Below are 72,089 nucleotides of genomic sequence, written 5' to 3'. Positions count from 1 at the left end.
TCTCCCATCCACTCTTTCCAAAACGTGTTCTGTATAAGGCAACGGATAATGGTCTTTCCTAGTGGTGGCTGATGGAACTCCAATTTGAAGAAATCCTTGATGTTCAAGAGAAGGTCCTCATCAGGAAAAGAATTTTGAGAGAATTATTAGTCAAATGAAAGTTCTATCCTTTTGAAGACGCCACCTGGGAGAAGGAAGCCGATCTAATGCGGAATTACCCTCAGTTTGCGAGATAAGGACATCTCGCGTTTTTCAAGTGGGAGAGAATGTAAAATTCCTCCCCAGCCCCTCAAGATGTCCAGTTTCTTCCCTTGTAATCAATCCCCTTTTCAGAATAATAAAAGATCTTATTTCTACATGTTTTGGTCTAGAGAGAAAAAATATTCTAGAGAGAGGTAACTCAGTTTTTAAATATCTTTGGATGGAAAAATATCCTTTCTTATTAAAATAAATCTCTGAAAATAGAAGTTTTAAAAGAATTTTCTAAGGTGCATTAGAAATAAATTATAATCTACTCAAAAGACCTTAGCCGTCTAAGGGTCCAGATTTTCTGAAAATTTTGGATCAAGGTTCTGAGGGACCAATAAGATTAATCCAAATGTAGGAAGGAGATAAATTGAAGAAATAAAGAAAAACCCCCCAAAAATGAGTAAATACTCACATAAGATGAAGAGTGGACTAAGGACCAAAAGAAACATTTAAAAAAAAGAATTTTTGACACCTCTTAGAGTGGGGATTCCCCCTCATGAAGGAGGCACCTTTTTTCTCATCATTGCTTCCCATTTTAAATCAATAAAATGAGATATTTCATCTCTCCTATCTCCTATTTCAAGTCTAGTTTCAAAAAGTAAGCTGAACTGACCCAAAAATGGTCAAAAATTGACCAAACTGATCTGGAAAATTCTAGAACCAGTTTGATTGGTTTGAGGCTCACTTTTTCCTATAAATAAAAGCCTACCCCTTTGTAAAAGCTTAATAGTGTCTATGCACTGTTACTCTACTCCTATACCTAGAGCCAAAAACATTGAATTCACTCGATAATTCAATTGTTTTTGACTAAATCCTCTACAAAGAAATTGGTGGCCACTCTTGATCCAAACAAGAGTAGATCCCTCAATCTCTCAAGCTAAAGGAAAGCTCACAAACTCCATGTAAGCTAAAATTTCTACTTTTTAATTCAAATCTATGGTTTTCTGATTTCTTTGTTTTCTTTTTTAGTAGATTAAAGTGAATCCTGATGTTATGCCTTGATGAAAAGGCTACCCCTTTCTCTTCCTTAAAAAAAGAATTCAGCCTTTCTTTATCCTAGAATGAGTAACAAATAAATTGATTTAAACTTTTCTTATTGGTTACTCTTTAGAAAGTGAAAATTGAATAGATTAGAGTACTTTACTTCAAATTGAGATTAATTCTAAAGTGATATTAGAATGTAAAAATAGAGAAATGGTCAGCCATACAAAGGAGGTTATGGCAAAATTTTCTTGAATTTTGTGAAAAATAAAGTTTATTTTTATGTTATTCTAAAAGAGTAATCCCCACCGTTTGTGAATTCCAAAAGAAATATTTTTTATTTACTCCATGTACATAGTCATCTATGAATATGCATGGATATCATTGATATTAATTTATTGAAATTAATTTCTATGCATAGAAAGATGCATATTAAAAAAAATATTATAAAAGTTTTATTTCCATTGAATTTAAATTCTATGCATAGAAAGATGCATATTAGAATTTTTTATTATTATAAAACTATTATTTTTATTGAATTTAAATTCTATGCATAGAAAGATACATATTGAAAATCTTTTTATTATAAAAGTGTTATTTTCATTGAATTTAAATTCTATGCATAGAAAGATGTCTAATAGAAATTTTTTTATTATAAAAGTGTTATTTTCATTAAATTTAATTTCTATGCATGAAAAGATGCATAATAGAATTTTTTTATTATAAAAGTGTTGTTTCCATTGAATTTAAATTCTATGTATGAAAAGATACATAATATATTGAATTTAATTTCATAGAAATTCTTTTATTATAAAAGTGTTATTTTTATTGAATTTAATTTCTATGCATGGAAAGATGCATAATAGAAATTTTTTTATTATAAAAGTATTATTTTCATTAAATTTAATTTCTATGCATGGAAAGATGCATAATATAAATTTTTTTATTATAAAAGTGTTATTTTCATTGAATTTAATTTCTATGCATGGAAAAATGCATAATAGAAGTTTTTTTATTTTAAAAGTGTTATTCCTAAAATTGATTTTATGCATAAATAGATGCATAAAAGGATTTTCTTTTATATAATGGTGGACGAGGGCCGACGAAGTGGTCCCTGAGTGAAGTGCCAGGACACCTAAGGAGGATCCTAGAGGGTTCTGACCAGGCGATGCACGGGCTCGCGGTGCCTAGGACACCCAGCGTATGTCATGGAAGATATTATATGATGGACCAATGATTATTGTAATCTGTTATGATTACTGGATCTCATTTTTGCTGACCAGCTAGTCTCAACGGAGAGTCCAGAGTGATACTGTTTTTTTTAGAAACAAGGATTGGATGAAAATTTTGAGTTATGACATTTGTAATCAATAATTGTTTGTCAGTGGATTGTTTTATAAGTTAAAGTTTAAAGAAGAGTGTGTGCGTATCTGTATTCAAAAGCAAAAGTTAAAAAAGGCATTCAATTATGGATGGGTGAGTAATTGTCTGGTTCTACCAATTCCAGTGGTTGGCCGGTGGCTAACCCATGGGCTAGCTGGAATGAGTAGAGTTTCAATAATGAAATTGATTCATAGGAATACAATTGGAACTCGAGTAGTTAAATAAAAACCTGAAGACTTCTCAAATGAATAGATCAATGGCTGTGCCTTTTCAGTTAGGAAAAAAGCATTGATTTCTTCAAGTTAAGTCTGTAATAGTTTTTCTTCTATCTGGTTTAATCAGGTGAAGGTTAGTTTAGTCTCTTGACCCCGTTAGAAAATTCGTTAAGGAAATCAAAAAGGTGGAATCGTCCCCGTTTTCCGCGCAAGGAAAATTTTTTCGGTTTCGATTTCGGAATGACTACCAGATTAGTCTCGTGTCCAGACATTCGAGGGCGAGGCCCCAAGTGGGAAACCCTGCCCCGCGCAACAAGAAGCTACTTCCACTGTTGGTAGCAACCGGGAATCCGGTGTGTAGAGGGGGCAGTGGGATCTCATAGCTGCTATTAGAGCGCTGTTGTAAACTTATGAAACAGCAGCAGAAATTGCCTAAAATTTAAAAGTGAATCTGCAAGAAAAATGTTTTCACTTGCTAAGATTATGTTTGAAATGAATTCATAAATTGAAAACTCATAAATTGAACTGGATTTTTAGATGGATACCCCAAATCTGTCTATTATTCTTGGACTTTCCCAGAGTCAGGATATGATTGCCTTTGCCTTCAAAAATCTCATCAACTATGCTACAACCCGAGAAAGCAGAGTGAGGCTCGCTCGTCACTTTGAGGATCTATAATTTCCTGATCCAGTAGAACGACGTCAGCACATGTGGTTCTCTAGAGGGCGATATATTAACGTCAATACCAATCACCTTCAAAGACTCAGGCATAATATCTCACTAGCCATGATCTTGATAAGGCTAGGAGTTGTTCATTATGTCCAACTCTTTAATCATTTGCCCTGGAATTTTAAAAATTCTTGCCAAATTTTTACACTTTTGAGCCGCTTTATTCCTAGGAGCAGAATTACAGCACCCTTATTTAGTGATGAATCGTGTATATCATAGCATGTCTCAATTGCAGTATCGCCTTTTTATGCGTACGCGATTGAGGCAGTAACTTTTGGAGCCGAGATGCTCTATGTATATATCAAAAACTTTTGATAATAAATGATGTTTTGCGAAAGACTCCAAATTGATTTCGTGGTTGTGAATATTGGTTGACAAAATTATCAGAGTGAATCTTGTTTTCAAGAATTATGATGGAATATTTATTGTTTAAGAAATAAATCTCAAAAATTAAAGTCATAAATCTGATGGACGAAGTTAAGTTGACAAAAATCTCGTTTTGTCATAATCATGAGGCGCGCGGCCCGTGCTAGGCAGCCGAATCCTCTTACCGATGAGGAAGAGTTAGATCCGGACATTCATAAATCCCTGCACCGATCCAAACTTGGTCCATTCAAGGGTGAAGGGGAATAGTTAGGAGAAACAATGGAAAAATGGATTGAGGCAATGGAGGAGTACTTTGATGTAACCGGTTAGCTTGAGGCCTAGACATGATGGTATTTACCTTATAGTTCCAAGAACCATGACTACCCATATCTACCGAGGGTATAACTGCAGCTCTTTACTTGCAGTATATACGAGTAAATCTAAGACTTGAAATTATAAGCATTAATGCTATCCAGGTGATGAATTCGAATGTGGTTGATATGATTTTTAAATTCTGGTTGAGAACTGATGAGTTGATTTGGATTCTGATTGAAAAATGATGATCCATGAAATTTGTTTGATATGTAATAAGCTGAGCGAAACCGCAATGAGGATGAATGGGACGAAGCCCTGTGATGATGTTCTTAACTGGAATGCCGTTAATGACTTCAGCCAATCACTATGAGATTAGTGGATTGTGCTAGCAGATTGCTATTGTTAACTTTTGTCCAGTGGATCAAGTTAAGGGATGATTCATTGGATTTATCTCATCCCAACACTTGGATTAATATTATTGGCCCATAGGAATCTTAATTGGACCATAATCCATAAATTTTTGAAAATCTTGACCCTTAGGCTAAGGTCACATATATCATTTTTAATTGATTCCTAATGCACCTTGGAGAATTTATTTTGAATTTTTGTTTCAGGAAAATATATTTTTGATATTTGTAAAATTTTTATATCCAAAAATATCTCATCACATTCATATCCACATCCCTTGACATCACATCACATCTTATCCACATCCACATCCACATCCATCTATATCACATCACATCACCGATTATAATGAGAGGAGTACTTTGATGTAACCGGTTATAATGAGAGGAGTACTTTGATGTAACCGGTTATAATGGAGGAGTACTTTGATGTAACCGGTTATAATGAGAGGAGTACTTTGATGTAACCGGTTATAATGAGAGAAGCAAGATGGCTCTCGCCAGATTAAAAATTATGGAAACGACCAAGGTTGCATGGAGGTTTGTGAGACAAATCGTCTCGACCAAAATACCCAGACCTGGTCAGATCTTAAAGCTTACCTCAGAAAGAGGTTCTGTCCTCCAAGCTTCCTGAAAACCATTCTCCACTTTTGGATGAAGAGCAACTGATGGCCAGATTCATTCGAGGAATGAACGAGCCATTGGACACCTTACCAGTCTCAATGGCAGAAGTTGTCAGAATGGCAAAGGACTTTGCCAAAGCATTTATTGTCAAGGTCCAAGGTCCCGCCAAAGCCTGTACCCTCAAACTTTAAAAGGTTCCAAACCCCGAGAAGTGCTTTAAACTTTCCACCCCCAAAGAGGCAGCAAGGCCCAATTCAGAATCAAGATGCTAGTAGATTCAGAAGTGAAGGAGGAACCTTCCCTCATAACACTTTCTCAGGAGCCCCACCTTTCTAAAGGATTTAGAGGGATGAGCTTAGAATTGAGAATTGATGTTTTGGATGTCAGGGTTTCGGTCACCAGCTTAAAAACTGCCCGACTCCTGCTCTGTCAAGAGAACATGGAAGTCAAGGACCTAGAATCCTCCAGAGACCAACCCCTTCCTATCAGTCAACGTCTCGTCAAAATCAGGGCAATCCCAGGAGGAATCCAGCTCAGCCACATGTGCCTCTGTTCAGAGTAATCTTAGAACTCCCTCCCAGAAACTGGGGTAACCAAAGAGAAAGAGTTCCGCCCCAATCTGCAGCAGCCAGAGCAGTTACAATAGCAGATGTAGTGGAAGAGGAAAGAGGTCAGATTTATGCCGCAATTGAAAACCAAGGACCAAATCGTCAATTCTTTGTCATCCATACTCCAGCTGAGTATAAGGGTAAGTCACTCAATTCTCTGTCATCCATACTCCAGCTGAGTATAAGGGTAAGTCACTCAATTCTCTGTCATCCATACTCCAGCTGAGTATAAGGGTAAGTCACTCAAACTTTTGATTGATTCAGGCAGTACTCATTCATTTATTTCCCCTAGATGCTTGCGTAAGCTAGTCTTAGAACAGAAACCAGAGAAACCTATGCAAGTTGAATTGGCCAGTGGGAAGATCCTTTTTTACTCACCATGAGACAGATCGTATTCAGCTTAATCTAGATGGAAATGTAACTGACTGACAGTTCAGAGTCCTACCTTTGGGAGTTTTCGATGAGATCCTTGGAATGGATTGGCTCCACAAAAATCAAGCTGACATTCACTGTCATAATGGAACCATTTCCTTCCATGTGACCTTCACGGAAACAAAGTTCAAGGAATCAAAATTTCAGGATCCCCAGGTGTGCTATAGTAAAAGCTTCTAAGTTACTGAAAGGACTTAGAAAGAAGCAGCTCATTTACGTTGTCAAAATGAATCCAGTAGACTCAAAGTTAAAAGCTAAAGGACCAGAATGGTTAAGTGAGTATGATGATTTATTCCCACAATAGAGCTAACAGAGATGCCTCCAATTCGGGAAGTAGATCATGTGATAGAATTGACCACCGGAGCTCAGCCAGTAGCCCAGCGCGCATACAAAATGCAAGCCCCTGAAGCCATTGAACTCAAGGAACAGCTTAGACAGCTGTTAGAACAAGGGTTTGTAAGACCCAGTGTTTCACCTTGCGAAGCGCTAGTTCTCTTTCAGAAACAAATCCTTTGATTAATAAAGCAAGAGAGAAGATCATGCAGGGGGATAGATTCTTTGGCCCTATTGCTACCCTACTTATGCAGGAAAGCAAAACTCCTCAGGAGTTGAACCGAGTTCAAGGGTACAGTATGGATGATGGAATTATGTATTATAATAGCAAGCTATGCATTCCCAATAATGAGGGAACTAAGGGTCAATTTCTGAATGAAGCCCATGACAGCCTTATTGCAGGACATCCAGGTTTCATCAAGACCTACATGTCTGTAAAGAAAAGCTTCTTTTGTCCTGGACTAAAAAAGAATGTACTTAATCATGTACGTTGTGAGGTGAAAAAAAGAAAGAAAAGCCTGCCTCTATAGCTCTTCCACCTCCCAAACTTGGAAACACTCACACGAACGGGGCACCACCAGCCACTGGCCCACCGGCTGGAACACTCTCTCACCATGCACCACCCACCCACACCATAAGGACAGCTCAAAACCCCAAATAAAAGATGATTATTCAACAAAAAAACATATACAGCACCAACCATGTACAACTCAACAAATACACCAAAGACCAGGACTCTGGCCAGGATTTACTGCCAAGGGAATACACCCTTGCGTCTGACAACCAAGCCTCTGTCTCCCGGTCTCTGCACTCTCCAGAAGGCGCCCACACCAGTTAACCTTCTTCACTTCCTCTGTAGCCCGGCTACTCTCTGTCCAGCTGCTACCTGCCAATTGTCGTAGGCGAGCTCCACTGTCTCCAGCCCACACATTAGCACCTCTACTGCATCCCTACACTGTCTCCCTGCAACAACGATACCCGCCAGCCTGCCTAGCGTTCCACTCTTGCAGCCCTCTCTCCTTGCCGGAGGTAGCTCACACCAGCTTGTAAACGTTCCCAATGGACGCCAGCCTCTGCACAGTCATCTCACAAACCACTGCCCACCGCCTCGCCTCTGGTCTCTACACCCTCCAGGCGTCTTTTTTCTCCTTTTGGCGACCCTGCAGGCTTACTCCTTCTAGGCGACTGTCTCCAGGCGGCTTTCCTTCCTCTCTGCAGCACCAGCCACCCACCAATCTTCTGCGCCTATGGCTAGCCGCACACGCCCCAGCGCCTGCAGTTCTTTTCTTCTCAGGCTCCTCAACCTCCTCTCCACCTGCAGAATCCCCCCCCGGTCTCCTTTTGCACACACACCACCAGCCTTCAAGCGGCCAACTTCCCTTCTCTCCCGTCTTCTAGACGTCAAGCTGGCGGCCCTCAAAAACTTCCAAGTGGCCATTAATTTATTTGGCCACGTGTATCATATTTTGTATTTTATTTTTTAAAGCTTCAAAACCTCAAAAATGGCCACATAATGCTAAAAAACTCTCCTTCTCCTTTATTCAGATCATCACGCCGCACCCATAATTTCCAAATAAATGCGAGAGCTGCCCCCTCTTCATTTCCCGTTGTAGCTACTTACCAAATCCGACAATTGCCAGTCGGTGCCTTGCATTTAGCAACCATCCGCACACCATGTTGTTGCCATATAAACTTCCAGACTCCAGCATCTTCTCCCAAAAAAAACACGTGCATAAACCAGCTCACGACAAAACCACTCGGCCTGTACATTTGCCAGGGCATTCAGGGCAAAGTTTTTATTGCACACCACGCATCTCATATGTACACGGGCCAAAAACACCTTTCAGATTTTAGCCTGACATACTTTGCCCAACCCCTAGCCTGCTGAATCATTTATGATCAGCAGAAAGTATATGACCACGTTTCCCTCCGTCTATCCTTTGAGCATCATACAGTGTAACCAACACATCTCTATTCCAGGTGATCAAAAAAATACTGTCATCCTGCCAAGGCATGTCTTGCCATCCCACTTCCCACCACAGTACATCAGAACTTCTGAAAATAAAGCTCCTGACATACACACCATCCTGCCTCATGTCAACTCCAAAGTCACTGATGCAGTCAACACCAATATTAGAGAACCAGCGAACCAATTCCTGCTGAGGGTAAAAATTGATGAAAGCCTCATCAAAAAAAACCTGTTGTACCATAACATTTTTCTGTCCATCAGCATAAGAAACATCACCATCAAAACCAGCCACCACAAGCAAAACAAACTCCCCTTCGAAAGGCACCATTGCCAAAGCATCCACCTCAGTCCCTGTATCCTCATCTTCATCAAGGCCACCAAGAAATTCATCTATTACAGCATCCATCTCATCCATAGCATCAACACCATTCAAAGACGTCTGGTGTCGCTCCTCCTTCATAGCATCAATTCTGTTCATGGCTTTCTTAACATTAATGCACATCTGGTCATCCAGCTCCAACTCAGGCTCATCATCCTGTAGACTGTCTATTTCCCACTCATCCCACACAGGTTCATTATCCAAAAACTTAAAAGCAAGTTCTTTCACATCACATGCATACCTTTGCTCATGATTCACTTGTACCTCCTCGCATTCTTCCTGTATGGTCTCTTCTTGTTCAGCAACCTCATCACCAAGCACTTCCCAATCAATAACCAGGGCATCCATCTCTGCATCCTCTTCACTAGATGAAGTATCCTCTGTTCCCTCACTAGTAGTGGTACTACTGGTCGTATCATCATCATTTGAATCAGCTTCACTCTCCTCTTCATCATTGACAGGCTTCTGGTTATCCATACTAAACTGCTTCTTATCCCCTCTCCTGTCATACAGAGTAATGACCCCTTTCCTCCAATCCTGAACAGCCTTCACCGCTCTCAGCCATGGTCTTCCCAAAATGATGGGGAATGCACCCATTCCTGCAGGCATAACATGACAATCCACAAGCACCTTTACATCAAAAGCTTCCAATTCCAACTCCTTAACCATACCTAAGCATTTGACCTTCTGATGATTGGCCAACCGAATACGAAATCCAGACGCTTCAGTCAAATTAAGACCAAGCCTCTCCACAGCAGCTAATGTGATCACACAAATTTGTGCTCCACCATCTATGTATGCCTCTCCCAGATTCTTCCCTTTATACCACACATTCACCACAGGACATATATCAGGTAACTCCTGAACAGATAAAACAGTCACTATCCCTTTGGCAAGCTCCTTCTCTCTGGGTTCACAACTCTTTTCCACTGACGCTTCAAATTGGGAGCTAACTCTATCAATTGCCCAAAAGTAATGTTAGCTTTCCTTCCAGCCATGTCCTCCTGCAAACTGTAGCTATCCTGCCCACCCCCTATTCAGTTACCTGAAACTTCCTACGAGACTTCCACTTCTGCCTTCACATCCCCTTCTTCCTTCACTTTACCTTTCTTCTTACTGGGCCCTGCAACATCCTTGCTTTCCCTTTCCTGTGGCATCCGTTTCCCCAAGGGCATCACATCAGCTTCTGCCTCCTTCGTCTTCTCAAGGGTGACCACATCTATCACCTTAGTTTTACCTTTCTCCTCAGCTGTGATTCCACTGGGGCCTGCTTGATCCCTGATATCAATACCATAATCATTTGACCTGTCAGGTAGCTGTGAAGGTAGTGGGTACATATCACCACCCACTCGCTGAGGCTTATCACAGTCTGTGCTCAGATGACCAAGCTCACCACAGTTCCAGCATGTAGGGATGAAATGACGGCCCCTACCACGACCACGTCCATACCCTGCTTGTCCATCTCCCCCCTCATAATTATTGCCTCTGCCTCTACCACATCCACCACTTGTACTTCCCATTAAATTTAAGCTCAAATTCTTCATAAGATCAACCATCTGTTTCATATCCTGTCGCAATCCCTCATCAGAACCTGCAGGAACCATAGGTACTCTCTGACTAGCTTGTGGCACCATCTGCATAGCTTGGGCTTCAGAGGGCTTCATCCTCTCAATCATTGCATTCATGGGTGTAGCCTCCACTCTACGAATCTCCGGCTGTGCTACAACTGGAATCATCCCCAGCTGATTCATCTGCTGCTGCAGCTTTCAATCTTTTGATTTAGCAATTTCCACCGCATCCTCAAAAGACCTAGGCTTCTTCAATTCCACTTTCCAGCGAATACTCCTCTTAAGCCCGGCTACAAACTTGTTTTTCTTCATCATGTCAGGGGGTACCTGGTCTTCCCCTAAAGCCCTACATAGAGTCTCCCATAGCAAAGAAAATTTCTTCATATAATCATCTATTGATTCAAACTCACCTTGTGTCAGAGCTTGCACCTCATGCCAAACCTTGTCGGGGTCTTCTACCTTCTTGAACCTGTTGCTAAGTGCTGTCTTTAATCCATTCTCAGTCATATCAAGATGTGGAACAGCAACCCTCAATGACTCCTCATAAGCTCTATACCAGGTCCTTGCATCCCCTTTCAAACAGATGCTCAGTAGCCGCAACACCTGTACCGACTCATTAATATGGTTGCTTATGCATGCAACCTCCATCCTTTCCAAGAAATCTGCCACATCCTCATTAGGGCTACCATAAAACTCTGGATAAGACATCATTTTAATCCTCAAACTTCACTTTCAGACCCCAAGCAAAAACCAGAAACACCTTCCTTCAATCTCCTACTCTGGGGCATACACCCTCGTAAGAGAAATACCTGAGCTATCCTCAGTGGGGGCACCAGAAGAATGTGAGGTGAAAAAAAGAAAGAAAAGCCTGCCTCTATAGCTCTTCCACCTCCCAAACTTGGAAACACTCACACGAACGGGGCACCACCACACCGGCTGGAACACTCTCTCACCATGCACCACCCACCCACACCATAAGGACAGCTCAAAACCCTAAATAAAAGATGATTATTCAACAAAAAAACATATACAGCACCAACCATGTACAACTCAACAAATACACCAAAGACCAGGACTCTGGCCAGGATTTACTGCCAAGGGAATACACCCTTGCGTCTGACAACCAAGCCTCTGTCTCCCGGTCTCTGCACTCTCCAGAAGGCGCCCATACCAGCTAACCTTCTTCACTTCCTCTGTAGCCCGGCTACTCTCTGTCCAGCTGCTACCTGCCAATTGTCGTAGGCAAGCTCCACTGTCTCCAGCCCACACATCAGCACCTCTACTGCATCCCTACACTGTCTCCCTGCAACAACGATACCCGCCAGCCTGCCTAGCGTTCCACTCTTGCAGCCCTCTCTCCTTGCCGGAGGTAGCTCACACCAGCTTGTAAACGTTCCCAATGTACAGTCATCACAAACCACTGCCCACCGCCTCGCCTCTGGTCTCTACACCCTCTAGGCGTCCTTTTTCTCCTTTTGGCGACCCTGCAGGCTTACTCCTTCTAGGCGACTGTCTCCAGGCGGCTTTCCTTCCTCTCTGAGCGCCAGTCACCCACCAATCTTCTGCGCCTATGGCTGCACACGCCCCAGCGCCTGCAGTTCTTTTCTTCTCAGGCTCCTCAACCTCCTCTCCACTTGCAGAATCCCCCCCGTCTCCTTTTGCACACACACCACCAGCCTTCAAGCGGCCAACTTCCCTTCTCTCCCGTCTTCTAGACGTCGAGCTGGCGGCCCTCAAAAACTTCCAAGTGGCCATTAATTTATTTGGCCACGTGTATCATATTTTGTATTTTATTTTTTAAAGCTTCAAAACCTCAAAAATGGCCACATAATGCTAAAAAACTCTCCTTCTCCTTTCTTCAGATAATCACGCCGCGCCCATAATTTCCAAATAAATGCGAGAGCTGCCCCCTCTTCATTTCCCGCTGTAGCTACTTACCAAATCCGACAATTGCCAGTCGGTGCCTTGCATTTAGCAACCATCCGCACACCATGTTGTTGCCATATAAACTTCCAAACTCCAGCATCTTCTCCCAAAAAAAACACGTGCATAAACCAGCTCACGACAAAACCACTCGGCCTGTACATTTGCCAGGGCATTCAGGGCAAAGTTTTTATTGCACACCACGCATCTCATATGTACACGGGCCAAAAACACCTTTCAGATTTTAGCCTGACATATGTCAATGCTTGATTTGTCAAAAAGTCAAAGCAGAGAGTGTAAAAAATGCCTGGGAAGTTACATCCATTAGACATCCCCCAAATGAAGTGGGAATATATCAGTATGGATTTTATTACTGGACTACCTTCAGTGCAATCAGGTTACAACTCCATCTTCGTGGTAGTTGATAGACTAACCAAAGTTGCCCATCTGATTCCAGTAAAAGAAACCTACACGATTGCAGTGGATGTGGCCAGAGTGTTCCTCAAGGAAATCTTCATATTGCATGGCCTACCCCAGGAGAATAGTAAGTGATCGAGATCCCAAGTTCACGTCAAGATTCTGGACTGCATTGTTCGAAGCACTAGGAACTTTCTTGGATCTCAGCATAGCATACCACCCCAAGACCGATGGTCAAACAAAAAGGGTGAACCAAGTAATCGAAGATATACTTCGGTCATGCTGTGGGTGGCAGGGAACCCAAGAAGTGGCTAAGCTACCTGCACCTAGTCGAGTTTGCCTACAATGCTTCACCGAAGCATTGGGATGAGCCCTTTCAAAGCTCTGTATGACAAGACTGCCTAACACCATTAACTTGGTCCGTCCCATTGATTAGGGTTAAGATGTCCAGACAGATGCTTGATGACATGGAGCAGCAGATGCACTCAATCCGCAAAGATTTAAGAGCTGCCCAGGATAGACAGAAGCAGTATGCAAATAAGAAGAGGTCAGACAGAAAATTCAAAGAAGCAAATATTGGGAAGTACAAGAAGTTATCCCCCAGATACTGTAGGCCATATCTGATTACAAAGAAAGTAGGTGACCTAGCCTATGAACTTCTTCTACCTCCTCATCTCAAAGTACATAATGTATTTCATGTCACCCTACTTAAAAAGTATGTACCAAGCTCGAATCATGTGCTTAATGAGATGAACTCTTAACTTCTTCAACCCAAGAGCTGATAGAACTCCAACCTGAAGAAATCCTTGATGTTCGAGAGAAGGTCCTCAGGAACAGAATTCTGAGAGAATTATTAGTCAAATGGAAGTTCTATCCTTTTGAAGACGCCACCTGGGAGAAGGAAGCCGATCTGATGCGAGATTACCCCCAGTCTGCGAGATGAGGACATCTCACGTTTTTCAAGTGGGAGAGAATGTAAGATTCCTCCCCAGTCACTCAAGATGTCTAGTTTCTTCCCCTATAATCAATCCCCTTTTCTGAATAATAAAAGATCTTGTTTCTACCTGTTTTGGCCTAGAGGAAGAAAATATTCTAGAGAGAGGTAACTCAGTTTTTAAATATCTTTGGATGAAAAAATATCCTTTCTTATTAAAATAAATTCCCTCAAAACAGAAAGAGTTCTTGGAATTGAAGCAGGATAGCCGGACAATTGAAGAATACCATCAGGCATCTGCCCTTCTCCTCAAATATTCTCCACTTTTGGATGAAGAGCAACTGCCAGATTCATTCGAGGAATGAACGAGCCATTGGACACCTCAGTGAGAAATGCCAAACCAGTCTCAATGGCAAAAGCGTCAGAATGGCAAATGACTTTGCCAAAGCATTTATTGTCAAGGTCCCGCAAAAGCGTGCACCCTCAAACTTTAAACGGTTCCAAACCCCAGGAAGTGCTTCCAACTTTCCACCCCCAAAGAGGTAGCAAGGCCCAATTCAGAATCAAGATGCTGGTAGATTCAGAAGTGAAGGAAGACCCTTCCCTCAAAACACTTTCTCAGGAGCCCCACCTTTCTCAAGGATTTAGAGGGATGAGCTTAGAAGTGAGAACTGATGTTTTGGATGTCAGGGTTTTGATCTCACCAGCTTAAAGACTGCCCGACTCCTGCTATGTCAAGAGGACAGGGAAGTCAAGGACCTAGAATCCTCGAGAGACCAACCCCTTCCTATCAGTCAAATCAGGGTCTGTCTCGTCAAAATCAAGGTAATTCCAAGAGGAATCCAGCTCAGCCATCTACCTCTGTTCAGAGTAATCTCAGAACTCCCTTCCAGAACTGGGGTAACCAAAGAGAAAGAGTTCCGCCCCAATCTGCAGCAGCAGCTAGAGCAGTTACAATAGCAATGTAGTGGAAGAGGAAAGAGGTCAAATTTATGCTGCAATTGAAAACCAAGGGCCAAATCGTCAATTCTCTATCATCCATACTTCAGCTGAGTATAGGGGTAAGTCAATTAAACTTTTGATTGATTCAGGCAGTACTCAATCATTTATTTCTCCTGGATGCTTGTGTAAGCTAGTCTTAGGATAGAAATCAGGGAAACCTATGCAAGTTGAATTGGCCAGTGGGAAGATCCTTTTCACTCACCATGAGACAGATCGTATTCAGTTTAATCTCGTGGGAATGTAACTAACTGTTAGTTCAGAGTCCTACTTTTGGGAGTTTTTGACAGGATCCTTGGAATGGATTGGCTGCACAAAAATCAAGCTGACATTCACTGTCATAATGGAACCATTTCCTTCCGTGTGACCTTCACGAAAACAAAGTTCAAGGAACCGGAATTTCAGGATCCCCAGGTCTACAATTAGTAAAAGCTTCTAAGTTACTGAAAGGACTTAGAAAGAAGCAACTCATTTACGTTGTCAAAATGAATCGAGTAGACTCAAAGTTAAAAGCTAAAGAACCAGAATGGTTAAGTGAGTATGATGATTTATTCCCAACAGAGCTAACAGAGATGCCTCCAATTCGGGAAGTAGATCATGTGATAGAATTGACCCCCGGAGCTCAGCCAGGAGCCCAGCACACGTACAAAATGCCAGTCCCTAAAGCCATTGAACTCAAGAAATAGCTTAGGTAGCTGTTAGAATAAGGGGTTTGTAAGACCCAGTGTTTCACCTTGGGGAGCGCCAATTCTCTTTCAGAAAAAGAAAGATGGAACGCTAAGACTCTGTGTGGATTACAAAGGTCTCAATCAGCTGACAATTAAGAATAAGTATCCTATCCCCAGAATTGATGAGCTTCTGAATAAGCTAAGTGGAGCCGAGATCTTCATAAAGATAGATCTCAAATCAGATCAGGATTAATGAGCAAGATATCCCAAAGACAGCCATCAATACTTGATATGGACACTATGAATTTACAGTCATGCCGTTGGGATATTGACAAATGCCCCAGCTACATTCAATCGCCTAATGCAGGACATTCTCAGAGAATACTTGGATATTTTGTTCTTGCCTCTTTGATGATATTCTGATTTACTCAAAGAATGTAGCTGACCATGAAGCTCACGTCCGCAAAGTTCTTGAGATTCTAAGGAAGCACCAACTCTTTGCAAAAAAGAGCAAATGCACTTTCTCTGCCGACCATGTTGAATACTTGGGCTTCCTGGTATCCAAAGACGGAATTTCTTCAGATTTCGCAAAAGTCCAAGCAGTCATAGATTGGCCTGAACCAAAGACAGTGAAAGAAGTCAGAGGATTCTTGGGATTAACTGGTTGGTATAGAATTTTTATACCTAAGTATGCTCTCACAGCCTCCCCCCCGTGATTAGGTGTCAAAGCGCTTTTGATAAGCTAAAGACTGCCCGACTCCTGCTATGTCAAGGAGGATAGGGAAGTCAAGGACCTAGAATGCAGAGACCAACCCCTTCCTACTATCAGTCAAATCAGGGTCCGTCTCGTCAAAATCAGGGCAATCCCAGGAGGAATCCAACTCAGCCATCTGCCTCTGTTTAGAGTAATCTCAGAACTCCCTCCCAAAACTTGGGTAACCAAAGAGAAAGAGTTCCTCCCCAATCTGCAGCAGCCAGAGCAGTTACAATAGTAGATGTAGTGGAAGAGGAAAGAGGTCAGATTTATGCCGCAATTGAAAACCAAGGGCCAAATCATCAATTCTCTGTCATCCATACTCCAGCTGAGTATAAGGGTAAGTCATTCAAACTTTTGATTGATTCAGGCAGATTGATTCAGGCAGTACTCATTCATTTATTTCCCCTGGATGCTTGCGTAAGCTAGTCTTAGAATAGTCTTAGAATAGAAATCAACCAAATAATGGACTATTTCTTCGGCCCATTCTGGAACAATGTAGAGTTTAAACAGTGGGGTATCAGGTAGTTTATTTCCCACCCCAATTAGTAATTCTCCATTAGGGATGCGTGACAAGTGCTTGGCATGTACATGCTATGAGACTTTTTGCATGGTCACTCTACAAAATCAAACTCTAAAAGGATAAGGATCCATCAGGTTATCCTTCCCATAGCACAAGGCTTATTGACCAAGTAGAGAAGCGCACCATCAGGTTATCCTTCCCATAGCACAAGGCTTATTGGAACTTTTTGCAAATAGATAATGGTGGTACTTCTTTACATCATCATAAAGCATTGAAAGTCCTTCTCTTTCCATGGTGGTGTAGTTTTATTCAGCATCGTTCAACTAGTAGCTGGTAAAGCTAATAGGGAATTTTATGTTATGCTCTCCTAGTTGTGCCAAAACATAGCCAATTGCAAAAGCCAGGTCATCTATGTGCACATGGAAAATAATATCCTAGTTGAAAGATCTTAGAATTGGTGCACTTGTTGCTAGGGCTTTCTTGAGAGTGTTATAGGATTTTTGACACTCATCTATCTACTCAAAGATGACAAGTAGCCTATACAAGGGTCTTGCTATGTCAACATACATGATTATAAACCTTCTATAGTATCCAAGAAATGCTAGACAACCTTGAAGTTAGTGGGTGGTGGAAGCTCAAGAATTAGCTTCACCTTGCTAGCGTCAATGTGGAAATGTCATGTTTAGAAATTATGTGTCCTAGTATTACTCTATGCCTCGCCCAAAATTGGTATTTGTGTGGGTTAAGAGATATTATGCCTCACCGAAAATTGGCATTTGTTTGGGTTAAGAGATATTATGTACAATATGCATCTTTCTAGTGCGTTTCTCAACCAGAGATGTGCTCTCCATTTGGAATTGATGCAAAGGTCATCCATGAAAACCTCAAGGAACTCCCTAAGTTATTCCTTATATACGCTATGCACATAAGCCTTTAAAAAGTATCTGGGGCATTGTATAGGCCAAATGGCATAATTATGTACACATAAGTGTCCCACTCTGTGGCAAATGCAGTCTTATGTTGATCATTTGGATCTATTTCCACTTTTCTTTTCTTTTTATCAAATGTGCTGCCTGGTTTTTTTTCTCCGTGATGTATCTGTCTACACCCTAAAATGAGACTGAGACTACCCTTGCATACCTTCTCTGCAACTCAGTAATGTTGCCGCCTCTACCTCTCTACACCTGAGCTTGATGGATAATCTCAATGGAGGTGTATGAATGCAAAGGAAGCAATAGCATCATCAACCCTGCAAATAGTTGCCGCCTCTACCTCTCTACACCTGAGCTTGCTCTCGTGCTTGCAAGCTTCCAATTTTCTTGTCGCCAACAACTATTTGCAGGGTTGATGATGCTATTGCTTCCTTTGCATTCATACACCTCCATTGAGATTATCCATCAAGCTCTCAAATGAGCTTCGATACCCATGACGTGTTGCCATAGGTCCTTGCTAGAACATGGCTGTCCTGGGAATTCATCACCCTTTCGAGGCCCATGTTCACTAGTCTTCTTGAGCCCTCTTATAGGAGCTCCAAATTGCAACTCTTCATTGTTGCAATCTCCACTCAAAATGTGGCCACCAATGTTCACTCTTAAATCGTCACTCTATGCCCAATTTCTCTTTTAAGGGTGTTTTCCATCATGGATTTCTCCTGAGAAATCCAAGGTGCCAATATCTTGTGAAAGCCGCATATCATTTCCACCACTTCATGCTTATCTTCATGAGCCATGCCTCAAGTGACATGCTCCAATATGGACTGCAACGATACCATCACCACTTTCCATTGACACAGACAAGCATACACCTCATCCACCATCTTCTTGAGACACATTTGTCTCCTTGGCAGCTTCCTTTGCTGACAGCAAAGACTCCATAACCTTCATATTTGTTGCTAAAAATCTTTATTTCACCTTCTTTGATGATGATCAGGCTCTCCATGTTGCAGAACTCTCATTTGCAACTCTCTTGGGTAGCTTCTTTGATATTGATGAAGACTTCATAGTCTTCATATTGCTGAAATCTTCATTTTCAGTTTCCATGGAAGCACCATAATCTCTAACTCTCCATGAGAAGATTCCAAGACTCTAAATGCAATCCATAATGATGAGTGTGCATAGTTTTTTTCATAATAAATTGAAAAACAATGCTTAATCAAATAACCTCATAACCAAGAAAACTATACATAAATATTCACCATAACCAAGAGCCCACCCAAGCTCTAATACCATGTTAACAATCCTAATATGGGATTGATCATGGTGGTGATAGAAACAAGATTAAGCATAAGATTAAGGTGGGTTATACCACACTAAAAACTCCATGGCTAGAGAGAGAGAGAGAGAGAGAGAGAGATTGCACACTCAACACAAGTTCTCTATTCTATTGCATATCTCACTTATCCCACTTTACAATGATATAGGCTTTCTAGTCTTATCCCACTTTACACATCTTCATGCATGTGGCACTCCCTTTTCCACTCTTTTGGTCAACACTCACACACCATACAATATCACATGTGGCATTCTTATCTTACCACAATATCTTGCACCTCTAGGGTGCTTTCCCACATACACACAACACCGCGATTACATCTCTCAACAAGAAAATCAAGCTTGTAGGCCAAGTCACCAACCTTCTTGAGCCACCAAATATGGCCCATAATATCTATGAGCAAACTTTCGGTTGGTGGAGCCTTTGAGAATGATGACTCTTTAGAAGCTTCAACAACACATAGTCACACTCTTGAAACTTCACATTGTGTCTATGCTCATATGCATTAGCCTTCATGACATCTTGAGCCTTCTTCATGTTGTCCTTGCAAAATTGAAGAAGCTATCTCATCCTTTCCAATTCATCTTTGGCTAAAGGATTAACCACCTTATCCTCTTGAAAGGCTATGGATGGCATATGCACTTGATACCCATAAAGAGCCTCAAAGGAAACATCCCAATGCTCAAATGCTTGCTTGAATTGCTTGCTTGAATTATGACAAAATTCAACAAGATGCAACCATTCATCCCATGAAGCTTTATATCATGACAATAATGCCTTAAATACACCTCAAGGCACTTGTTGGTACACTTTGTTTTCTCATCTATTTGAGGATGATAGACTGTAGATGGAGTGATTTGTGTGCCCATGTTCTCATATAAAGATCTCCAAAAATTTCCCATGAACTTGGTGTCGCTATCACACACCATGTTTAGTGGCAACCCATGCAACTTGAATACATGCTCCATTATTATTTGGCAATTTGAGATGCTCTATATGTGACCTTGGAAGCACTGAAATGGGCTGATTTGGTAAGCCGGCGATCAACCACAAATATTTTATCCCACCCATGCTTAGTCTTGGGAATACCCACCGATACATGAGTCCACTTCCCATCCAGAATGGGTAAAGGATGAAGTAAACCATCAGGTAGTTGATGGTGGCTATCCTTGTTTCTTTGACATGAAGGACACTCCATAACAAACTTTTTAGCATCCCTCCACATGCCTTTCCAAAAGAAACTTTTTCTCACTTTGTCATATGTCTTCAACACACCAAGATGACCTGCAAGTGGAGAAGAAGGCATCTCAAATGAAGCATCTTTGGTATGTGGGATGAGGTAGAAACAAGATACAATTTATCCTTGTACCATAAGAGGTTGTTGTGAAGCTTGTAATGAGGAATATCTTCACAATTACCGTAGTGTAATTTCTTGTAAATGTGGACAGCAACCTCATTTAGGAGGTATACCTCTTGAATTTCCTTAATCCAATCACTGTAAACCTCCATTAATTGATTCCATAATGTAAGCCAACATTCTTAACAATGCATCCACTACTACATTATCCTTGCTTGATGTGTATGATATCTCAAAATCATAACTTTAAAGAGTGGCCAGCCACCTTTTTTTCTTGGGAGAGAGAGTTGGTTGGGATAAGAAACATTTCAGCACCCTATGATCACTTCCCACCTTGAAGTGGAAACCATACAAGTAATGATGCCACTTCTTGATATCATTAAGGATAACAAGCATCTCTTGCTCATAAACATGCAATGCCATCTCCTTTTTAGGGTAAGCTTTCTACTCCCAAAAACAATGACTCCATGCTCTTGGTACAAAACAACCCCAAGTCCTCTTCCACTTACATCTGCTCTTACATCTGCTCTCACATAGAAAGTCTTGGAGAAATTGGGATAAAAAATAATGGAAGCCAATGTAAGCAAAGCTTTGAGCTAATTGAAACTTTTGTCAGCAATAGAATCTCAAAAGAAAGCTTCCCTCTTGAGAAGATTGGTAAGTGGTGCCACTATAGATGCATAATGCTTCATGAATCTTCTACAGAAAGAAGATAACCCCAACAATACTCTCAATTGAGTTGAATTACTTGGTGTTGGCCAATATTTACATGTCATCTTCTTTGGATCGGCTCTTATTCCATTCTCTCCCACCAAATGCCCAAGATATTCCACTTCATTAACCACCATGAATGAGCTCTTCTTAACTCTTGCTATATATCAATATATCATCAAAGAACACTAGCGCAAACTTGAATAGAAAAGGAGCTAATACCCTATCATCAATGGAAAGTGGCCAGTGCATTTTTAAGACCAAAGGGCATGACCATAAAGTGAAATACCCCTCTTTTGTTCCTAAATGTGGTCTTCTCTTCAACACCCTCCTTCATCCTTATTTGATGGTATCCCATTCTTAAATCAATCTTGTTGAGAAATTTTGGTCCCTTGAGCTCATCCAAGAGATCATGAATGCGTGGAATGGGGTACCTATTCTTCATGGTGAATTTGTTCAAGTCAAGAAATCAATGTACATGTGAAAGGACCCATCTTTAATCTTCACCAATAGAATGGAAGAAGCAAATGAAGATTGTGAGGGTTTAATAAGAACCATGGAAAGAAAATCTTGCACTTGTGTTTCCACTTCCTCTCTTTCCACCTTGGACAACTGATAGAGAGGCTTGTTGACAACATTTGCATTTGGTTCAAGTACAATGGAATGATCAATCTCTCTCTTAGGAGAAAAACTCTTTGGCACTTGAAAAATATCTTCAAACTCCTAAGAAGTGCTGCCATATCTTTGTCCATTGCTTTCCATCCCTTCGTAAGCAAGATACAACATATAAATAGTGCCAAGAGTCTTAAGCTCGCTCTTAAGTTGCTTTGGGGTGATCAAAGAGAGCTTCTTTGAATGATTTCCATCCAATAACACTTGCTTTCCAATGATGCATGAAACTCATACTCGCTTGTTGAAGGTTCATGTGAAAATCCTCAAGTGATGAGATAACCAATCACACCCCAAAATCACATTAGTAGGACCCATCTCCAACACTACCAAGTCACCCTTCTTGGTGTATGAAGGAGATAAAATCCTTTTAATAGAAGGACATGCCAAGCTTGAAAGAGTTAATGGATTTGGAATTCGATGAACTATGGGTACTTTCAGGATCCACTAATATATGTACAACTCTCTCATTGATGGATCTAACCAAACATCAGGTGTTTGGGCTCTCGCAACCCACCATTAGATCTTGAGAAATAAAGCATACACTCGTCAAAATTCTTGCATTTATGGATGCAACTTCTGAAAGAGTGCACAGAGCGGAAGCAAGATGAGCACTAGAGTGTGCTGATTTGAGAAGTGCAAGAGATAGAGAGATATAAAGCAACTATGTTGAATACACTGCAATGAAAGCAATCCCAAGCAAGAGACATAAAGGTCTCATAAGTGAGGGATACAAAAGATGACCAAGCTATGACAAAAGTGAAGAGGCTAGCCCACCTATATATAGATCATGAAGGGCTAGCCGACTGGAGCACAAGACCTGGCCGACTAGACAAATAATATAGCCAACTGGAAAAATACCCAAAAAATGGAAAAAAATAGGGGTGGCCAACCCACAACCAAGGGCCATAAAAGGGATCAAATATGGACACAATACATGGGCAAAATATGGGGATGAATATGCTAACACCCCATCTTAGCACCAGATGCTGAACAAACTCCGAAAAGCCAAATAAGTCGTCCTCTATCAAAGACAAAAGAATGCAACAACAACAGGTACCAGGAAAGCTCCATAAGCAATCTTCTCAACAACTCAGCTAACAAAAGCAACAGAACAAGCTGCCAAGTACACTGCTCCTCTAGAAGAAAATAACCATGTAGGCTGCGTCGTGCTACTCCAAATATCAGTGCGAACCCAAATGTAAACACAGTGCCACAGAAATCCCTAGAAGCCTGTAATACCCTCAAAAGAAATAGAGTCCATCTGCTCCAACTCTATACCAAGAGTAGCCAAATATTGTACAATAGCATCCTCCCCGAAGGTCGGCATCACCAGATGTAAGAACTCAACTGTCCCCTCTGAAAACTGATGTCGAGACTCTATAAGCCCAACCAGATCTAAATCCCAATCCTTCAATCCCTCCCTGGAAGTACCATTGTGCCCCAGGCAACGATCACGACGGACACACCTAAAACCACAGAATCCTCACACAAAGTAAGAAAAATAGGAACATTCACATTAGTGGTAAAACTGAAGTAGTAGTTGCCTCCTCAATAGCATCATAGAGCGTAGAAGCAAGCTCCTCCATAGAAGGCAACGAGACTAGTAACACATCCTGGTTAGTGGGTGTCGAAGAAAAAGTCAGAGGCGAAGCAATAGGAGACAAATCCCCCTTAGAAGCTGTGAGCAAAGATAGCCCACTGTCTTCCTCAAAAACATTACCAAAGATATCCTGGCAAGGAGAAGTATGCACAGAAACTAAAGGCAAGGCAATAGGAGAAACAAACTCCTCAAATGCATTGAGCAAAACTAGCCCACTATCCTTCACTCTGCAGGAACATCTCCAAAAGAAGTACCCATAAGATCACTGGCTGCATAGCACCCAGAAGAAGAAACCATCTGCCGATCACTGGCATCACCATACAGGTCACAAAGCAATTGCCACACATAGAAAGTAGAAGCAGCATAGATGAAGTGTTGAAGAACCGAATCCTAACAATTCAGGAGGAGAAAGCCATAGATCTGTCCATCAGTCTTCCTCCACTGACACACATCCTCCGTAGAGGCAAGGTCCGGCAAGCACCAATTCTTGTACGAGAGAAACTTCATCAAACCATACTCCCTGAGAATAGAAGTAACCAACAACTTCCATGGCTGAAGGTTACCATCATCCAACTTGTCTACCTCATCTAGGGAATAACAAGAAAGTGGTATGGGAGCCAAATTTGAAGCTGTCATCATTGATCCAACCAATAGGACCAAACCTCATAAGATTAAAAAAACTATCCAAATCAGAAAACGTTGATGTAGGTCCCTTCCTCCCGCCAAAACGCAGCCCTAAGAGGCTAGACAGCACCTAAAAATCCCGAGCAAGAGACATAAAGGTGATCTTTTTATAGTTAGAGAGAGAGAGAGAGAGAGAGAGAGAGAGAGAGAGAGAGAGAGAGAGAGAGAGAGAGAGATGAAGCAACTATGCTGAATATGCTGCAAATGAAAGCAATCCCAAGCAAGAGACATAAAGGTCTCATAAGTGAGGGATACAAAAGATGACCAAGCTATGACAAAAGTGAAGAGGCTAGCCCACCTATATATAGGTCATGAAGGGCTAGCTGACTAGACAAATAATATGGCTGAGTGGAAAAATACTAGAAAAATGGGGAAAAACTAGGGGTGGCCAACCCACAACCAAGGGCCATAAAAGGGATCAAATATGGACACAATACATGGGCAAAATATGGGGATGAATATGCTAACAACTTCAATCCAGCACATTCCCTTTGTCTCCTCCACCAAGATCAAAAGGGAATTCCCCATATTCTTTTATGAGGGAGTGATCCTCAAGTGACTCATCATGTGCTTTTTAATTGCAATCCTCGAATTCTTTCCCATCATGAGAGTCCTTGGTATCTTCCACCTCATCCATGAGGATCATAGTGGCCACCCACAACCTTCTTTAACTTGCATTTGGGCCCGGGAGACCACCTTTCTTTGCATTTGAAACATAGACCTTTGCTCCCTCAACTCTTCAATCTTAGGATCATCTACTCTTTTAATTTTATTGAAGGTTTGGGGAGGTTTTTTATTAAAGTTATTCCTTTTCTTTGCATCATATAGGCTCTGGGGCTATCCACCCCCATAATAGTAGGAAATTTTGGAATGGATGATTGGGTTGAAGTGAGGGAGATTTTGCCAAAGTAGGAAGGAGTGATGGTTGGCTTAAAAGAGTAAGAAGGAGTAATGGTTATCTTAGAAGAGTCCTTTATGGTACCCATAGGTTGGGATCTCCTATATTTGGGTTCATAAAGCTCCGCCAATCTCATGGCCTCTTTGATAGTGCTTGGTCTTTGAGCTAAGACATCCTCCTTGATGTTGAAATCCAAACCATGCACAAACATTTTCATCTTCATGTCCTCATTCAATCGTTCCACAAACATTGAAAGCTTCATAAACTTCTTGACATACTCTCTCACTAACATCCCTTTTGAGATAGCTCATACCACTCCTCATGGTATGAAATGAATGCCAAATTCATTTTCCTCTTCAACTTATCCCATGAGTGCGGCATGTTCCCTTGTTTGACCATGTGTCTCCACCATTGATGAGCATATTCCTCCATATGTGATGATGTGAATTGAACTTTGTCTTGCTCATCTTTTGGGTAGAGCTGAAAGTATGTCTCCAATTTAGCAATCCATTCCTCCAAATCATATGGGTTTGAACCATCACCTTTGAACTTTGATATTGTGACCTTGTCTTTGGCATCCTTCGAAGTATGGATTGAGTTCCCATGATGTGGTGAAGGTTTAAATTTCTTCATTTTGGAGTAAGATTCCAAGAATTGAGAGAAATCCTTGTACTCTCGCTTGATGAGATGAGGTAGCTATATCCATCTATCATGTGCATGTTGTTGCCTCTCTATGAAGGACATATGATCCCAATCTTGTGTGTTATTCATGATCTCTTATTCATCCCAATACATCTCCTCTTCCACCATCATAGATTGATTTGCCTTTTGTTGGGTGAACACCCTCTTGGCACCCCATAAGATGATCCATAGGTTTGAATGTGGTGCTTTCTCATTCAATTGAGATGAACCAACATGGAATGAATTTCGTCCCATATCCTTCAAAAGTTGTCTTCTAGCATCCATGAGTTAAAAGGGAGCCTTAATGTTGAAATCAGGGGTAACCTTCAAGGAATCCTCTTGCCAAGCTTTCTTTCCTTCCATGTGGCTGTCAACATAAGTTTCTTGGAAGGTTTGCTTGCCAATGTCACCTTGATGCCCACCATTCCTCCCTTCATGATTACCAACTTGAGGTCAACTCATGGGTTGATTCAACCTTTCCTCCATAACTCCCATCTTTGTGAGACCATAGTGTAAAAATTGGCGTTCAAAGTGTAGTTGATAGACTCCAACTTCTCCATGAGAGATTTGAAGTTAAGTCAATCCACCAATAGTTGAAGGAGGGTGTCATTCGACGTGGGTTGCGAGACTTGAGGGTGCGGCTTATGAGCACTCCCCACATTAAACTCCTCTTCAACTTCCCTTGAGGCTCAAACCTCAACTTCCCTTGAGGGTTGACCCATATTGTCCATAGTGTAATGATCATTCATATCCCCTCCATCCATTTCCTCAATGGCTAGTGACAACTTCCTCAGCCTCCCTTTTGGTTTGCCGACCATGAAAATACAGCTTTTCAAAAAGTAGATGATAAAATAGAGTAGAGATGTCGAAATGATGTAATCTAAGGCTTGTTATAAAGCTCTTAAGATGCCCTATCCATCTATGGAAAAACAATGGAAATTGGATGTGCCCTAGTATTCTCTGTTTTAGGGTTAATAGGGATATAGCTGAAAATAAAGATTTGCTTCTAAAATCCTCAAAACTTATCAAAATCGAAAGTTTCTTAGCTCTTGAGAATGCTCTAGGAGTGTACTAAACAATGTTATAAGTGGTTTGACCTTGGTCAATGTGTGCAACCATTCTCTGTTTTGACTTTTAGGATCAAGTTAACCCTACAGATTTGACCATCCAAATGACATCAGAATTGGGTGTACTTTGGCTTGTTGGAGATCCCAAAGGTTGTATAATCATCCCATGATGTCAAATGACTCAAACAACTTGTTGTTTTTTACTGGACCAAAGTTTACCTTTCAAGTGAAGTTTGGCAATTTAGAAAATCAACAAATGGTGCCCAATTTGACTAGTTGACAGCTTCATAATAGGAAGATCTAAGGGAGTAATTTGAGAGTATCTAAATTCCCAAGCCTCAATCCAATTGTGCACGAACTAAATTAGGTTTTTTGATTTCTATATAAATTATCAAAGTGACTCCAAATAGCTTCCAATTGTCTTCCATTTCCCTTGCATCATAGGCATAATAAACATTCCAAAGCACATCGTAATCACCATATTTTCTTTCAATCCCTTATCTTCATAGAAGTTTATGAAAATTTTGACACGGTCTCCTTTGCAATCAGAGCCAAATCTCAATTTTCCTATTGCATCAATCAAATATCTAATCAATTGCATGCACCATTTGGAATCACTTAATGCAAACTCTTTAACCAAGTAAAGTGTCAATGTGTCAACAAGATGGGCCCCATTTCCCTCATGCAAGTGTCCTTTGAAGTCTTCAAGTGTCGAAGAATCATGTTGATGCTTTGCCAATCTCTCGACCAAGCACTTTCCACCCTCTTACCAAGGTTAATGTCCAAGGCAAGAGTTGGGGCCAAGTCTTCATGCCAATGTACCTAATCCCCTCCCGTACCACTTTACCAAAGCATTCACGGCACAGTCAATTTAAGACATGCTCCCCTTGTCCTCTCCATCATATGCCAAGTTACCCTCACACATCACTAGTATGCTAGGAAAAGTAATGTGTGAGTACAATGTGTAGTGTTGGTGTATATGAATCTCAAATGTAAGATAGATATGTTTACAATGAATTTAGCATGAACTCAGGCCACAATTTCATATCATTAACCAACTTAGCATGGACTCATGCTTCCTTCCATTGTCCATAGTAGCTCCCAAACATCAAAACCACGACCAAAAGCCACAACGCATGCCAAATATGAGCATATTTCCATCAATTCTTCATGCATATAAGCTTAATAGCATTCCGAGGCATCAAATGAGTGTAGATACTTTGATGAATTCCCTCTCAACTCAATGAAACCATAATGGCATCTAGATGGCCATGAATTATTCCATATGCATGTAAATATCTTCAATATGTGATCCAAAGCATCAATGGTACATCCATAGTATGTCAACACATCTTCACTTATGCAATTGAAAATTCATAAGCTTGAAATTCCATCCAATGATGCCACAATAAGCCAACTCATGGTAAAATGTCCAAAATGAAAGCCTATGCAAGCATTATGGCATTAACAATGCTTCCAATAGCCTCAACGAGCTTCCAATGACAAGAGGGAATGGCTAATTTTTGAGAAATTAGGGTTTCTTGAAGAAATCCCTAAATTTCATTGAATCTTGCAAGAAAACAACCAAGGAATCAAGATATGGCAATAGTAACTCACCAATGGCCCTTAGGCATCACCAATGCTTGGAGTTGATGCAGATTTACCCTCTCTTTGAGTTGATTTGTGAAGCACTATTCTCTCGTTTTGTTCACTTCAAGAGAGCTCTAAGATCTTTCTGAAATGCACCAAGAATGTCCCATTTGGCCTCCCAAGACCATTGCTAAAGTAGATAAGTCAACAAATCTTGCACAATAGCAAGTGGTTGAAGCAAATAAACCCCTTACAGGTTGGAATTTGCCACCAGCTTCTTGGGAGGTTTGGGAGAGAAGAAAACACACATAATGTTCCCAATTGTGCCCTATAGCTTGTAGATGGTGTGCATGATGATTCTTGGAAGCTTTAGAAGCTTAAGATCACCATTTCTAGGGTTTCTTGAATACATGGACAGAGGAAGAAAATCAAAAAATCCACACCTCAAAAATACCACAAAATGGTGCACATAGTTGAATGTGTTGCAGAATGACTCCAACCAAAGCACCAAGGTTGTTTTTACAAATGGCTATTGTATGATCAACCCTAGCCATGGAAACATTAAGGAAAAGTGGAAGAGAAAGTAAAAATGAGATTATCAAAAAATTAACACTAATCACTCACTCAATTCGAATTTGGTCCGCAATCTTTTAAAAATTTAGTCATGTGCTAAGATTTGGTCCAAGAACCATAGTCTAACCAAAAATTGTGCAAAAATCAATGGAACCATGGATCAAAACACAAGAGCTCTAATACCAGTTAAAATGGAGTGACCATAAATTGACATTTGGGACAAATCATTTTGTAGATTAACATGAAATTAGCAAGAATCTCACATTATGCCTAAGTGATTTAGCCTTTCACCAAAGGATGGAAATAACCTTTCATAGGCCAAAGTATGGTAGCTCAAGGCTCCAATGTGCATTCAAAAGTAATATGATCAAAAGATACAAATGAAGATCTATGAGCCACTTTTATAGTTAAGCCCATGCCCATGCCCATGCCCATGCCCTAACTAAAGTTCCTACATTATTAGAGTTTGTAGCTATGGTGGTGGGTAGGCTTCAATACAATAGTGGCCCACATCCTAAAATAATGTGAATACAGTTGAGTCTAGAGGGGTAGGGGATTTTAGGTGTACAAAAGAGAGTTAACAACCCCCCTGCCTAGATCTGCTTCTGTCCTCAGAAGCTGAGAAATATGGGTGTGTTGGTGTGAGGATCTTCACGACGATTGCATCTCATGGAAGTGTTGCACCACTTTTCGCCGTTGGAGAGGTTTGCCATTTTTATAAGTCAAGACAAAATTGTAGCCTAAGAGGATGAATTTTTATTAAAAAAACATCTCCTCAAAAGCTCGCATGTGAAAAGCCTCCAAAAACTAGATTCTGGCAAAGAGCCCATAGATTTGGCGTAGTGTAGGCCTAAGATTAAGGTTAAAGGCAAGGCCCTACACATGAGACTCATTATAATTATGCCACTGCATGACTCTCCCTTCTCATATGGTGTGCAAGTGAAAAAAAAAAACCATACATAAAGTATGGTGAGGAGTTGGCGCAGTCCTCCCCAAAATTTTATAAACATAAGGAAACGTGCCCTTCCCCCATTTCCAAAATAGTATTCTCGGTATCAAAAGTGGACCAAAGATACATCTTCAATGTTGAAAGTGGCCATTAGTTTGTTGGACAGCTTGCCTTGTAAAAAAATTACCATGAGGGCTCCAGATGCCACTAGTAATGGCTTTCACAGTCCTGCCGCCAAAAAAGAGCACAATAGGACAGCTGCTAATATATCAGCTCTCCTTGTGAGCAAGTGGATAGTACATGATCAAAATCTGGCTGGTGGAGACCTGTCAACAACAAGCACAGTATCAGATATGCTGTAAGGGTTGAGTCTGTGAGGTCCAGGCCTTGGAGGCATATCTGCATTCTCGGAGGTTAGCCTCACAACCCCACTTGGCCTGGGACCATCATCTTGCTCTGTGTTCATCTCATTATACAAGGCATTTTCCATTCTCATGGTCCGTAGTATCTCCTGGAGTCGCAAGAGATTGTTTTCTCCAACAGGCGCCCTCACATAGCGCACACTCGGTGCATTGCTTAAACTGGCTGCAGAAGTTTGGGCTGCAGCATCACCTCCAAAGTAGATACTCGCAACTCCATGAGAACGCTGAGTATTGCCACCCCCAAGAGCAGACAGGTCAAGATTAGGAAAAACGGAACAGCGGCAGCGTGGGCATTTGATGTTGAGTCGTAGCCACTCATCAATGCAGACAACATGGAAATTATGGGCACAGGGCAGCCCACGGACCTGGAAAAAGCAATGTCAATGTGATTGCATTGAGAGGGGACAGCACGTGTGAGTGCTTGCATGCACACATGGGAGAGAATGATTGGTTTCTGTAGGAGGCTGATGCAACAAGAGTTCATAAAGCCAGAGCTGCTTTCATTGGAAAGAGATGAGAAGACCAAGATGGCTACAATGTGGCTACCTCGTTTCCAGCACAGAACTCTTCCAAGCAAATCGGGCATTCACAGCATTCTGTAGGGACTGCCTTAAGATGGAACTTGGGAAGTTGCTGAATTAGACCTTCAATTGCTTCCCTCTGCACATGACAAATTACCCACAATCTCAGAAACCACACGGCTTCTTCATAGCACATCAAGCATCTAGGCCTCTGGAGACAAGATAGACCAGAAACAAGAGAAACATACTAACTTAGGTAATTCTAACTAGCAATAGTAATATAGCTTTTGACACTAGGCTACTCAATCCATAGCAACCATGGGAACAATATTATAGGTGGAGACAAGATAGACCAGAAACAAGAGAAACATACTAACTTAGGTAATTCTAACTAGCAATAGTAATATAGCTTTTGACACTAGGCTACTCGATCCATAGCAACCATGGGAACTATTACAGACCTGGGGATGTGTCAAGAACAGACCAGGATGGTAAGTAGCCGTCTCCAGCCCCACTCGCATTTCTTGTCCGGGTGCAGCACCTTCAAATGCCCAATCGGGCACTCTTATAAGATCTACCAGGACCTGCCAAACAAAACCCACTAGTAAATGTACTTTCTGCATATCTGCACAATTCCCAAACTCCTCGGTCTAAACCTAGACTAAATGCCAAAAATGGCTCCTAAGGTACAGGCAATGATTATTAAGAGAAAATGTGCAGGCCCATGAGCAAATAGAAATTCTTCTTTCGTACCTGCCACTCGGAGATAGCAGTAGAGCCTTGTGAAGCGCGTTGGAGGTGGGCCTGACGTCGCACCAGCCACTGACATAAGACAACAAAGAAAGGTAACCTGTAATTTATGAATGTTTACCAAGAGCCTTGCACAGCATGAATAACTCATCGGCTCAAAAACGCGGTTCCGGTTTATGCAGTCCCACGTTCAAGAAGCTGATATTCCTCCCAGTCCCAATGCAGTATAAGTTTAAAAAAGCCCTTTAAGCCTCATGTATATATATATATATATATACCTAGATGAATCTAGGAACATGCCCAAATTCACCTTTTACGAACGTGCATGTTATATACTCATGGTAGTCAACCCACAAGACTATATAACTATTAACTCCATTATGCATAGTATGACTAGATACTATGACATCCCCACTAACATCATCAGTGCCCAATAGTGGGTGTAGAACTTTGTATCAAGATATGCTCTCACACACACACACACATAAGAGCATATATTCACACAAAGCCCTTCATACTGAGTTTCTGTCAAACCTCCGAAGATGCAAGGCAAACTCAACCATAATGAAGCCTAGCACTAAGGGAAGTTGCAAATAGAAAGAATTAGTAGAGCAATTAAGTAGTTGATAGGGCAAATGCACCGCTAAAGATAGAAAGAATAAGCACAATATCAACTGGCCGCAACCCAGACGAAAAACTTCACAATGTGAAATTTGCATGTCCGCTAATACGGCTGAATTATATACCTAGATGAATCCAGGAACATGCCCAAATTCACCTTTTATAAACGTGCATGTTGGTAGTCAACCTACAACACTATATAACTATCAACTCCATTTTGCATAGTATGGACTAGATACTACGACATCCTCAGTAACGTCATCAGTGCCCAATAGTGGGTGTAGAACTTTGTATCAAGATATTCTCTCACACACGCACTCCACACACACACACACACACATAAGAGCATATATTCACAGAAAGCCCTTTATACTGAGTTTCTGTCAAACCGTCGAAGATGCAGGGCAGACTCAACCATAATAAAGCCTAGCACTAAGGGAAGTAGCAAATAGAAAGAATTAGTACAGCAAATAAGTAGTTGATAGGACAAATGCACCGCTAAAGATAGAAAGAATAAGCACAATATCAGCTGGCCGCAACTCGAACGAAAACTTCACAATGTGAAATCTACATGTCCGCTAATACGGCTGAATTATAGACCTACCAGTTCTTTAGTCGTATATAGGTTTTTTACCTGGCGAGTTCTTGTGTGAGCTTGTGGTACAAGAGACCTGTGTACACTTCAGGTTATGCAGGAGACAATCCCTCAAGGATTATACCAACCAATTTCATGATATATGGCAGCGTTGAGAGGCAGCAGTGGATGTGGCTTCCAGCAAGAGGAGCTGCAACGAGAGCAAGGGCCACAGTGCCGCCCAAAGCACCAACAGGTAAATTGGAAGCATGGGAGTTGCAAATATATCTAGATATGCTGAGGCTATTCAGATAGCAACCCATAAGGAAAGAAAGATGCTGCTTTTGAGCAGGATGCTAAGTTGTGAGCAGCAGGTAGAGAAGCCAAAGCCAACAAAGACGAGCTCCATGAAGAAGGGTTCTGATCATGGAGTTGTCTATCGCCACATGCTTAGTGTCAAGAGAAAGTTCACATTAAGCATCATGGCTCAAAGCCAAGGAAGATAATTGAGTCTAATGGCAACCAAGGTTGCATTAAGGACAATGAATGGGGGTGTCAACACGCACTGTGCCAAGCCTGGATCTTTGAACTCCTTCAAAACACAAACTAACAAGAGGGAAATATAAAAAAGAAAGAGGAAGATAAATGACATTGGAAGAGTTGATGAATCTCTCAACTGTATGTTTTTTACATTGCTGAAAACCTTACAAAAATCCCCACTAGATGTGCTAACTAGTGGGCTTCTTTCTAAGCTCTTGTGCTATAGGGAGGTGGACAAAGCAAGAAATCCTTATATAGGTGTTGGTGCAATAGGAAGCTTCGCGGATGACATGTAGAATGGAGAAAGGGAGTTCTACAAAGAGACTTCTTCAGCATAAGAGCCACTGGTGTACTTTGCGTGTTATAGTTGCATGGATTCTGTCTTTACATTTACACTTCGTTAGTTTGGGAGGGATCCAACTCCTGCCTATGTTCAGCACATCGCCCCCCCTCCCCCACCCCCCCCCCCAAAACACTCACCTTAATTTGGTAGGGATCCAACTCCTACCTGTGTTCTACACACCCCCATGTCCCCATATGTATTGTCTACCTCATTAGGGTAAAATCAGGAGAGCATAGTGTTAGAGATTGTGCATCTCAATGTATTTTGGGAAGTATCTATTTATTGGGTTTTATCCTATTTTAGTAAGTCATGGAGCAACCAGCCAGTTCCTCACAGCACTTAAAAGGGACCTCCCCATTATTCACTTCCCTAATCCATTCCAAGTACTTTGAACAACTCTCCTATTGAGATTTGAGGTGACATGTAAGCTAGAGAGAAGAGTGGAGACTTATCCCACATCGATGTACAAGACCAAGAGTGTACCTCCTCATATAAAAGGGAACTATTTCAAGCAATGAAAAATGAAGCAAGCTCTCAAGCCTCTCTACGAGTCTCAATCTTGGGAAGTATCTATTTATTGGGTTTTATCCTATTTTAGTAAGTCATGGAGCAACCAGCCAGTTCCTCACAACACTTAAAAGGGACCTCCCCATTATTCACTTCCCTAATCCATTCCAAGTACTTTGAACAACTCCCCTATTGAGATTTGAGGTGACATGTAAGCTAGAGAGAAGAGTGGAGACTTATCCCACATCGATGTACAAGACCAAGAGTGTATCTCCTCATATAAAAGGGAACTATTTCAAGCAATGAAAAATGAAGCAAGCTCTCAAGCCTCTCTATGAGTCTCAATCTTGTAACCTAAATGTGCTTGAGTCTTAAGCTTAGTAGCATAATCTTTTCATCATCATTATGTTGTTAATTAGGTTGCACCCACCATAAGATTAGTGTTTCTTAAAGCACGCTTACGGAACCGAGACGTGCTCGCTGAAGCTCCCGCCCCCCTCCCTGCTCGCGTTGCCTGCACATTCGCGCCCTTCGCCTCCCTGCCTACTCGCCCCCTCGCCCCCCCTCGTTCCCTTGCCTGCCTTCGCTGCTGCGCCCCCTCCCTCGCTGCATTGCCCGCCCCCTCCAGTAGCCCCCCCCCCCCCCCCCCCCCCCCCCCCCCCCCCCCCTTTTTCTTGCTTCCACCCCCAGGGGGTTTTGTTTTCCTTTTTTCTCCGTCTTCCGCCTCTCTGTGTGCAGCTCGTTTCTAGCAGGATCTCCGCCTTCGCCGCAGCTTCAGACTCTGATGGAGGCTCCTCCCGCCCCGCCTCAGAGGGACTCATCCGCAGCCCCCTTGCCCGCCCCTGAGGACACCCCCATCAGGCTTTCTCTTTCGCCAGAAAAGGAAGCGAGCCTCACTGCACAGGTGGAACGCCTCCAGGTTCATTCCACCATCTGCCGCATAGTCGGCACTCGCCCCAGCAGAGGGGAGATCCGGGATCTTCTTCAGCCCGCCTTCTTGCAGATGTGGGCAAGATCCTGGACGTACAGCTACTGGGCCGTGGACATTACCAGATCGAGTTCGAGGCCGCCCAGAGCGTTGCCAAGGTCCTTGCCATGAGTCCCCTTGACATCAGGGGTGCTCGGGCTTTCTTCAAACCTTGGCAGCATGGATTTGACCCAGCAGCGACGGAGCAGGGAGAGCGCCTTTTCCATGTTACAGTTTGCTTCCCTGGATTCAGCCGGGAGTATCTTCCGCTCCTCTCTAGGCTAGGAGCATTGGTGGGCTCGGTACTAGAGACTGGCCCCTCAGCAGCTTCAGTGGTGGCCAGAGCAGCTGGGCTACCTTCGGTCAGAGTGTTGGTGTCTGACATCTCCTCCCTTCCTAAGGTCATTCAGCTACCTAGGATAGGGGGGGGATGGATAGATCAGAGAGTGGAGTTCTCGAGGCTCCCGAATCAATGCTTCATTTGCAGGCAGGTCGGCCATCTGGCCAAGGCCTGCCCCCGCAGGAGACCCCGACCCTCACCACAACAGCAGGCCATTGATGGCCAGCCCACAGATGCGGCTCGGCAAGCTGCCTCCGGGACACCTGCTCAGGCCACAGAGACCTCGGAGTGGCAGCCTGGACAGGGGCGCCGCCGAGGGAGACAGCCACAGTAGCACGCCCAGAGACCGCTGCAGCAACAGCCACAGTCTCAGCCTCACTAGGTTCCCGTGAGGAACAGTTTTTCTCCCCTCCAGGAGGAGACCCCCGCGGCGACGACTGAGGACCAGGAGATGCCAGCACCCCCTCCTTCACCCCCACCACCCCCGTCCCCTCCCACCGCCTCACTCCCACCATCGCCTCCTCCCGTCCCCGCTCCGGTTTCGACAGCGACTCCCTCTCCACCCCCCTCGCCCCCCCTCCGCCCGCCTCACTTTCTCGGGAGGCCCTGGCAGTCCCCTAGCGTTCACCTGCAGTCCGGAGGGCGCTGAGCACCGACCTCGCTCGAGCATCACAAAGGAGACCTACCATGCCGATTCGGGCTTCACGGATATCATCTATCCGCAGTCGGCTGAGTCGCCTCGGCATTAGACAGCGCTCGGAGGCTTTTGATTACGCCTTCACACGGCTTTTTGGAGCAGAGGGCCCCCATGAGCCAGCACCCATCCGAGTTCATGTAGTGATACCTCCGGCCCGCGGGGAGGAGGCACTAGATTCAGCGGTGGCCTTCTCGTTCCCTCTATGTGGCCCTAGCGACCAGGAGTGGACTCTAGAGCTCGCTCTCAGCACTTTGAAGACTCAGGCAGTTGAGTTTTCTCATCATATGAGCGACTTGGAGGTGACAGATGTGATAGGCCGACTGTGGGAGTTGGCTCATTTTTTCTTGGATCCCGGGAGTGTGGATACCTCAGGGATTCGCCATTTGGTCGTTCGCATAGTGGCAGACTTAGCACGCGACCCTGGATATGTGTGTATACACGAGGTTGCTCTGTCAAAGCGGGAGGCAGTCGCCATGGGCCACAGCCACTGGCGCCTGATCCGTGATTCTTGCAGTACACCGGGTGGGCAGATTCGCAGCCGCTCGGATGGGGACTACTCTCCATCCAAGCCGCTTGCGAAGGCCCACCGTACGGCTGAGACAGCATCCACCTCAACAGGGCATCCATGAGGATCATCTCATGGAATGTACAGGGCCTTGGCGGAGCACATTTTATACGCTATCGTGGTTGCTTGAGGCAGGAGCTTCAGAGATGCCTGGTTGGTGGCAGCATTGATATTTTGATGATGCAGGAGCACCACTTGGGTGAGAGCAGGATCCGGAGATATGGTTCGGTGATGCCTGGTAGATGGGACACTTTTTGGTCTGCAGGGTTTGGTCCTTCGGGTGGACAGGGAGGAGTATGCATGGTCATTGCAGATGTATGGCGGCAGGCCATTGTGGATCGAGGGATCATTGTGCCTGGTAGAGCACAGTATGTCATTCTGAGGATGCATGATGAGCTATTGGGTGTGCTCAACGTCTATGCGCCCAATCATGCTAGTGCCAGAGCAGAGTTCTGGACCCAGGTTACGGATGCATTGCCAGAGGCCGCACATTGGTGTGTCGGGGGAGACTTCAACATGCTTGAGGACCCGGCCGATAGGGTGGGAGGCAGTCATGTTACAGTGCACGGCACAGAGCTTGCAGCTTGGGACCGGTTTTGCATGTCACTGAGGATCACTGATGCATGGCAGCATGGGGCTTTCTCCCGGTCTCGGGACAGTCTTAGTTTCTCTCGGTCGGATCGCCGGCAGGGAGGGACTAATCTACACAGATTGATCGCTTCTATGTGGGCGACTGGTTAGGGGAGCGAGGGGGCTCCGTCGGCATTCTCGCTGGCACCTCATTTTCAGATCATGCGCCAGTTATCTTGACATTGGAGGAGAGGACACGGGAGCCCAGCTTGCAGTTGGGATCCCAGAGAGGGTACTTACAGATCCCAGTCTCGCTGAGGACATTGAGAGGATCTGGCATGATAGTCAGTGCTCTGACCAGGATGCAGCGGGCCAGTGTGCCCAGGGACTCATCGAGCTCAGCTCTTTTCTGCACGCTGCAGCTTTGACATGGGAGAGATTCGCGAGCGGGAGCATCGGCTGAGACGCAGCCTTGCTTCGCTACAGCGCCTTCAGAGCAGCAGCCTGCATGTGAGTGGGTGGCGTCCCAGCTGAGCCAGGCACGCCAGGAGGTTAGAGAGGCAGAGGAGCAGAGGCATGAGTTTTACTATCGTCGTCAGGCCTCTCAGTGGACGCAGCTTGGTGATAGAGTGACTGGAGAGTTTTTTGAGATCACTGGACCCCGCCATGCGCGAGCAGGAGTCCGTCAGCTTGGTAGACCGGATGGATCGGTAGCTACTGAGCTTGGGGAGATCAGAGCCATTGCCACTGCATTCTATAGAGACCTGCTTTCAGCGGAGCCAGCCACGGAGGATCGAGATGCTTGCAGACAAACTGTGTGGGCCCATGTGCAGAGGAGGGTCACAGACCGTATGCGTACAGTTCTAGGTGCGCCTCTGTCAGAGATTGAGCTTGCCGAGGCCTTGAGGGTCCTGCCGCGACATAGTTGCCCAGGGGAGGACGGACTGACGCCGGCCTTTTTTATGCGCTATTGGGACCTTTTGGGGCCAGGCCTCCGCAGGGGCTTTCAGTATGTTTTGGACACTGGGGTGATGCCACAGAGCTTTTCAGAGGACTTGATCTATCTTATCCCCAAGGGGGAGGGAGTATCAGATGATATTCGGCATTGGACGCCTATTACGATCCTCAATACTGTCTACAAGATCTTAGCAAAGGCCTTGAGTTTGAGGATCCAACCCTTCCTGGGGGAGTTGATTCATGCTACTCAGACACGATTTGTCAAGGAGCGCAGTATCCTTGACAACATCTTTACTTTCTGGGAGGCAACGGCCCGAGCTAGATTTCTTGGCGAGGACTTGGTCGGGATGCTTCTCGATTTTGAGAAGGCATACGATACAGTTGATTGGGGTTTCTTGGAGGGCACTATGCTTCGCCTGGGCTTTTAGCCAGGATGGATCAGAGGGGTGGCGGCTCTGTATTCCACAGCTCGCAGCCAGGTGTTGATTGCAGGAGGACGGGGGCCGAGTTTTGAGCTGACCAGTCCGTCAGGGGTGTCCTCTCGCCCCTTTTCTTTTTCTCTTCTTTGCGGAGGCTATGAGCATGTATTTGACGGCAGAGGAGGTTGGTTTGAGAGGACTCCAGCTCCTAGTCTGGGGGGAGGACCTGCTCGATGCTGAGTTTGCAGACAACACGGGCTTATTTTTGCATGGCCAAGAGGCCAATCTTCTTCGGGCAGAGCAGTCGCTCCAGGTTTTTAGTGCAGCTTCGGGAGCATTGATCAATTGGCGCAAGACAGTGGCCTTTTGGATCAGTAGTGCTCCCACTCCGGCATGGAGCCCAGACCCCGGTTTTAGATGGATTCCTCCAGGCACAGCAGTGCGGTATTTGGGATGCCAGATTGGACTAGATTTGTCACCTGAGTAGCAGATTGCCCCGCTTCTTCTGAGCATTCGGAAGAAGCTTTTGTATTGGAGTACAGCTCGACTATCCTTGGCTGGGAGGGTGGTGGTGGCAAATCAGGTGCTGTTAGCGACCATGTGGTGCATTACGTCTTGCTGGATCTTCTCGAGCTCTTGCATCAGCCAGGTACAGAGGCTGATCAGGAACTTTCTGTGGTCTGGGCGGGACGGTCAGCCAGCCCGGGCAAAGGTTGCATGGGCAGTTATTACACTTCCGCTGGCTCAGGGAGGTTTGGGCATTATAGATCCAATCGATCAGAGCAGAGCCTTATTGGGGAAGCTTATTGTTCGGGGGCTGCTTCCAGGCGCTGAGCCTTGGAAAGAGCTCCTCTTGCAGCGGCGGCTGCAGGCTCGGGCGCCCCCAGCAGGGGGCACTTGGGCACCAGAGATTCGCTGGATCTTCATAGAGATGAGGAGGACAGGCCTCCGTAGAGGATGGAAGGACAGATTTGCTTTGAGAATCCTGAGAGCTTGGGAGCTGCTGAGACCGGGGCTCTCTCAGCGACCTCCTTCTTGTGTTGAGGAGCGGGCCAGACAGCCGCTCATCTGGAGCCCAGCGGTTCGCACAGAGCAGGGTCTTATGCTGGGTTCTCGGCCTCATCTAGCCTGGGGGCCTTTAGTGGCAGGCCCAGCACGTAGTTTTGGAGACTGGCAGGCCTTCTGCAGTCTCCCAGAGGAGATCCAGGTGGAGAGGCTGAGTCACTTCAGAGGGGGGTTGATTATGAGGGATGATATTCAGGAGGCACTCACAGAGGAGTGGTTCACGCCTCTCAAGCCAGTGGCCCCACGGTGGATGGGAGCCTTTACTCAGTTGGAGATCCTGATTGCTGTCAGAGCTTGCACTGAGGATGGCAGAAGCCTCTACTATGAGATTCAGGATGAGGGCAGACTTCAGAGAGTGGAGGTGGAGTCGCCTTTGGTCGCAGAGTGCACCTTTCAGCGGATACGGGTAGTGGCCGCCGCTTCTCGGAAGTGGCATATTGACCCCGACCCTGCTGATGTGCTCCCGGATTGGCGCATATGGGCATATGCAGCGCGCCCCTTGGCCCGGCTACAGTGGGACCCCGGGGAGTACGAGTGGCATGATCCTTATGCATCCCTTGAGGCCACAGAGATTACCTTTTTCCAGTATACTGTTCGGCTGGGGCGGCATATTTTGACGGCGAGGAGGACGGTCTCTCCAGCGGCGGCAGCCGGGGCATTGGCGGCTAGAGGGACTCTCACAGGAGTTCCTCGAGGATTTTTGGGCTCGGCTCTGGGCTAGTCGACAGGCCCGCAGGATCTCGACTTTCCAGTGGCTGGAAAGTCGACAGGCCCGCAGGATCTCGACTTTCCAGTGGCTGGTCGCCCACAGGGGCTCAGCAGTTGGCACTTGGCTTGTTTATAGCGGTCTTCCGGCGGCCTGCGTCCGATGCGGCCACCCTATGGAGACACAGAGACATTGCCTTTGGGATTGCCCTCAGGCGCAGCAGATTTGGCTGCGGATGCTGCGTATTCTGGCTCCCCTCTCTCCAGAGGGTATGTTTACGTGGGGTGCCGCTGCTTGGTCGACTTCGTCAGGGCCTGCTATGGGCTATGAGATGGAGCAGGGCAGTCAGGCCATCAGATTCATTAGGGGCCAGCCTCGCCTGGTTCCGACACCGGATTTCTCGTCCGCCAACTGGACACAGGAGAGGGATTTACGATGGGAGCTCCTCAGCAGCCTCACCATCTGGTTCACCTGGAGGGCCCGGTGCTTTACGGCCTTTGAGGGGAGATTGGAGCCACCAGCAGAGACTGTACGGGGGATTTGGCAGGAGCTGATCCACACCCTGCGAGGACAGTATGACCGCATCCGGGGAGACTCGGATGAGGCGATCTTGCGGCGCCAGGCCTTTCACACCACTTGGCGCTGTGGCCCCTTCTACACCTTACACACGAGATCCCCCCATTGGCACTACAGGCCACCTGTTTGGCTGTTCCCCCCCCCTATTGTATGATTTAGCCTCTCAGTCCTTTGTACTGATCCTTGTATTTTGCAGCACCTAGGGAGAGTCTCCCGGGCTGCCTGTTGTATTCACTGCTCTGTTTCTCTTATGAGCAGGAGAGATCTTTTGTAGCCCTACGGGCGTTTTTTTTATATAACTAATGAAAGGATCTTTTCTCGGAAAAAAAAAAGATTAGTGTTTCTTAAATCACGGTAATTAGGATTAAGCTAGCCATGCATGGTAAGGGTTCATGTTTATTGACATGGTATCAGAGCCACCCCTCTCCATTAGCTCAACCTTAGCTCACACTAGTCTAATTACTTCATTAATCACCTAATTATCCGCTAATCCCAACCTTATCCATATCTTCCACTTGTGGCCAAAATTTCTCTTGCTTGAATCTCCACACTCACTTCACTATTGACAAATCCCTCTTAGGCATATCTTCTTGATCTCATTGCTATTCTACATGTCCAAGGGTGTAGCTCAATTGCTCATGAATCGCCTGTTTTTCGCACATCTCTGCCGACTGAAGAAACATCTCACTCTTTGCGTGTAGTCACTATTAGGTTAAGTCCTTGTAGGGCTAGTTAGCCACTACTACAAGGGCTACACAGCCCGAATCTCAAGCACAATGGTGCACTACACAACCCGAGAGAAGCTGATCTGCAATGCTGGAAACAGGCGAAAATGCATTGTTTTCTGGTGAATTTGAGCTGAATTTTTCTGGTGGGCCATTGATCCTCATCAAGTGCTTTAAGTCTATCAAGAAAGCCCCATCAAAAGGCTCTTGTACTTGCTCAATTTTGCCCTCCAAAGTCTGCTACTGTAATCACCATTTTTCAGCACTAATCTCTATCATTAGTGCATCATTAGCAAAAATTGGACCAAATTAATGTTAAAATTGGATAAAGGAAGTTTCAATTCATTGTGGGAAGTTCTCTTTTACATCAAAATTCATTGCATTCTCTTGCATTACTCAATTGAGGAGAATTTTTCATTGTCATTCTTGTATTGGGACTAGACACTGGCCATGAATCATTATCACGTGCAAAGACCTTCCCGACCTTCTCACTACAAACTTAAATGAGATTAGACATTGCTAACAAAGCAAAATAAAAGCTTGTTAGTGAGACCTTCGCAGCATGGAACGTGTTGAAGTTGTTTCAAGGTTTAATGGTGATGGTTTTTTCACATGGCAAAGCAAGACCATGTACTTGCTTATGCGTAAGGACCTTTGGCACCTTATTGAGAATGAACAAGTGGAGGTTGAGCCACTTCAAAATAACAAAGCATTGGGCCTCATTGCTCAAAATCTTGATGATGATGTGATTAGTCACATTGCTGGCATCAAGGATGCCGAGTTGGCATGGCAACTCAACAAGATTTTCGCCACCGACTCAAAGAGCTCAAAGATCAACCTTGTCATGCAGTTTTACAAGCTCGACAAGAAGGAGACCGAGATCATGGTACAACGCATCAGTAAATTCAAAGGTATCAAGTAGCAACTTAGTGCATTAAAGAAAGTCATTTAGAAAGATGAATCTATTGCCATATTGTTAAAAAGAGTTGACAAAGAACCTTATGAATCACTTTTTGCTACACTTAAAAATGTACCCAACACTAAACTTCAAGATGTAGAATCATCTTTGCTTGAACAAGAATCAAAATTCAAAGATAAAGAACTATTCAAATCACATTCAAGTGGGCAAGCATTGTTTACTAAGAATTGAAGATATCAAAGAACAATCACTCAACATCTCAAAGATGTAATCACTGTGGCAAGGCTTGGTCACATCTTTGCAAATTATCGTTTCAAAGATAAACCAAAAAGAATTTGTAATGCATGTGGAAGGATTGGTCACTTGGAAGAACATTGCAGAATCAAGAAAACAATTATGTGGAAGAAGGTCACTTTGGTAAATTTTTTGCTTTGTTGACCATTCATTTGCTAACAAGAAGGAAATGATATGATCTTGAATTTTGTAAATAGTAGAGAGCATGTGCGCTAGCTCCCCACCTATAGTTATTTTTGTAAATGGACTAAGAACATTTGGAAGTGTGATCTTGTTACAATGGCAATGTTGATCTTCTATGTATTGACCCACTTTATTAGACACTTTCTTTTATAAATCTTGAAAAGATGAAATCTTGTAACTTATGGAGATGTATAAACATAATGATGACCTTCATCGTTCGAGGATCACATTCACAATTGTTTACCTCTTGTGTAAAACAATGAATGCATCAATAACAGGACATGATGCGTTCATCAACTTGAAAGTAAAACATTTACATTAATTCTTAATACATTTAATAATGTTGGTCATGTTCACCCGCTTTTACATAGTGTTCATGATTTAATAATATTGATCAAAGTTGTTGATTTTTGATGATTATGTGATTATGTAAAATGATGTCTCTAGCTCTAATCATCTTTTCTAAAAACTTTGTATGTCCTATCCTCTGGCATCGATGATGTAGCCAAGGTAAAAGAAAATAGCCAAAATTTGTAACCCTACTCTTAGAAGAGACAAGGAGAGACCTCACTCTTAGAGATGACCTCTAGGCCTCAAAGATAGGTCAAGTCACCATCAGGGGAAGTGTTGAGATTTAAGGTGACATGTAAGCTAAAGAGAAGAGTGGAGACTTATCCCACATTGATGTTCAAACCCAAGAGTGTACCTCCTCATATAAAAGGGGACCATTTCAAGCAATGAAAAATGAAGCAAGCTCTCAAGCCTCTCTATGAGTACAAGTCTCAATCTTGTAACCTAATTGTGCTAGAGTCTTAAGCTTAGTAGCATAATCTTTTCATTATCATTATGTTGTTCATTAGGTTACACCCACCATAAGATTAGTGAGCCAACTATGTCCATTGGAAGCTGAATATGCAGATCTAGTTCATCCATAAGCGTTTGTGGGAGATTGTTCAGGGCAGTGAGAAGAAGTCCAAGTGTCCTCAGAACTCGAGAAGGTGGACCTAGGTTCAAGGGAATGAATTCCTTGCGGAATTACAAGACTGGGAGAATCGTGATTCGAAGGCGCATTCAATGCTTGTGCAGACCATTAGAAAGGAGGCCTCACTGGCCGTGCAAACTCTTACTAGTGTACATTACGTACGGTCCAAACTGGAGGATCTCTTTGCTCGAGATTCGTCGATGCGGGTAATTGCTTTGCAAGGGCAACTCTACGGTCTGTTACTTCTTGCTGGCAGTTCTATAAAATCGCTCCTCATAAAGGCCAAGGTTATCCATGACCAATTAACTGGCAATGGGTGCTCCTTTGTCCTTTGCTCAGTTGACTGCACTTATCCTCACCAAGCTTCCTCCGGAGTATGATGTGGTTTCTCGAGCTTCGAGATGCCAAGTCACAATCACTCAATTGAATTTTGACGACCTTAGCTCCCTTCTCTTGACAGAAGAGTCCGTCCTCGTTTCTCAAGGTAAGATCAAGGTGTCTCTTAACAATTCAAATCAGGCACTTACTTCAATTTAGAAGAAAGGTCAGAGTGGTTGCTTCTCATGTGGGAAGAGAGGACATCTGTCTACGGATTGTTTGTCCAAGAAGAAGGACAAGTCCTTATCTCAGAAGAAGGGCAAGAACATGACACAGAACAGTGACTCGGATACTTCTAGTAACACATCTAGGACTCCGTGGGCGCTTCCGGCTCGAGAGGACCAAGATGGTGTACTTCTCTAGTATACATGCACTTTTTCCCATGTGCTTCCAGCCACAAGAGGCTTGTGGGCCGGAGAGGGAGTTGGTAGCAGCTCCATTTTCTAGTGCATGGGAGCCGTGAGTCGGAGTTCCAAGCATTAAAAAATTTGGCAAGATTATTCCGATATCTGCAGTACTGGAGGGTCCATTGTTGCATCTTCATCAGCTTATCTTCTTCAGACTCTTGCACACTATGAGCTGCAGAGGGGGTGTTAGAAATTGTGCATCTCATTGTATTTCGGGAAATACCTATTTATTGGGTTTTATCCTGTTTTCTCCTATTTTAGTAAGTCGTGGAGCAGTCAGCCAACTCTAGGAGCAATCAGCCAGTTCCTCACAGCACTATAAAAGGGGCCTCCCCATTATTCACTTCTGTAATCCATTCCAAGCACTTTGTACAGGTCCCCTTGCTGGCTATTGCCATTGTAAAGCTTCATGCTATTATAAAAGGTGATCTTGTCCACAAGCTCTCTATCTCCTTTGCTCCCTCTCTCGTGTATTGTCTATGCTTCCACCTGTGCATACTCCAACACATAGTAGGGTTTGGGAAAAAGCGTCTTTTGGGCATCCTTTGCTATGAACACTTTTCTTGATACTGTTTATAGGAGAGCACTCAACAGATGGCAGCCTTGGCCCATGCCTTTCCAGAGCAGCTGGCCGCCCAGTACAGCACTCGACTACCGGCTTTGGAGCCATTGGTACACGCGACCGGTTCCAGACTTCAACTCCACGGTTGGCCGCCTCTCTAGGCATGAGGAGACTGAATGTTAGCCTCCGAAGTGGCTGCAAAGTTGGTCTCCCAAGGCATCTCATGCCAATCAACTCCTTCGGTGACATTGCACTGGAGTTGTGTGCACTGCTTTCTTTTGGACACAAGGCAGCTAAGGACAGCCGCAGTTTTAGTGAGGGAGAATGTGACATACCCACACACTCCCAGGTCCGAGAGGACCAAATTCGCACAGCTGGCCAATGGGTTTCCTCTACAGCTTGGGCTGAGATCAGAGTGTTGATCACCTTTTGCACTTCAGACATTTAGTTGTACATTCTACACTTGTATATAATACAAGTTTAACATAGGACAACTTGTGTAGGATTGTGCATTTACAAGACTTTCATTGTACTTCTCTCTGTACACACTACATAGCAATGAATGGTCTTACATTTTCCCAGGTCAGGCACCAGGCCAACTAGACACCGGCTAGCTCAGGACAATGCCGTCTTAGTGGGGGAGAATGTGACGGACCCACACTACCAAGCTCGACAATGCTGAACTACTAATTGAAGACTTAAACCAACCTCCAAATTGAATTTCCACCCCAAAAAAAAATTGCAACTGAGAATTTAACAATCTTGCAGATCTTTTAATAACTGAATTTCTTAATAACCCCAACCCAAACCTTTTGCAGTTCTCTCCTGATTGCTGAAATCTACTTGAGCAAAATAATGCAAGTTGGCCTACTTTTAGAAGATCTATGAATAGATCCCCTCTCTCCATTCTAAAGATCTTTTACGAGTCTTTGGAACAGCCAGCCAAAGGAGATACAATCAAACTTGAAGAGCAGTAAACACAGCCCAAATAGCAGCAGATTCAACGCTCAGAAGCAGCTCGAACAGCCACTAGTCTAGGGTTTTCTATTACATAAAATGCCTTAACTTCCAATCTGCATTTACTGCTTTCACACTTTGGTGGGCAGCCTATAGTTGCCCACTCAAAGCGCCTTGCTTCACACACATCCTCCTTTGTGCTGATTCCTCTGCTAAACCCTGAACATAACTGGTAGGCTAGCATGGCACGTGCATCTAATGAATGAGGATGATGCATGTAACAACAAATTACTAAAACCATCAAGCACTTGCTCACCATGCCGGAGGATTCCTTTCCTAAAACCTAACCCTAACCCTAACTAGAAGCCTAAAAAGACACATGCATTTAATAAAGGACTTGCTTTTGACTATATTCATCCCTATTTTTGGAGTGAAGATAGCATGATAGTAAAGCTAGAAGGGTTAAGTTTCTGTTTCACATTAAAATTTGCATCGGCTTATGCACATGCATATACCAAAGATATGAGACTGACAAATGATTTGAGCACACATGCGCACTCCTATCCATACCTCTCAGAAAAAAGCATCCTTATGCAGCTGATCTGGAAGGCAAACAAAGTGGTATTTCCAAAAATTCAACAAAACTATCACTTCACGACAAACACAACCAAGCTGCAGATCTGTTACTTATCGCTCACCTTTCCTGTAGACAAGCATGCAATGCATATTAGTGCACAGTAGCTGAAAAGAAGCCAAACCAAAAACTCCCAATTTTGCCCATCAGGTACCTGCCAATAACAATGAGAAAAATCCATGTGAAACACTTTGTAATAGAATCACTTAAGCACTGATACATAAAGCAGGGATACAAGTTTTTAAATCAAGATTCAGCACATGGAGGCTCTTTTAAAGATCCACAGACGGTGACTCACACAGCTTCTTGCACTGGTGAACCATAGACAGCCAATAACCGTCCAAGCCCAAAGGAAAGGATAGAGAACCAATGCCAAACAAGCTAGAATTATGACCCTCCCATTGAATCTCATCAACATCTGTAAATTATCATTGCGCCTGCAGAAAATCCAAACCACAGCACTACATATTAAGCTCAATACCACTGTGCAAAACTAAGAAGAACGTAACAAAAGTCTCAAAAATCTGTAGTAAAAGCCCGAACCTCTCCAAAACCCCCCACTAATGCAACAAAGGTAGTTTTGATTGTACGAAGTTGTAAAGCAGCATAATGTCTCAATGCATTCATAAGATCCCTAGGAACCCACTCTAACTAGTTATGGAGAGAGAAAAAAGGAAAGGGAGGGAAGGAGGGAAGGGGAAGGGGGGGCTGTTGCACTACTGATTACATTGCGTGAGCAAGCATACCAAAAGGCTATTTTCACAATCCACCGGTAATGAGTCTATGGATAAATTACAATGGCTGTAGATGAAATTTAAGAGGATCCTTTGATTCAAACCACTCGACTTCAAAAACCATGACACCTCACAACCCTGCAATCGGAGCTTGGAGCCTCAAGCTAAAAGCCGGCCCACAAACACTCCAAAACTCACCCTGACCAGAAAGCCCAAATCGGCATGATGGGTGGATGGTTGGACTAGATCAAAAAGGCCCAATATCAACGCGAGGGTCGTTGTTTTTGGTGCCACACAGTGGCATACCTCAGGACTTTCCCCAAGCAACTCCCCGCCGTGACCGAGGCAATGGTTGCAGAGCCCGAAACAGTAGAGCCTCCCCCACCACCTAACCCAATGGTTAGTAACATTATGGTGGAGAGAACACATTCACCTCAAGACGGAACCCCTCAAAAAGGGAAGCTCAGCAGGAGGAAACCCTTCAAGTGCTAGAACTCCGCAGGACGGAACCTTAGCCAGTTGTGTACTCAGCGGGAGTCGAAATACCCAGTTGGTATGCTTACCCGGTGGAAAAGCAAGACTAGCTGCCTATGAAGATTCTTTGACGCCTACTAGGGGGTGATTGTGCAAAGCTGTAATTTCTAGTTTGTCTTCAATTGTTGGATTAATTGTCACATGCAGAAGCTCTGATAGTCCTCTGATAGTCTTCTTTCAGCCCTAAGTACTACATAGGAACTCTTGATGCAAGAACAATCAACATAGATAGAGAGGAGAGAGAGAGAGAGAGAGAGAGAGAGAGATGGATGTGTATTTAGTATATTAATATAGTACGAAAAGGTGTATATGTCTAGACAAAATCCATGGCCTTTGGCTTGCCCAAAAGGGCAGCTAATGACCTTCAAAATCCTATCTAGGACCTTCCCATAGGGCTGACCTGCTATCGGGCCAGCAAAGACGACACACATGCAATAAATGTTGGCCAACCCTTGGTTCACCTACTGTGATGCTTGCCGACTTCATCTGTGTCCAATCTGAACCTAGCTAGTGCCCTAAACCTAATGTTTGAACCTAGCTAGTGCCCTAAACCTAATGTTTATCTGTTGCAAATCAAGGATTAGCTTTGGATCAGCCATGTCCATGTGCATGCACATGACATCCGGGATTCTAGCCTTGACCTTGGGCAATTTTGTCATCATCCTCTGTCTCCACATATAGTCACCCATACTTGTTATCTTTCCCTTCCTAGCAACCTTTTCACTAAAAATCTTGCCATATGTCACTGAATTATGTCCATGTACATGCACATGACATCCCCTCCTACTAAATTTGATGACAAGATTCCAACCTTGCCCTTGGACAATTTTTCCATCACCCTCTATCTCCACATACGGTCTCCCATACTTGTCATCTTTTCCTCATGGCAACCTTTTCACTAAAAACATTGCCATATGTCACTGAACCCACTCCAAATCTAGTGTAGAGATCGGTGCATCTGATCCACTTTGTCCCCTTGCCTTCTTGCCATGTCCCTGAACACAAACATGAATCCTTCTTCTTCAAACTGATCATGGTAACCTTTGCTTCACCCCTTGGATGAACATCATCCAAGCATTTGCCTATCGACTACTTATTTGTTGTACTAATTCTTTCTATTTGCTACTTCCCTTACTGCTAGGCTTCATTATGACTGAGTCTGCCCTACATCTCCGGAGGTTTGACAGAAACTCAGGACAAAGGGCTTTGTGTGAGTATATGCTCTTATGTGTGTGTGTGTGTGTGTGTGTGTGTGTGTGTGTGTGTGTGTGTGAGAGAGAGAGAGAGAGCATATCTTGATACAGAGTTCTACACCCGCTGTTGGACACTGATGACGTTAGTGGGAATGGCGTAGTATCTAGTCCATACTATGAAGCTTTCACCCAATTTGTGTTGTGGTGAAACAAGAGCCTTGGCCCCTATTTATACAAGTTTGGGGGAAAAAGTTATGCTTTTCCCCTTAGAAAAAAAAATCTATTACAAAGGCTTTTCCCCAAAGACTATCGAATAGCTTTTCTCCCTTCTTTTATTTTTATTTAAAAAAATACATGGCGAATAGCTTTTCGAAAAGAAAATCCCACGCTGCTCTTTTTTTTCATGTGTTTTTCTTCCGCATTTTGCTACTTGGCGTTTTGTGTTTTTCTTTACTGCCCGATGCCATCGCATCTAGCTGCCTGCCTTCTCCTCTTTCTTGCGCTTGCTGCCTTGAGCTTCACTTCTCTCTCTTGCTTAGGTGCAGTATGACTGCAGCGCCTGCCACGTCAGTTGCCTACGTGGCAGCGCCTGCCGTCTTGCAGCCTGCCTATGCAGAAGCCACCAGCAGCCAGTCGCCTGCGCTTTCCTGCGGCCCTGCCACTTGTGCTACAGTGTGCCTCAGCCACACGTCAGCTTGCAGCCCACTTGTGAAGCCAGTCCTTGCCACGTGTCACAATGCCAGTACTTGTTGTACTTGCAAGGCTGTCGCACAAATAGCCTTGAGAGAGAGAGATTGCTATACCTGCAACAAGGTGAGAGAAAAACACATACATATGCATATGAACATGCACACACATGTACACACACACACCAAACATGTATCTGCATCCACACACGTGTACAAACTTACACATGCATATACAGGTAAACATTATTAGTGAATGCTAAACAAGATTAATCATAATCACAATGGTTAAGAAAAAAAAAGGTAAAATACACAGTCTTGTAACATACCCCCCTCTTAAAACAAAGCAATCGTCCTCGATTGTTCATTCAAAGGATCTACCAACTGAAACAGAACCTAAGATAGCAACGAGAAAACTATGTCCTGCCAACTGAAACAGAACATCTGAATACCATAAATCAAGAGCATCCACCTCGTCAAGTCGTGTCCCCCATGGATGCTTTACCTGCTCCGCTCATGGCCATCCCACAGGACCCACGATCAGCCGTCAAGGTGGCTCTTCAATGGACTCAAGAGAAATAGAGGAAAGCAGCAAACCTTCACCGTCAATCATTGGTGTTTGATTTGGGTGATTGGATGCTTTTGAGATTTGAGAAGGCTAGACTCAGGAAAATGAAGGGTAAACAGAGTTTATATATCCTAAATTGAGTATGCGGTACTATGGGCCTTTTTAGGTGATTGAGAAGATGAGTGATGTTTCTTATCGTCTTCAGTTACCGGATCATTGGAGGATTCATAATGCATTCCATGTGAGTCTTCTTAGACCTTTCAGAGGTCAGGTGCCTAAAGATCAGGTTGATGAGACACAACCAGAGGTAGAAGAACTTCATGAGATTCTTCAACCGGAATAGATTTTGGCACATAAAGAAAGAAAAGTCAGAGGAAAAGTTTCACGTCGATATCTAGTGAAGTTTGTGAACTATTCACCTATGGATTCGAAGTGGATGGAGGAGGGTGACTTGACAGATTCACAGAGGATACTACAACTTTACCTCGAGGCTTTTGGTCTGAAGCCTACCTTAGAAAGTGCTTCAACAAGTTCAGTTGTGGATTCCGGAGTACTACCTGTTACTCAAGAGAGGGGTGACTCCGCTCCCTTGTCACAAAGTTCACTTGGATGAGATATGGAAGTTGCTTGGTGTTCTTATCAACACACCCGAGATACTGAACTGACAGTATATCTACCTATGGGATTTCTATGATATATGTGTACTAGTCACATGGTTTGATTCATGGATATACGAATCTTTGAGAGAATGGGGACGCCTATTCTAGACTTTCGTTTGATATGCATCAATGTTTTCTCATGTTCATGATGTACTGCGTTCTTGTAAGCCTCATCCATATTCTCCACAAAACGATCTGCCTCGAAGATCTTATCTTTTGTGTCAAAACCCCATAGGATCTCCTCGTGGAACGCTCCTGGTACAAGTCTCAAAACCTGCAAACAAACCAAACAAACAAGAAGGGGATGCACACCTGACTCACCTCCCAACCATGACAGCCGTGGGCAAGCCCACAGATATGGATGTCCCCACCGAGCCACGAGCTGAGCTAACTAGATGGACGTACCGGCCAATCTCTACCTCGCGACGTCCCATACCGCCACGAAGCTACCCTCGCGGGCCTCGAGACTGCTGCCGGCCTCGGCTGCATAAAGCATGTGCACGTCTGCACTAGATCCAGGCTCCTGACCATAGAGCTCTCACAAATCACGCGAGACTCTATATGACTAATGACTAAACTTGGCCACCCTTTTATAGGCTCTTGGCCGGTCATTGGGCGTCCATACTTGGGCGCCCGCCCGTCCATACTTGGATGCCCGCCCGTTAGTCTATCCCTAACTCAGCTCGCCAATCAACCTGCCTAGCTCCAAGCTTCCCCAAACCTCAACGCTAGTCTTGTGTGCGTGTAGCACACGGTAGATACACACCGTGCACATGACATACTCCCCTTTCTCTAAGAGCTCACTCCTGAGCTCACTAAAAAGCCAGGGTAATCTCTCTAAAGAGTAGTCAATGTCTCCCATGTAGCGTCCTCCTCAACACGATCCTTCCACTTGATCTTGTATTCCGTGATAAGCGTATTACGCAATCTTCTTTCACGAAATCCAAGAATCTTTTCAGGTTTGAGTGGAACAAATGTCATGTCCTCGACATCTATGATTTCTTGAGGAGTAACTAACTGGTATGTTCCACCCAGTACTTCCTTAAGTCTACTGACATGAAATACAGGATGAACTTTCACATGAGAAGGCAAATCCAATTCATATGCAACTGAACCAATCCTTCGTGTAATACGAAATGGTCCACAGTATCTAGATTCTAGGAGATAATTTCGGAGATCTACCTGTCCGTAAAGTCTCGGAATCTTTTGGAACTCGCAAATACACCATCGTTCCTTCATAGAACTCTCTGGGTGAACGATGTCTATTAGAATAAAATCTGTCTCGGTCTTGAGCACTTCTAATAGATTCCTTCACAACTTGTAACATTTCTTGCATATCTTGCAAAAAATTACGTGCTGCATCATGCTGAAGTCCTGAGAATCCCACTGTAACAGGTGATCTAGGTTGAAAACCATACATAAGTGTTGGGGTAAAGGCATTATGCCCACCCTTATAGTGTGTACAAGCCCATGTGTTTTATAGTACATAGTACACTTAGTACTTTTAATGTACTATGTGCACTATGTGTACTTGTGCAAATATACATGTGTGATAGGGGAGTCACACACTCATTCCAATGAGTTGACTTATCCCCACAACTCTCTCTCTCTCCCTTCTTCTCTCTGTGTATGTCTCCCACATGAAACCTAACCCTAATTCTACTCATTCAACTGGTATCAGAGGCCTCGTTTTAGGGTTTTGTTCTCGAGTGCTGCATCGCTGGCTTCTTCGTGGAGCTTTGCCATTAGCCCACTCGCTCATGAATCACTGGCTAGTAGGGGTTTCTTCTTCTATCAGCATCTGTAATTAATTCAGTGTGCAAGGGAGCGTAACAGCTCGACTCTCCAGCAGCTGCTTTGCTGCGTGTGTTGAACTAGTCGCAGGCAGCCATTTCTCCTTCAGCAGAGCGACGGGTGAAGCTTGCGGGGGGGCGGAGGTGGAGAACGGGTGCAACTGGGAAGGGCGAATCCAAGGGGGCATCGACGTGGTACCCGGATTCGAGTGGTGGCCCATCAAAGCCTACCGCCCCTGCCCGGCCTTCGTCCAATCGGGCGGCCGTTACAGGCGGTCCGGCCAAAGCCTGGACGAGATCGCCTTCGGGCGCCGTGCTACAGGTTCGCGCGAAGCTGGAGGAGTCTACGCCGTGCGTCGCCGACTCGATAGCATTCCAAGTCCTTTTCCACGTAAGCTTCGTACGCCTTGGAGAAGGTGAAGAGAAGCGAAGCGAACTTGCCCAGTGGAACTCCTCGCCTGTCATTTTGTCTCCATGCCTTCTGCAGCACGCCTGAGGAGAGCTACGCACTTACGCTTCTGTGTATAGAAGCTTCAACCAGCTGCAGTTCATCTGCACAGATTTTCAGCAGCAACAAAATCAATACAGCAGCACCAAATTCAACGCCCCCTTTCTGCAACATTAATCAGAGAAATTCAAAAATTAAGAGGTATTTGCTTCAATTCTTTGGGAATTTCTTATCAATTCAATCAATTGAGCAGGTACAAGTGCCAAATTGCTCAAATTTTGAGCGAAATTGGCAAGATTGGGTGACATTGGTCACAATCAGGATCAATTTGCAAGAAATTGGATGTCAAAATTTGGGGCTTTTGATGTATTTGTGCAATTGGGCATTCATACATGCTGTATGATGTGAGAAATCGCACATTCGGGCAAAATTGCAGCAAATTGCAGTGCAAATCAAGGGGCTTTTGTGCCGATTGGGTTGATTTGCATGCAGGCACTCGCATTTGATGCTTTGGGCAATGTGTTGATGCCTGTCAAGCACTCAATGTGCTTGTAAATCAAGGGGCTTTTATGTACGGGATGTATATGTGGCTAGGGGAAAGCATCACGAAGACTCTGGATGCCTTCATGTGCGTTAATGTACCATGTATGATCAGAAATTGATCTTAAATCAAGGGGCTTTTCAAGATTTTATGCTTGTTGAGCTTGGCAAAGCAGCAGGCAAGACTTTTATGCCTTGAATCCTCAAAAATCAGCTTGCAGTCAAGGGGCTTTTGCCCAATTTCTGTTCGGGACTGTTGTATGCAATGTTCGGGACTGTAAAAGTCTGATTTTCACTCATTTGGACAGCCAGGAGAGCATTTATTGCTACTGTACCTGCTGGTACAGATTTGGTACAGCTTTGTACAAGTTTTGACATGGCTGCACATTGATTTGAGTGAGCAAAAATCTCAATTTCAGCTGCTGTACTTGCCGGTACAGGTTTGGTACATCATTGTTGAGCACTTGGTACTGTTGTACAATACTTTGGAAGGGGAACAGAGCACATTTAAGGTGCTGTCCTAAATCTGCAGCAACCAGATTTTGGTGATTTCATCACATACAGTGGGAGTAGAGTTGCATCTGTGCTTCCGCAGTGGGAGATAAACTTTGGGAGAACAACTGTGAGCACTTTGTGTGCTTTTGGTGCAGTGTTTGCACATTTTGCAGGGAGTCAGGCATTGACAGGTTGCATATTGCTATGGCAACCACAGGTGAGAGCTCTTCATTGCTTCACATCAAGAAGCTTGAAGGCTCACATAATTATGATATTTGGCAAACCCAGTGCTATAATGTGTTGCTCCAGAAGAAGCAGCACAAGCCCATCAAAGAACGGGGCGTAATGCCCGCTTCTCTTACTGCTGAAGAGTGGGAAGATAATATCAAGGTTGACATATACGTACGTACGGATCTGATCCGTACCGTACGGCCGTACTGTACGGGTCCGTACGCGTACGGATCAATCCGTACGTGAGGTTTTTTTGGGGGCTGAAAATCGTCGTGCGTTGTCTGATTGGGCGCCCGCCTGGCCTTTGGGTACATACTAGGCCTTTGATTAATGTACATTGTATTGTATACACTTATTGCAGAGAGCGTGCGTTACAGAGAGCAGAAAATTATCGAAAAAGACCAGGCGAAAACATTTGCACAGCGTTGGAACTTTGGCGTGCCTGCAGGTAAACTGAGCATCTTCCTCTCTCTCTCTTTCTCTCCCTCTTGAGTCTTATCTCTTTCTCCGCGTCACGCAAGACCTCTGGCTTGCCGCTTATAAGTTGAAGTTGGTCTCGGAGGGGAGTACAGAGGAGACTGAGCAGCAGCCAGCAGCTTGTGAGAAACGAGCAGGAGGAGATTATTCGCATGCTGCACAGAGAGCTGGAGAGTGTGGATCGACGTGTGACGAGGTCACGTGCGCGAGTTCTCAGTCTCCCGTTAGTCGGGCGAGATGCAGATCTAGAAGTTTCACGACGAGAGACCATTCGGCGAGGAAAGCTTCCTGTCCGTACTCCTCGGAGACGGGCAAATGAGGCTGTTCCTCTCATTCAGCCTACGGAGGATGATGATCCAGGACAGCAGAGTATGATGGCAGAGCCAGAGTATGATGAAGAGGGCAACGTCCTGACAGATGGGGACTTGCTCTCTTCAGGAGTGTCATCATCCTCATCCGATGAGGAGTTTTGAGATTCAGAGAGTAGTCTCGAGAGTCGAGTCAAGTCGAGACTCTTTGTTATTGCTTAGTGTTTTTTACTTTTGAGTCTTGACATCAGACATTTATGATTTGTTATTTGTATACTCTAGTATGAGCCTTTTAGGTTGACATCAGACATTTGTTATTTGTATGCTCTAGTATGAGCCTTTCTACGTCTATTTTGTCTTGACAGATATACAATGTGCCATTGTGTCAAGTATATGATGTGTGTTTTGAAATTAGTACATGCAAAGTGGTTTATTTTGATTCTTGAATGTTTTATGTACCTTAAATGTAGAAAGGTGTTGAATGTCCTATTGTTTGCCAATGGTACGTATTTTTACGTACATAAAAAAAATTTACTGTACGGAACACCGTACAGTACGTACATATACACAACGTACAGTACGTACACATCAACCTTGGAAGATATGGATGAGCTGGCAAGATGCACCATCATGTTGTCTGTGTCAGACTCTTTACTTTTCAGCATTCGTGAAGAGAAGACAGCTTGGGGAATGTGGCAGAGATTGCAGGACTTGTATGCCCAGCAAAGTGCCTCAAGCAAAGTGTATTGGCTGAAGAAACTCATAGGTCTTCAGATGAAGGAAGGGGCGTCTATGACAGCCCATCTAAATGAGTTTAATGGTATTGTCAGCCAAGTCATTAATCAAAAGTTGGCAATGGACGATGAGTTCAAAGCCACTTTTCTCTTATGCACTTTGCCAGAGAGTTGGGACACATTCAGGACAGCCACTAGCAATTCAAATACTATGCTATCATATGCAGATGTGGAGGGTGCTCTTCTTCAAGAAGAGATGAACAGGAAGAACAATTCTGTTGGAAAGTCCAATGCAATGAATGCACGTGGGAGATCCCAGCAAAGGGGTAAAAGCCAAGAACGGGGAAGGAGCAAGTCCCGCTCCAAAAAGGACTTGGAATGCCATTATTGTGGCAAGAAGGGACACATCAAAAAGCAATGCTACAAATGGAAGAATGATCAAAAGGAAAAGGACAAAGACAAAGATGAAGCCAAAGATGCAAAGTCAAAGGGCAAAAGTGGAGTCAAGATTGAAGAAGTCAATGTGTCACATGCAGGTGACAGTGAGGATGAGGTCCTATTCACGTCTTCACTTGATGCCCATTCACTTCTTGCAGGAGATGGTCATGGTATGCACTCATGGATCATTGATTCAGGTGCCTCCTTTCATGTCACAGGTTGCGGAGACTTGTTTGTCAGGTATACTGCTGGCAATGAAGGAGTAGTTTATTTGGGTGACAACCATGCATGCAAGATTCTTGGCAGAGGTGATGTGAGGCTTGTGTTTTCAGATGGCTCACAGCTTATGCTCCATGATGTCAAGCATGTGCCTGAGATCAAGAAGAACCTGCTTTCTACTGGACAGCTTGATGATGCTGATTATGTTACCACATTTGGTCGTGGAAAGTGGAAGATTAGTAAGGGCTCACTGGTTGTTGCCAGAGGCTCTAAGGTGGACACTCTTTACTTCATGCATACAGGTGTTTGTCACCATGCTAATGTAAATGCAACCGAGCTGCCGGAAATCTCTATGTGGCATAGCCGGTTGGGACACATGAGTGTCAAAGGAATGGAGCAATTGTCTCGTTTTGGTTACTTGCCTTCTCAGGTTTTCAGTTTTGTGAGCATTGTATATATGGCAGGCAACTCCAGTGCCCCCACAAGAAAGCTCTTGGACAGAAAGATGCTCAGTTAGAGCTTGTGCATACAGATGTATGTGAGATGCCTCAGCTTTCTTTGGGAGGGGCAAAATATTTTGTGTCTTTTATTGATGATGCCACACGCAAGGTGTGGGTTTATCCTCTTCGTTTGAAGAGTGATACATTCTCAGTGTTTCAGAAGTTTGTTGCTCATGTTGAGAATCAAACTGGCAAAACACTGAAGTCTTTGCGTTCCGACAATGGTGGAGAGTATATGTCCAAACAGTTTCAAGACTTTTGTGATGCTAAAGGCATCAAGAGGGAGCTCTCTACTCCTTATGATCCTCCACAAAACGGGACAGCAGAGAGGATGAACAGGACCATTCAGGAGAAGGTCCATTCTATGTTGTCACATGCTGCGTTACCTCATGGTTCTTGGGCTGAAGCTGTTATGACAGCCGTTCATCTTATAAACAGGTCACCTAACACGAGGCTTGGTGGGAAAGTGCCAGAAGAAGTATGGACAAGGAAGCCTCCGTCATACAAGCACTTGAGAGTGTTTGGTTGCGTTGCGTACGTGCACATACGCAAGGAAATGCGCACCAAACTTGATCCTAAGTCTCACAAATGCATATTCCTAGGATATGGTGACAAAGGTGAAATGGGGTATAGACTTTGGGATCCCGTGAATAGAAAGATTATACGCAGCAATGATGTCATTTTTGATGAAACATGCATGTATAAGGAGCCTGCAAGGCAACAGGAGCCTGGCATAGTCATTTTTTACGATGATGGACATCATGGACAACAACCAAGGGCTGTAAATCAGCCATTACAGCAGCAAAACCAGCCCTTAAATGGTGCTGAAAATGGTCCAAATGGACAGCCAGAGATGGCAGAAGATATCCCTATGGATATTCCACAGTTAGAGGAGATACCGGGCATGATTTTTCAGCCTTATGGCATGGAACAGGAGCCACCAATAGGTGGTATGCATGCTGGACAGCAACCTGCAAATGATGGTCATTGGGTACGGAGGTCCACAAGACCCTCCAGAGCCCCTGACAGGTTTGTTCCAGGGGTTGACTACTTGATGCTCACTGACTGTGGGGAGCCCTCATGTTATAAGGAGGCTTTACAGAGGGCAGACAAGGCTCTTTGGGAGCGTGCTATGAAGTCAGAGATGGATTCTTTGCACAAAAATGAAACATGGAAGTTGGTGCATTTGCCTACAGGCAAGAAGGTTTTGCCATGCAAGTGGGTTTACAGGCTCAAAGTTGCACCAGATGCAAAGCCAAGATACAAAGCCAGGTTAGTGGCTAAGGGCTTCAAGCAGGAGTATGGTGTGGACTTTGATGAGATCTTCTCTCCAGTGGTCAAAATGACCACACTTAGAGCTGTATTAGCTTTGGTTACTCATGATGATCTGGATTTGATTCAGATGGATGTGAAGACTGCTTTTCTTCACGGTGATCTCCATGAGGAGATATATATGCAACAGCCAGAGGGTTATGCAGTGAATGGAAAGGAGAAGCTTGTATGCAAGCTGAAAAAGAGTCTTTATGGGCTCAAACAGGCACCAAGGGAATGGTATCATAAATTTGATACATTCATGAAATCCCAGAATTTCAGGAGAAGTAACATAGATCACTGCTTATACACCAAGAAAGCTTTGGATGGCAGTCTATTGATCCTCATCTTGTATGTTGATGATATGTTGATTGCCGGGAAATCTCGTAAAGAGATGGATGCCTTGAAGAAGAGACTGCATCAAACCTTTGATATGAAGGATTTGGGTGATGCAAATCACATTTTGGGTATGCGGATACTTCGGGACAGAAATCAGCATGTGTTGTATTTGTCTCAAAAGGAATACATTGGCAAAGTTTTGCAGAAGTTCAATATGGACGGGGGGAAGAAGACTAGTACTCCTTTGCCTCCATATGTGAAATTTAGTGCTATGGACAGCCCACAGTCAGATAGTGGCAGGGCTGATATGGCCAAGATTCCGTATGCTTCAGCTTGTGGCAGTCTCATGTATGCCATGGTTGCTACTAGGCCGGACATTGCATTTGCAGTGGGAGTGGTTTCTAGATACATGGCCAACCCTGGCAAGAAGCATTGGGAAGCAGTGAAAGGTGTCATGAGATACCTGAAGGGCACACAGGATATGTGCATTTGCTTTGGCAAACAGGATGCATTAGTGCATGGTTACACGGATTCGGATTATGCCAGTCATCCAGATAACCGGAAGTCTACTGCCGGTTATGTGTTTACATTCACAGGAGGTGCTGTGTCATGGATATCCAGGATGCAGAAGTGCACAGCCTTATCTACTACAGAGGCCGAGTATATTGCAGCCACAGAGGCTTGCAAGGAGGCATTATGGCTATCTCGGTTAGTGGTTGATTTGGGTTATACAGGGGATATTCCATTGTTGCATTGTGACAATCAGAGTGCCATCCAGTTGGCAAAGAACCTTGTCTTTCATGCAAAGACGAAGCATGTGGATGTGAAGTATCACTTCATCAGAGAGGTGATAGAGAACAAGCAAATTCAGCTTGTTAAGATTCATACGGATGACAACCCGGCTGATCTGTTGACAAAGAGTTTGCCTCCGGAGCGGTTTGCTCATTGCAGACACTTGATGGGCATTGGATGAGGCCAGTTTCAGCCTTGATATGGCCTTGTATATTATCATGTACATGCTGATTTTTCTTTTCCTTCATTTAAGGGCACTTTGCCTTTAAGTGGGAGGTTGTTGGGGTAAAGGCATTATGCCCACCCTTATAGTGTGTACAAGCCCATGTGTTTTATAGTACATAGTACACTTAGTACTTTTAATGTACTAAGTGCACTATGTGTACTTGTGCAAATATACATGTGTTAAGTGTACTTTTAATGTACTAAGTGCACTATGTGTACTTGTGCAAATATACATGTGTGATAGGGGAGTCACACACTCATTCCAATGAGTTGACTTATCCCCACAACTCTCTCTCTCTCCCTTCTTCTCTCTGTGTATGTCTCCCACATGAAACCTAACCCTAATTCCACTCATTCAATAAGCATGAAAGAACTAAAACCTGTACTCGTATGCTTAGTACTGTTATATGCAAATTCTAACATAGGAAGATAATCCTCCCATGAATTCTGTCTTTTGGATACATATGCTCGAAGCATATCCTCGAAAATTTGATTCACTCTTTCTGTCTGGCCATCAGATTGAGAATGATATGAGGAACTCAAATTCAAAGTTGTTTCCAACTTCTCAAAAAAAAGTTTCCAAAAATCACTCGTAAACTTAGAGTCCCTATCACTGACTATGTCCTGCGGTAACCCGTATAGTCTAAACAATTGCTCGATAAACTGCCGTGCTAATTGCGTAGCTATAATAGTCTTCCGGGTCGGTAAAAATCTAGCCATTTTTGTCAAGCGATCTACCACAACCCAAATAGAATCGTGGCCTTGATGCGTTCTTGGCAATCCAGTAATAAAATCCATGAAAATACTTTCCCATTTATTAACTGGGATCTTTCTCCAAAGGATGCAACAACCCAGCCTGTCTAAAGCGTTCAGCTTTATTTGCTTGACAAACTTGACACTTGAGAACATAATCTTCTACATACCCTTTCATCTTTGGCCAATAAAAAGTGTGTTTCACTAACGATAATGTCCTGTGTACCCCAGGGTGTCCAGCACAAGTTGTGTCAAACTCTCTTCCGAGGATAAATCCTTCATCTCCGCACTAGTTCCACCCATAGAATTAAATGTGTCGACCATAGACTCGCCCTCTTGAAAAAGTTGACAATGAAATCCCGACAATGGAACCTTGAAACCGGCCTTTAGAAACTTGACGAGCGGTGAACACACTTAATCACACTTAAATCGCTTTACGAACTGGAATAATAAACTTGGGGAAAGAAGAAAAAGAATAAGTGGAGCTAGAGTGCTCCTGCACAAAAGACCAATTGGCCCCAAAGCGTGGCGTCCCCACAAGTATTTATTTATCACTCGAGGTCGGCGTAGCCCTTGTACAATTTCCGAGAAGAAATCCCCTTGCTCCACGTAAGTCTAAACTTTAGCAAAGAGGGATGTCATGTGCACACATTAGAATGGTGCCGTATGGACATATCTTCCAGCTGCAGCCAATATTTGTTTAACAGGATGCGTGTTCCTTAGAAGACTTACATAAACTTGATTAATGTCATGTGCATGCGCATGGACCTAGCTGATCCAAAGCTAATCCCTGATTTGCAGAGCAGATAAACGTTTGGTTTAGATGAGGATGAGACTACAAGTGATGCAGTTGTTCTTGTGACAATCACTTCTGTAACTAAATTATTGGTGACTAGCAAAGAGGGATGTCATGTGCACACATTAGAATGGTACCATATGGACATATCTTCCAGCTGTAGCCAATATTTGTGTAACAGGATGCGTGTTCCTTAGAAGACTTAGGTAAACTTGATTAATGTCGTGTGCATGCACATGGACCTGGCTGATCCAAAGCTAATCCCTGATTTGCAGCAAATTAACATTTGGTTTAGGGCACTAGCCAAGGTCAGACAGGCTCAAATTGGCCACAGATGAAAGTCAGCCAGCATCACAAGAGGTGAACCAAGGGGTCGGCCAGCATTTATTGCATGTGTGTCCTCTTTGCTGGCCAAGAGCAGGTCTACCAGTTTGGGGTAGTTTACAGGCCTTATATAAAGGCTAGGCCAAGGGTCATTGTAGCATCTGATCCCCACCATGGGGCGAGTCCTAGATAGGATTTAGAAGGTCATTAGTCACCTTTTTGGCAAGACAAAGCCATGGATTTTGTATAGACATATACACATTTTTGTACCATATGAATGTTTTGAATACACATTGGACAACCATCTCTCTCTCTCCTCTCTTTGTCTATGTTGATTGATCTTTCATCAAGAGATCCTATGCAGTACTTAGGGTTGAAAGAAGACTGTCAAAGCTTCCACATGTGACATGATATCAGAGCATCAGGCTGAGCTATGCTAAGTGCTGTTGGTGTCCCAAAAGAAGTGCGGAAGTCCAAGGAGAGTAACTCAACATGTGTCAAGACTCCCAGAAGCTGGTTGGTGTGAAGCAAACCCAAGGGAAGGGTTTCATGAGAGTCGGTAGCAAGTTGGGGCTGCCAAGGAAGGCTTTTATGGAGCAATTCCAATCGCTAAAGATAGAAAGAATTAGCACAATATCAACTGGCCGCAACTCGGATGAAAACTTCACAATGTGAAATCTGCATGTCTGCTAATACGGCTGAATTATATACCTAGATGAATCTAGGAACATGCCCAAATTCATCTTTTAGGAACGTGCATGTTATATACTCATGGTAGTCAACCCACAAGACTATATAACTATCAACTCCATTATGCATAGTATGGACTAGATACTACGACATCCCCACTAACGTCATCAGTGCCCAACAGGGGTGTAGAATAATGTATCAAGATATGCTCTCTCACACGCACTCCACATCACACAAAGCCCTTCGTCCTAAGTTTTTGTCAAACCTCCGGAGATGCAGGGCAGACTCGGCCATAATGAAGCCTAGCACTAAGGGAAGTAGCAAATAGAAAGAATTAGTTCAGCAAATAAGTAGTTGATAGGCAAATGCACCGCTAAAGATAGAAAGAATTAGCACAATATCAACTGGCCACAACTTTGTATCAAGATATGCTCTCTCACAATACACTCCATACTTGGGAAGACTGTTTCATGTGCCATTTCCTATCCTGGATGCTTCTAGGCAACCTCAGAAAATTCCAAATGCTAAGTTTCAACCTAGTGAACGCTTCACTTCTATGCCTTTGTCTCTGGGCTCTATGGTTGTCAAAGCTGCACCTTGTGCTTGAATCTCTCTCACACTCTGCCAAGCTCTCTTGCTGGGTTGTTTCAACCCAATTGAGCCCATGCTTTGTACCTTCTTGCACCCAGTGGTTATGTTCCTTAAGAACTACCGACTGCAAAGCATTGAAGAATGCCTCGATTTTGCACAAAACGCAGATTTGCCTCCTTCAAACAAAACACAAATTAAAAATGATGTTGATTGCCTACTTAGACTTTATCTACATGCAAACTATCACCATATGTCAGACCTATGGTAGAGAAGCGGTAAAGCACATGCAAAAATGCAAACTCTACTTTAGTTGTATATCCCGTCCATAGGCGGCCGGCTGCAAAAATCAGGGCCCATCAGCCCAAACACAGCCTGTGTTCTTACCCAAATACTGGCTGCAACATATGTCCATGTGGCACCCTTCTGATGTGTGCACATGACATTCAAAGTAGTTTAAAGAAACACGCTTTACCCTGAGAATCATGGTTGCAGCATATCTAACCAAATACGTGCTCGACCAATGCTGCTCCTTTCGTTCCTCACAAGCATCTACTCCTACACATTGGTGGCATTGCTCCTCTTCATGTGTGTTCCCACTTGTCTCCTTCCCCTACTCCTATAACTACAAGCCCCCTTCCTTGGCATAGACCCTGCTGCTTATCCATGGTCTATTTTACACTTAACAACCATCTTCCTCCCTTACAACGGCTCATACTGTGACTAGCTAATTTCTCTAAGGCTAGCTCTACCCAAATATACTAACAGGAGGAGTGATGCGTGCAACAGATGGTCAAAAGTTGGTAGTTTACAGCCACAAATTTAGAATCAAAACAAAGCATAAGCCACATTCATAGTATTTGGCAATATCAAAGAAATGTCATTAGCTTTTACAACATGTTCACACTTACAGCCCTAGCCCTGCTGCAAGCCCATTGTCGATGAACATAAGGATGCGGAAAGCAAAAACTGTTGCATAATCAACCTGCACATGCATCACAACACAACCATCGCATGACAACACAATCCCCATTTTATTCCTTGAAAAACACTAGCTTAAAAGACATGCCAGAGGTAAAAAAAAGTAGCACAAGGAGTTCACCGCAATCCAGATACGCAGTGGATATGCACAGGACTGGTATCGTTCCCAATTGATGGAGACAACTATTCTGCCCAGGGAGTTAAGGCTTTAAGCCAACCCCGCTTTCAAAGAAAAAGTAGTAAAGACAAGCAGCCAAAAGATCACAAAAAATGGCTCAATCTAATAAGTTATTAAGAATGGGAAAACAAGAACATAACATAGTTCATTCCACATGGACTGAATGTGCCGCCATTTCGTCCACTTGATGAAGGAGAGCTCCTTAGAAGGGAATGAAAAAAGAGACAGTTTTGACATCACTGTGAGTTCAAACTTAGGGATCAAATAGCGCATACATCACTGTGCATACCTTCTCTACTCACTTGTGTGGGCACTGTGAGCACATACATATGTAACAGCTCGTTTATTCTAAAGTAGAGACTGAAATGATTCATTTTTGAAAAGAGATATTGATCTAACTTTCATTGACACGTACCACAAGCTCACTGACATGCATCGGAGTGCAACAAAGCTGTGTCCAGTCGCATGATAAAGTGCAATACTCCTAAGCTTACTCGTAAAATTCATGATAAAGTGTATGCATGAGTTTTGTGCTCGCTGGAAAGAGTCCTATAAACAGGTATGTGCATTGGCACACTCCCCAGCCATCTTCCTATGTGCATTGGCATTGGCATACATCCGACACTCACCCTATAAGCATTGGCATCCTCCTATGTGCAGTGGCGTGCATCTGGCAATATTCCTCATGCTCGATGGCAATAATCCTATGTGCCTAGCCATGCATATATGTACAAAGGGAATATTTCTATGTTCATAGCATGTAGCTTCCCAGCCTAAAAAGATACGCGCTGATGGCAAGCATGGAAAGAAAAAAGGCATCGTACCTGCATCCCAAGACCAAGGCTTTATTAGTATTAAGCAAAAACCACAGTGAGGTATAGGGGAGGATCCCACGCACCATTTTACATCGAACCTAGTCAGACTCATCGTCACCTTCAGGCTCGGAAAAATGTAACAGGAGATAATAGCCTCTGAAGGGGTAACGATAAACCTATGGGCACAAAGGAGACCCCTCAGCTCCCCGTCAACGACCGCATGGCTGAACTTCGATGGCTCTGTGTCAGGCCTTCGCTGAAACTCTAAATCCTTCCGTCGGGCGCTGATTCCCTAATTTCCACCTGACAAAACCCTAATGCCCTGCCGAAACCCTAAATTTATAAACGCAGCTTTATTCTGTCGCATCCTAAGTGTACACAGCTGCATTAGGAAGGCAAAAGCCGTATGCTAGAGATGCAGACAGTCAAAATGCAACTCCTCCTGCCAAACCCAGCTCCTCGACCCGCTGGAGCAAACGTGTTCGGCGGGCGTGAAAGCGGGCCTTGCAAATCCTCTCTCACTGTCCTCTCTTTCTTTCTTTCTTTCTTTCTTCTTTTTTTTTTTTTTTTGCCAATAATAAGTATATGTATTAGCTGAAAGCTAAGTACACCACTGACCCATTGACATCAAGAACTATCTCCCTATTTTTCACACTTGACTTCATTTAATAAGTCAGAGAGTAATGTCCATCTCTCCTCTTCCAAAATAAAGCAAGACTGCTCTCAAGATATTTGGTAACCGAGCATAATGCAAGCCTCCATCATAGCCTCCCTTAAAGTTTGCTTTTCCAAAATATCCCCTTTTTTTACCAGATTTTAACTGTAGGCCTAGTCCCCACATCATTCTCTATAAAAGCAACATAGGTGTAGTCAATCTATTGGCCTCTACCTGGGGAATCTTTAAGCATACTAGGGTAACCTAACCCGTGGCTCTCTCAATGTCCTTCAAAAAATAAACAATGTTTTGCTTCAAAAAATCCATAGAAAATTCCCATACCAATTGCTCTAAAAAGTTGCACTAGTAGTGGACTTGAATTTTGGAAAAAAGGGAGAAGAGGTTTTGATGAGGTTAGATTTCATAGGAAAGAGAATTACAGCAAGCATTGTTGATGTTTGTTGACGAGCGTCACGCCCGTTTTTTAAGCATTTTGGTCGTAAAATACTTGCAAATTTTTAAAATGCCTGTCAAAGAATACACTAAATTACCTTTAAAAATTTTGCTATATTTCACCAAACCCATCAGTTTTGAAGGGCAAGGGTGACCATCAAAAATCAAGCCTGGTAGGAAGGAGGGGCACAAAAGAAGAGAGAGGCAAGTTTCGATCTTGCCCACATAGAAAAGGAGATGACGAGGGAGGGGTGGCTATGCTTGTTCAAGAGACAAAGCATCCATGCTAAACTCAATTTACAATTTTCTTGACATTAATCATCATGACACTACCATATTTTTGCTCGCTTTTTTGTCCATTTTTTATATTGGTGCTCTTTTTTCATGCTTTTCTCTTTCCTAAGGGTTATTCCCCCATCCTTCACAGGTCTAAAGAGATAAAGACAATAAATAGTTAGGACATCATATTCTAAGTATCACGGTATAAAAATTGAATCCATGTTATTGGATTATTTATGTTTGTTTTTCTTGCGACGATAGGTTTTAGCAATGATTACCTAATGGTAAATATAGTCTAGGAAAAGACTTGGCCACGTGTTGCTCCCAAATCATTATTGTAAATATCAGATGGGAAGGTGTGGCTTATCTCCACAAACTTGTAAAGAATAGAGGGAACGTCCATCTCCTTTACTCAATCATGCTTAATTGATCATACCCTCGTCCATCTCCTTTACTCGATCTTGCCTAATTGATCATACCCTCATCCATCTCCTTTACTCGATCGTGCCTAATTGATCATACCCTCATCCATGCTCGGGTTATTAATCAACCTATGGGAATGGCTTGGTAGTGACTCAACATTAGCAAGCACATTCTCTATATTAATTATTGCTTATTGCCTTTGACAATTGAACGTTGATCATTAGCCATTGTGACTATAGCCTATTTACATTTAACCATTGATTTATCAAAAAAGGAAGGGATGATTTCTGAGATTTTATAAATTTTAGAGAGACAACATGCCAACCTAGACCCTTATACATTTTCATATAGTGTGTTGTCTTGATACATGAAGGCTCATGGATATCTTTTTTTCAGTAGAAATGTATAATTATATTAATGGGATGGCCCTTAGTGGATTGGAGAGAATGTCAATGCATAAGGGTGATGAATAATGTGGGTAGGATAATAAGGGTCATGGTAATTTTCTCTATAGCGACCCACCTTTATTTTGAATTGGATTTTTTCAATAACCATGCCTTTTTCACAAATTATGATGCATGTATCCCATGACTTATTAGGATCTACAAATAGAATGTTTGTTGAAGTGGAGATCAAGGTAGCAACACACACGTAGATTGATGAGAATAAGTGAAGTACAAGTGAAGCGACATGATAGGGTCATTTGCACACTCACAATAATGTATACATACGCTCAAGGAAAAAAACCTCTTGAAGAGGGAAAAAGTTCCCACCCCATTGTTAGCCTATGTCCACATATCACTACTATATAAATGCTTACAATCCCCCCTATATTAATGGTGTGAACACGTGCAGGGATTATGTGGCTAATTAATTCCCAAATGGCAATAAGCCCAAAGCTTTGTGAAAAGCCTTAAACTTTTGAGAGAGCCCTAGTGAACATATATGCCACATTGTCATGTGCAGAGACATACGCCAAGCTAATCTCTCCTGCAAAACGAGGCTCTCCCTGACATAATGATAATGTATCTCAATGTGCTTTGTGTGAGTGTGAAACATTGGGTTCTTAGCAATGGCCATAATGCACTCTAGCCATTGCTATTAGTGAAGATGGAGGTGGGGGACGGTTATCTAACACCAAGGTCTACCAAAAGGCATTTGAGCTATACACACTTGCTGTGTAATAAAGTTGCCCTGTACTCTAGCTTCATAGTTTGAAGTCGCCACTATCTTGTTGAGCCATGATATACATGAATCACAAGGTGAAAGCAAGAGCCACCATTGGACACGTGTGTCATAACATCTAACCACCTAATTGAAAACATTGAAATCATGCGGGTGAATATAAACCCCCTTAACATAGAATAGGGAAGGGACTAAGTGTCCTATAAGTATCTAAATACTCGCTTAGTAACTTGCCAATGCTTACTTCCGAGACCACACATGTTACATCCTCTCCCACTTGAAAAACGCGAGATGTCCTCATCTCGCAAAGTGGGGGTAATCTTTTACCATCTCTTTTTCTTAGGTAAAGGACTAGCTAATTTGTTGTCCCCTAACGTTTGTACCAAGCATTATTTGCTTCATTAATAGGTTGATCTCTGGGCCTAAATTTAAAATAATTTTCACCAATATGGGTTGATTTACAGTACCTTATTGAGCATTTGCTGCACATATGGCTCCCCAACATTGTACAAAGGTATTGTACAAAGGTAAGAGTATCAAAGATGTCCTGTGAGCATACATTTTGATGTTTTTTTATATAAAAGAATGGGTTGAACACTGAGTTTCAACAAATACAATATCTCTACTCACCAAAATCTGCTTTGTGGCCAGATGGTAGAGTCTATACCCTTTATGTTATAAGCTACATCCCACAAAAAATCTGCTTTGCGACCAGATGGTAGAGTCTATAACCTTTGCTTTTCTAAGTTGTATCCCACAAAAATGTATTTTATCGCCTTATCATCCGACTTATTGCATTGTTGCTCATGAACACGCAAATGAGCCCAGAGGCCTCCCATTCCAAGCTTTATAATGGTTAATTGTCTGCAAGGCCTTGGTGGGCCATCTGTTTAGCACATAAATGTCATATATAATTGCCTCCAACCAAAAAAACATGAGGTAAATCATGGACTTTAACCATGCAATGTACCATCTCCACGAGAGATCCGTTCTTCCTCTTAGCCATATCATTTTGTTGAGGTGTGTAAAGCACTGTGTATTAACATTTTATGCCTCTTTCAGCCATATATGCATGAAACTCCTTTGACATATACTCCCCCCCCCTTTTGATCTATTTGAAGGGTGCCAATTTTATGTGCAAACACATTTTCAGCCATAGAAACAAAGAGTCTGAAGCATGTAAAAACCTATGACTTCAAATACACCCAAGTGTGCCTGGAGTAGTCATTAATAAAAGTCACAAAGTAAAGATATCCCTCAACCACATACATCACTGTGTATAAGTTGAAATGTTTGGCTAGCTCTTATTGACCCATCTTTTGGAAATGATACTACCCATTGCATCTTCCCTAAAACGCACCCCTCATATACATATTTGCCAAGGACCTTAAGCTTTGGCAACTCTGACACCATCTCTTACCTTTTAAGGTGCAACTCTGACACCATCTCTTACCTTTTAAGGTGCAATAAACTACCAAAATTTAAGTGACCAAAGTGGGCATGCCATAGCTCCGCGTCACTCATAGTACATGTGGCAGCTATTGAACAAGCATTATGTGTCAATCTCTTATACATGTCCAACTTGTAAAGCCTATGGTTTAGAGTACCAGATACCATAGGGATGTACATATGTCATCAATAAATTTTACCACTAGGTTTGCCTTAGCAATGGTAGAGACTGATAGCAAGTTCTTTTTTCCTCGGCACAAATAAGACTTCCAAGAGAGTGATTGTCCCACCATTTGTAGCAGTGAGTTTAACCTTACCAACTCCTCTCACTAGACATGTGACTATGCATCCTTGAGGAGTAGAGTCAAGGAAGAAAAACAAATCACATTGAGAAGTAATTTGCTTGCTAGCACCACTATCAAAATACTAGACATGATGATCTCACTGAAATGCATTCATCTCATGGACAAAATGGTCATAACTACAGTACACAATGAATGCCCAATCTTCCTATGCATAGTTCATTGAGTTCTTATTTTCAGTACAACCACACCTAAGTCTTTCTTCTTCTACTTCTCTAGCCTTTTTTTTGCATTCACATTGATATAATGGTTTGGCTTCCAACAGTACTACATTTTCCTTTCTTCTTAGGCTTATCGCTCCCCTGTTATTAATTTCATTTGTTAACACAATAAAACACTCAGAGAAAAATAGATATGAAACATTCCTCACATTGAACATTGGTGCTACTATTTCTTCTTCCTCGTACACTCCAAAATAACTTATTCTCCCACTCCTTTCTATGTTTTATGCTCTTAAAGTAGATTTGGAACTTCTTCTTAACCAAAGGTCTCCCTTTTTTTAAAACCCACTAAAACTTTGTACATAGAATCTTATTTCAGGCTTCTTTTTGTGCTTAACTGGAGTAGAAATCTACTCCCAAGTTGCTCCATAAGCTCTTTTATTCCATTTTTTGTATATAATATCTCTATGATAAATCTCACATAAATTAGAATGCTCGTAGTGAAGCCATAGCCATGGGAGCCTTGTATGTTTATGCTACCAATAAAGCTATAAACTTGCAAAAGAGGAATTTTAACAGTAGCAATGTATAAATTAAAGCACAAAAGAGAGAAGAATTATGTATCATGGAATTTGACTAGCTCTCCACAAGAGAGAGTTACTTTACCAAGAGGGGCTTCAGGTGCAAACCAGTAAGACCCTTGCATTCTCCTCCCCTTCTCTCTATCTTACAAGGCTCAAGTGTTCTCAATCATTGAACATCTTTGGTGCCATTGTTGAGGAAGTGCCCTTGCCTAGGACTCCCTTGCTTTACATTTGGGTATTGTTAGCCCGATTGGAGTGCAAATCCATCGGTCTTTTGTTTGTTGTTGTTTTATGGTTTATTTTGCCTACCTTGATGTAATGGATCATGGAGCAATCCTTCTGGCTCGAGTTGCATGATTACAAGTGAGTGTTCGATTTAATTTCCTTTGATTTTGGCTAGTTTTGTCTCACATTTATAATTTTATAAGTTTTTATTTATTTTAAGAATTAATCTCACCATTAATTGTTGTAGAAAAACCATTGGGTTGCATTGTGCATATCATTAGATAGGTTATGGAAAGCTAAAGCATGCTATAAAATAAAAAATCCAAAAACATGCACCATTAAGGAGAAATCAGAGAGTAAAATTTGGATTTTTAGACCAAAACACAAAATTTTGCTCTCTGGTTGGCTGCATATGTGCTCCAACTAAGCCTGCATACGCACGGTCACAAAAGCAAGAACACACATACCTTAGTCTAACACGAAAGATTTACACAATATTCTCATTAAGGGAAGGTTAGATAATATTTTTCCCATAAATGCCCATAATAATAAAAATGGTTGAAAATATTCTCATTAAGGGAAGGTTAGATTATATTCTTTCCATAAATGTCCATAATGATAAAAAAGGTTGAAAATTGACCATTATGTGGCCCTGACTTCCACCACTGCAAGTGACAGACCCGTCACAAAAGTGTGTATCCATGTGCCAAAGTGGAAACGCACGTTCTCACTTATGAATTCAAAAGTCCACAGACACTTAGCTATGCACATTCCTATCTTTCTTGGCCACGCGCATTCTTGTCTTGAGATACACATTCATAAATCATACATAGCCATGTAAGTTTCTAGTTTCATACGTGCGTTCTTAAGATTGTGAATGCATGTTCACAAGTCTAATTGGGACCTGGCCATGCACATTTCCAACTCACTTAGCCACGTATGTACCTACGTGGA

At 43.2% G+C, this 72,089-nt stretch overlaps 1 protein-coding gene across 2 annotated transcripts; it reads right to left on the bottom strand.

Annotated features, from left to right (window-relative positions):
* Positions 1-29,093: 29,093 nt before the first annotated feature.
* LOC147619374 (E3 ubiquitin-protein ligase SIS3-like) lies at positions 29,094-65,935 on the bottom strand. 2 transcript variants are annotated; one of them, XM_086773010.1, is made up of 10 exons: positions 65,443-65,935; positions 65,330-65,368; positions 64,488-64,554; positions 64,297-64,370; positions 47,309-47,447; positions 47,075-47,164; positions 31,526-31,594; positions 31,234-31,356; positions 30,798-30,911; positions 29,094-30,616 (listed from the first exon to the last, which is right to left on the bottom strand). In XM_086773010.1, exons 1-10 carry the CDS (start codon positions 65,469-65,471, stop codon positions 30,134-30,136), a joined length of 1,227 nt encoding a protein of 408 aa, XP_086629136.1. In that variant the 5' UTR covers positions 65,472-65,935; the 3' UTR covers positions 29,094-30,133. The 2 variants fall into 2 exon arrangements, with proteins under 2 accessions (XP_086629136.1, XP_086629137.1); XM_086773011.1 differs by lacking the exon at positions 65,330-65,368 and having other exon boundaries at positions 65,443-65,549.
* Between the last annotated feature and the right edge of the window lie 6,154 nt (positions 65,936-72,089).

The sequence above is a fragment of the Cibotium barometz genome, chromosome 33 (genome assembly GCF_041138505.1).
Source record: "Cibotium barometz isolate CiBa-2024 chromosome 33, ASM4113850v1, whole genome shotgun sequence".
NCBI classification, from domain to species: domain Eukaryota; kingdom Viridiplantae; phylum Streptophyta; class Polypodiopsida; order Cyatheales; family Cibotiaceae; genus Cibotium; species Cibotium barometz.
The sequence above is the reverse complement of the archived record's forward strand: the minus strand, read 5'-3'. Positions and strand labels throughout refer to the sequence as shown.

Excerpts from the sequence above, each read along its gene's own strand:
- LOC147619374 (XM_086773010.1), bottom strand. The coding sequence starts at position 65,471 with ATGAGTCTGACTAGGTTCGATGTAAAATG. Across the intron at positions 65,369-65,442 it reads ACTAGGTTCGATGTAAAATG|GTACGATGCCTTTTTTCTTT; the intron begins GTGCGTGGGATC and ends CTTGGGATGCAG. Across the intron at positions 47,448-64,296 it reads CTTGCAGCAGGGCTAGGGCT|GCGCAATGATAATTTACAGA; the intron begins GTAAGTGTGAAC and ends GATTTTCTGCAG.